The 53,057-nt window shown below is 37.6% G+C and overlaps 1 protein-coding gene and 1 non-coding gene across 3 annotated transcripts; both read left to right on the top strand.

The window, feature by feature from the left end:
* Positions 1-14,968: 14,968 nt before the first annotated feature.
* LOC133309668 (small nucleolar RNA R71) lies at positions 14,969-15,075 on the top strand. The gene has a single exon (XR_009751361.1). It is a non-coding gene; the product is annotated as a small nucleolar RNA R71 (small nucleolar RNA).
* Positions 15,076-24,867: 9,792 nt separating this feature from the next.
* On the top strand, positions 24,868-50,682 carry LOC133309641 (uncharacterized). 2 transcript variants are annotated; one of them, XM_061510435.1, is made up of 24 exons: positions 24,868-25,323; positions 25,439-25,548; positions 25,765-25,837; positions 26,321-26,382; positions 26,772-26,913; positions 29,307-29,522; positions 29,663-29,729; positions 31,591-31,990; positions 35,437-35,584; positions 35,682-35,842; positions 36,821-36,920; positions 41,363-41,437; positions 41,555-41,689; positions 42,794-42,883; positions 43,778-43,960; positions 44,051-44,155; positions 44,856-45,014; positions 47,699-47,743; positions 47,863-48,084; positions 48,778-48,884; positions 48,958-49,014; positions 49,289-49,358; positions 49,458-49,704; positions 50,272-50,682. In XM_061510435.1, the coding sequence occupies exons 1-23, from the start codon at positions 25,183-25,185 to the stop codon at positions 49,617-49,619; spliced, it is 3,030 nt and encodes a 1,009-aa protein (XP_061366419.1). In that variant the 5' UTR covers positions 24,868-25,182; the 3' UTR covers positions 49,620-49,704; positions 50,272-50,682. The 2 variants fall into 2 exon arrangements, with proteins under 2 accessions (XP_061366419.1, XP_061366420.1); XM_061510436.1 differs by lacking the exons at positions 24,868-25,323; positions 25,439-25,548 and having other exon boundaries at positions 25,780-25,837; positions 26,777-26,913.
* The last annotated feature ends 2,375 nt before the right edge of the window (positions 50,683-53,057 follow it).

Genomic DNA, 53,057 nt, shown 5'->3' with positions numbered 1-53,057 from the left:
GATAATTTTTAACCAATTGGCCAAACCCAAGAGCAGGAAGGAGAAAATGTTAATGCATGGAAGACTATTAATCTAGTCGTGCAAACTTTAACAATCATCGTGCCCATGTAATTAACAAGTTATGCAACAATATGACACCACCTATTCTATATGGCATGTTATCACATCGAGCATGTTATTAATCATATAAATAATCCACTCAAAATAATAATAATTCAAATAGACTTTAATCTAAGGTTTCCTAGAGAAAAATAAAAATACAAATAAAAATAAAAATACAAATAAAAACTCTCCAGCCCTCCTTTTGGTCCATAGGGATCTGGTTCAAGCCCCTTTATGGTAACTATGGGCCAAAGACCCTAAATACCAAACTTTGGCAAGAAACCCAAAGTCAACTTTCAAGCACCTAAACGTCACCCGAAATCATCTCAGCACGAAACTCTAGGGCCAAGACCGCCCTGAAGAGATAAAGCTACGACCATCGGAACCCCTCTAATATGACCTTTCACGCACCTACACGCACGACATCTTTTCAGGCGAGTGGCGCCCATTCACAGCCATTTCCAATTGCGCTTGGCGACACGTCTGGTGTCTTCCCAGTGGATTCGGTTGTCGTCTTTCTCGATTTTCTGTCCTCTTCCATGCCATGGGGTTGGTTTCTCAAATCGACCATCGAATGATCATGAACACACCCAAAATAGAGACAAACATCCTTCTTGTTGCCTCTTTTGATTTTCTTTCATTACAATTTTGTAATACAACGAAAAATATACAAAAAATTAAAATAAAAAATTCAAGGAGGAAACTTATTCATATGGGATTAGCCTCCTTGTTACAACTCAAGAAAATACAATGAAATATCTACCATGGATTAAAGCTAAAATAATATCAAAGCATCACTTTTAATGAAGGAAATTATAAAGATACACATGCGAAACATATACCATTATTCATAGAATCCTAGGTGCCATATTTCATAAAGTAAACTAATTACATGAATAATGTAAATCAAAGAACTAGATCCACATCCAAATACGTAATCCAGCTTTAAGACCCTTGTGGTTTGGAATGAAATGGATCATCATGTCATTGTTATAGTTTACCTCTTGATGTGCAGATTTGTGCAGAATCACCTCGTGTATGATTTCCCTTCACGAACTGATCACTTCTGCATCGCAGCATGAACTTTGTCCTTGTAGCTGGTTGGCAATAGTTAGCAGACCTTCCAGACTATCTCTCAAGGGGGAATAACGTGGTGTGTGGGCACTCTTTCACTCTCAGGGAGATGACCTTACCCCAGCCTATGCAACAACAGAAGAAGACCTACAGGCTGATGGCTAAAAGTGAGAATATAAATGGGTGCCAAGTATCCCTAGGCTACTTGGGCTTTTCTCATAACTTGAGCCCGATTGGGCTTTGTAGAGTAAGAGCATAAACCCAACATGAATTGGTTGATTCTATGCAGTTCCTATCAACGGAGGATAGAGAAGGAGGTTTCACAAGTTTGTAATGCTTTGAAAGATGGACTAGACCCTTTGGAGTGCCAAGTGAGGAAGGTGTTCCATAGAATTGTGCACATCCGGATGGTAGGGCTTGACTCTCTTGGTCGACCAAATTATACTGAGAAACTTGTTGCACCATCATTTCTTTGTGAGTGCTGAAATATGAAAATAAAAATTTAAATATTATAATAACCTTATTTTGCTTTCATATATAAAGGAGACTGTTAAATGAAAAAGCAAGAGAGTAAAAATATATAGAATTTAGTATATTTGAAGGGGATTCTTGTTGTCTATATTTTTTGTTTTCCTCTTTTCTCGTTTTATCTTGTGATGTTGCTAATGTATAATCAATTTTCTCCATAATCTAATGTATCCTCATTACAGCTAATTTTGTTTATGATATGTGACGGAGCAAATTCAATATTTGTCAAGGAAGACAGTTATGGAGCAATTACTGAGCTCTCTGGTTCAAGTGCACATATCATGTAATATAGGGATTGTTAGAGTCCCAGATATTGTTCCCACATAAAGTTTCAAAAATAGGTGGTAGAAGTTGTTGCTCTAAAAAAGCAGCAACAACAAGAAGAAGCTTGGATTGTGCTTTGAAGCATGTCTAAGCATACAACAAAGGAAAAAAAATAGACAAAAACATTACATAAATGATCCTAAAATAGAGAACTAAAACTAGAAAACAAAAAAGAAGAAAAAGAAAAATGTTTTGCAGAAACAAAAAGAAAAAGAAGAAGATGAAGAAAGAGATAAGCTTGGGTATGTGGAAAAATGGAGTCCTCCAAAAAAAAGAAATTGCCTCTAGAATCATATCTCCATATATCCCCAATTTCATGTCAAATCAGCTCCTTTCAATTCCTATTTGATCCTATGTTTTAGATTATATCTCTATTTTTCCCTTTCTTACATTGATGCTTTCTTTACATTTTTCTTTTATTACCCATTTCTCTCTTCCATGTTGTCTCCTTGGTGTGAAAAAGTTTTTTTATGCTTTTTGGTTTGTTAAGATATTTTGTCCTTTTTTGTTTTTGTTCAGTCTTGCCTCTTGTTTTTTTTGTCAATTTTTCTGTTTTTGACTTTTGTTGAGCTTTTTATTCTTTTTTGTTGTTGGGTTGGTTTATTAGGGCATCTTCTCTCTCTTTTTATTATCTACAAATCAAAAAATATATAGTTAACTACACAATTGAGTTCAACAAAAGTCAACAATAAGTTTTCTCTATAGTAGTTTAATTTTCTTTCTTTTTAATTGCTCTAACTCAGAATTAATTAAAGTGACAATTCAGCTTGAATCAATACAAATTCAATCAAATGGGCATATTGAACAAGGAAATTAGTCAAGAATTAGACAAAGATAGATCTTCAAATTGAGATCTATCAATATGTATTACATACATATTTTCTTGATTCATACACTTATCATTGCATTTGGAAGAGCAGAATGTTATAAAATATTGTCATCCTTCGGAGTCTCGGGGATTGTTTAAGTTTCATTAAATTCTATGGTCTATTTGTAACAGACATGTAAGTTAATCAAATTTCAAAGTATTTTTTTCTGTAACCAACAACCTTTGTGCTATTTCCCATTTCCTTTATCAGTTGTGGACTTCAATTATGAACGGCATTAACAATGGTCAAGTATTTTGCTATATTTCAACCCTACAATGTGTTAGAAAAATATGGTCTTGGTCTTACAAAGATTTTGCTCTAGCATTTTCATTTGAAAAAATTCATTTGATGTAATCAAAATCAAAGTTTCATGCAAATAATATACCGTTATCTCATTCTCTAGTTATTCATTCTCAGATATTCTACTAATTAGGAATATCATAAGTTATTCAGTTGTTTCTGTCTTATTTGGGTCGTTGTTCTATTACTACTATTGGGTTTTGGTTCTTTAGATTGGATGCCTAGTTGTTTAAAAAAAGGAAAAAAAGTAACATTAATTAAATTTATAATTGTGTTATGAATGAACTTGAAAGGAAAAAATATAGAGAAATAAGTAGAAAAAAATATTACAAGTTGATAAGTGATTATAAGGGAAACTATAAGGAAGTTTGAAGTTTTCCCTATGTCGAATTGAAACAATTTACAAAACATAATATAGGTTCAACTTTTTTTGAAAAAGAAAAGGATGATTTGAAACGAAACATTTGCAAATCAATGAGATATGATTGTACAAACGAGACAAATTTAAATGAAATAATTTGCGATTGGATATAGTATATAAATTTTGAGAATGAGTAAGACAATTTAAATGCAACATGATGGGACGAAAATTCGTTCCCATCTAAGCCCATTTTGATGGCAAAACACCATTCGTTCCCTCATCTGATGAGCAACTTTTGCACTAAAAACACATGTTTATATCTTTATGACAAAAACACAGTGGGGAACGGATGATGATGTAAAATATAGAAAAAGGGGAACGAATTGGGAACATTAAATACACCTGTTTCACTAACTCAATCTCTCTGACCACTTTGCAGGAAACGTTGAAAAGAAGTTTCCATAAAGCATAAGAGGTACAACAATCAAGCAAGACGAAACGTGTACAGCAGGGAATAAAGAGTTCTTATTGGCTAAAAGGAAAGCAAGGCATGGGGGAATGCAGAAGAAAATGCAAGTCTCAATAATAATTGTCCCATACAGCAACTTGCGTCCCTCTAAGCACTGTTCACACCGCCCCTTTCATGCAGTCAAAAAAACAACTCAAGGGAAATTACAAGTTTTTCCACCCACTCTTCTGCCTATAAATAGGACGTTCCAGAATGAAAAAACCATCGAATCCCTTAAGAAGAAATCACCTAGTTTCCTTTGTAGTTTTTCTTTGTATAGTTTTAGCAATAGTTAAGTGACAACAACTTGTCCTTTATTCTGTATCACCCACTTGAGACTCCTCACGAGCAGTAACAATACTTCTCCATTTTCATTTCATTGTAACCTAACTTGTTTCTGATTAATATAACGTGTTATTTCTTTTCTCTTCCATTCGTTATCTCTTAACTGAATCTCGGGTCTATGAGATTTCAGTTTGGAATAATTATGTTTAAAGTATTAGCCATGGGCAAAGTTATTTGTGGAACGGAAAAATTGTGAAGTTCTTAAAGAACTATTTTCTAAACTCTTGTACTGAAGCTTTTGTATTTCTCTGATTAAGTGTGCTATATTCATTGCGTATCAATGAAAATCGAACGCATACTGAGAAAGGAACTTCCATAAGGAAGAGATTTCAGACAACTTAATCAGAGGAGGAAGGTAGTGTTGTGAAAATAACACTACTGGTTGCCTTAGGAATAAGTAACCACATCGTTCACTAAAGGTCCTGTACTTAGTAACTGTTGGAGTCAAGGGAGCCATAGGAATATGGAAACTTGTGAGCCATTTAGTCCATGAGTTGAGGAATCAGAGTTGGCAGTGAAAAGACCTGAACAGTTCAGAAGGGTTAAGTCTTGAGTGGAGAATATAACTATTTAAGAATGGAACAGTGGATCTGTTCCTTGTGTTAAAAACTGTTTTTTCTCTCCATATTGTTGTCTCTTAAATATTGTTATTGTTATTTTCTTTATTCAATCTTGTATCAACAAATCTCCAATGAATATTGTCATTCTTTCTCTCATCAAGAAGGATTTCATATATAACGACGCGAGGAGCTGTTTGCTGTCATATTGAACTTACTATTCTTGAGGAACATTGTCAAGATAGTAGGGAATGTTTGACCAAAAAAATCAATTACTAACTTTTTTTTCATTTTCATTCTTTTTAAAATAGTTTAAGGCATTATTTAGAGTATTATCCTCGTGGGAACGATAATCTGGGCACTAATAGTCTCATTTATTACTTGATGCGTGCACTTGCGCACTTGGTAATGAATGTGTTTTCTCTTGATGAGCTGAAGTAAGGAAACGTCCTTTACAAGAATATTTTAAGCAACCAACAAGTTCACACCCAACACAACACTTACAAATTAAATGGATATAGGTTTATAAACAAGACAAACTGAAATGAAATTTTTTCGCCACCAACTGGATATAATTTCATTTTTTTTTAAAAAAAAGAAAAAGCTAATTTGAAATAAAATATTTGCAAACAAACAAGATATGGATTCACAAGCAAGACAAGTTAAAAAGAAACAATTTGCAAACAAAGAAATGAACAAGATGATTTTAAATGAAATATTTGCCAACCAGCTAGAAATAGATTTACAAAACAAGACAAATTGAAGCCAAAATGACAAAAGAAAGGCAAATAGAAAATAAGGATAGATAAAAAGAAATCATGTGATCTCAATTTTTATTATCAAAATAGAGAAATATTTAACTATGACAATATGTCATATTAGGGTATGAAAATTGAAACATCATTTTATAAATCAATAAAAAATAAACAGTCTAAAAATAAGGAAATAATTAAAATCAAATTAATCCTAATAATTAAAAAAAAGTTTTATAAATAGAAATTTTGCAATGGATCAAGTTTAAGCCTCATCCCAAATTTAAACCCTTAAAACACTACCATTTCCTTGAACTCATAGGCTACGTTTGATGGGCCATAAGTGTGATTAAGACTAAATTTCTCGAATCAACTCGTTAAGTGTTTGGATTATGCCTAATTGGCTAAATCAAGGTGTATTAGTCTTCCCTACTTGAAAAATATTCACCCTCAAATTTGCTTCACTTTCACATTAATCAACCTCTTTAAGTTGAAACCTATAGGGTATTTTTATAGTACCACAGTAGCATGTGCCCCAAATAGGGGGTAGAACTTGTGGAGGAATCTCTAAACCATTTTATTTTGCAGAAGATCCGTACGCACACCTCACCAACTTTCAAGATATTTGTGATAATTTCAGAACTTAGGGTGTGACAGAAGAGAGTATGAGAATGAGGCTGTTCCCTCACTCTTTGGGTTCAAAAGAAAAAATCTGGATGAAGTCTCTCACCCGTGGATCCATACACTCATGAGAAGAACTCTCTAATAAGTTCATATAGAAATTTCTCCCTATGTCTCGACAAGCTGATGTTAGAGCAGAATTCTCTAACTTTTGAATGTTTTATGAAGAAAATCTCTATGAAATATGGGAGAGATATAAGGACATCATCAGAAAATGTCCAAACCATGGGGTGGGGAAATAAGAAATTTTACAGTCTTTCTATAAAGGAATTGACCATACTTCTCAATCACATTTAGACTTTGCTGCAGGGGGATATTTCTTTACAAGAACTATTGAATCTAGATATGAAATAATAGAAGGCACCGCAGAAAGATGTCTCCAATGGCCACTAGAAAGAATGAACCCAGTGAAGAAGCCAGGCATACTAGAATTAGACAAGCAAACTGTCATGGAAGCCCAACTGGCTGCACTGATGAATGAAGTGAAGAATCTGAATGTTGACCAAGAACAACCAAGAATGGAAGTCTTACAACTCACAGCCATTGAGAGTGAACCATGCTCAGCATGTGGTGATCATTATGATTCAACAGACTGCCAATCCACAACCATGGTATGTTATGCTGAAAATTTTGAGAACAAAAACTTCACCCAGTCCAGGGACAATCAACATGCAGGATGCAACAACAATCAGAATTCTGGAGGCACCATAGTGAAAGTTCAGAACCATAACCCTCAATAGAGACCACTCATGAACCAAAGACCATACAACAATCAGCAGCAACAGTACCAACAAGGCAGCAGTATGGGAAATTGTGCATATGACCAATAGAGAAGACCCAATTATGCTTTGTTCCCCAGAGATGATTAACGCATCAATACCTTAGAGAATTATGTCAAGGAATACGTTATCAGGAACGATGCTATGGTCAGAAATATTGAATCCCACCTGGGACAGATAGTTGCTAGCCTCAATATCAGAACACCAGAAAAACTGTCTGGGGACACTGAAGTTCCCTCAATATCTTCCCCATAAGAGAGAGAGAGGTAAGTTACATGTCTATCTAAGACACTAAATTAAGCGCTGACTGGGAGGCAACTCAGTGGTTACCTTTGTTCTCTAACAAGAACAAAGTTTTGGAGTGGTTAAACTTAACCACAGAGCTCCCAGAAAGAGAGGGAACGTCTGATGTTCACCTCTAATCCAAATAATTGAAATACGTTTCGTGGCAGGAACGTAGTTTTAGGGTGGTTCAATAACCACATACACCCATATTTCTTTTATTTCTCTTAAAATAATAATAATTATTATTATTATTATGTATATACTATTTGTTTTGCCTTAATTGAATATTTTTGTATTTTTGTTTTACAATTTTTTAGTCCATGATAGATATTAGATATTCATAATGTTATTTTGTTAGTATATTATTAGGGGTCTAAGTAAGAAGAAATCAAGAAAAATGGAACATTCCCAGGCTTAGGAGATAAGGATATTAGGGACATCTGTCCCTGCTGAGTCATTCAAATATACGCAACCGTTATCAAATCTGCACCCATTGCAGATTTTGAAAACATGCCCAGCAAAAGCAATTGTCCACTCAGCCATTAATGCAACTGCTCCCCTCCTCTTTCCCTCTCTCCCACGATTCTGCCCTAAATCGTTCCACCTCCTGAAACCATCATCATCAGTTGAATACCACTAACACCTTACCACTTATTTCGTAATGTTCCCTGTTGGGTGGTTTGCTGATGGTGGAAAAAGATAAGTTCTAATGGGGACGTTCCTCTGTTCTAAACAGAACACATATTCGCTCCCTTACTTCCAACCGAAGTGCGCAAGTGCACGCATCAAGTAATAAAGGGTGTATTAAGGCCCAGATTATCGTTCCCACGAGGATAGAACTCTAGACATTGTCTTATACTGTTTTATAAGGAATGAAAATGAAAAGAAAAGTTAGTGAATGAACTGTCTGGTCAAACGTTCCTTACTGTCTTGACAACGCTCCTCAGGAACAGTAAGTTCAATCTGATGACAAACAATTGCTCGCTGCGTTATGTATGTGATCCTTCCTAATTAGAAGAAGGTGAGATAATATTCATTGGAGTTTGATAGATAACAACTTAAAATAAAGTATAAATATTTAAACAGAAATAACTATAATTAAGAGACAACAAGTGGATGGTTTTAAAATAGTTTAACAGAAGAAACAGATTCACTGCTCCATTCTTAAATAGCTATTTTCTCTACTCAAGACCTAGCACTTTTTGGCTTTGTCCCAGTTTCTTATCTGCCAACTCTGATTCCTCAGCTCATGGACTAGATAGCTCACGAGTTTCTATATTTCTATGGCTCCCTTCACTCCAACAGATACTTAGTACAGAACCTTAAAATGGACGAGTTGGCCCCTTATTCCTAAGGTGACCAGTAGTGTTTTTGCCATGACACTACCTTCCCCCAATGGCTAAGCTGTCTGAAATCCCTTCCTTATGGAAGTTCCTTTCTCAGTATGTGTTCAATTTCCATTGATACACAATGAATATAGCTTACTTAGCCAAAGAAATACAAAAAGCTTCAGTCAAGAGTTTTGAAAATAGTTCTTTAAGAGTTTTACAGTTTATCTGTTCCACAGATAGTTCAGCCCATGGCTGATATTTGAAACATAATTATTCCAATCTGAAATCCCATAGACCCGAGATTCAGCTTAGAGATAACGAATGGAACGAAAAGAAGAAACACTTATATTAAATTAAAAGACAATTTACACAAAACAGGAAATGGAGAAGGATAGTTTGATGCTCGTGAGGAGTCTTAAGGGTTGATACAGAGAAGAGAAGAGGGGTTGTCACTTAGTTACAGTTACAACTTAAATAAAACTAAGCTACTACTACTATTGGGTGATCTTCTTCCTTTAGGACTTCAATCCCTCCAGAATTCAATGATGCTTTTGTGTGTGGGACGTCCTATTTATAGGGAGAAGAGGAGTGACAGTCTTGTAATTCCTTTGGAGCTGGGTTCTTGCGTGAAGGGACGTGGCGGTGGCAATAGAGTGTAGAAGATGCGCAAATTGTTGGATGGGACATGATTTGTTGATGATTAGCCGTTTTCTGCAGTCGACCCATGCTTTGGTTTATTCTTTGGCCAATAAGAACTCTTGATTCTCTGCTATTCACGTTTCCTGCTGCTCAATTGGTGCATCGCCACTGCTTTTAGAAGACTTTAAATCCATGTTTCCTACAAAGTGTACAGAGGCATTAAATGAGTGGAGCAGGTGCATTAAATGCGTCTCAGTCCATTCTCCTTTTAATATATATTAAGGAATACGTCACCATACGTTCCCCCACTGTGTTTTTGTCACAAATGTGTAAAACAAGTGATTTTCATGCTGAAGTTGTGCATCAGATGAGGGAACGTGCGGTATTTTGCCATCAAAATGGACCTAGATGGAAACGAATTTACGTCCCATCAAACACCCCAAAACTAAACTGTTAGTCGTCCTCAAACAACTCAGAAAATTGTATTGGGCTGCCCAATTTCAAAGAATAGCTCAACAGAAAGGAACTTGAGCCAGTGAGCAATCATAAACTTTTCAAAAATGAGCTACTCTCCATAGTTAAATAGTAAGAGGATTCTGTTCCCAGATAAGTGAAGGTTGCTGATCTTTTGTCTCACTATCACTCAGGGTTTGGTGTTTGCTCTGTCCATTCCTGGATGTGATTCTTCAGAACTTGCCTTTCTGCTGTTTTTCTATGAGGAGTAGATGTCTTCCCTCCCAAGAATCTTGTGATAGGTGGGTGTATGGAAGTGTGGGGGAATTGTGGTCTTAATTAGGGATCAAGGAACGGTTACTTTTTGTGTCTTTGAACTTTGGACTTTTATGTTTGAGGGAACACCTTTTCTTGTACCTTTTCCCCTCCCCCTTTTTTTTAAGGAAGGTTTTCTGGTATTTTCTGAATTCTTTTGAATGGTTGTTCCCTTTTTCTTTTCTTTTCTTTCTTCTGTCCTTGTTGTTCATTTTTGGATTCTGTTCCTTGCCCTTTTGGTTGACCTGGTGATGTGTTAGTGACTGTGGATGGAATGGAAGTGAGTGTATGGTTTTGTTTGATCCTTGGCAGTGGAGTTCATCTGTTCTTCAGCAGTACTGGCAGCATCAAGGCAAGTTGAGAAGTTTCACTGTGGTTATACCTCAGGAACGCTCTCAGAAGTGGGTGTTTAGCCTTTTTCTGTTCCTTACCAGCTTGAGTTCACACAGATCAGCTTCCTTCAAAAAAATCTGAGGATTAAATTCCCTGTACTTTTTTTTATTTCAAGTACTCAGAGAAAGAATAAGCATGATTAGTCAGTGACTTTGTGTTTCATGTATGTGGATTAATCTCAAAAAATTGGGCAGTCTTAATACTATAACTAAAATGTATGTACCAAACAGTTTGATCAAAAAGTATTTTTCATTGCAAAAAGAATATTTACAAGGGAACGGAAAGGAAATTAAAAATAAACAGTACTAAAAATAAACTAGATAACTATGAGGGTTTTCTCCTTTTCATTGGGGAGGTTTCCTGTCCCAGGGATTCTTCTTTGCAGCTTCAGCTTCCTTGGCTTTAACAATTTCCTCTTGTGTCAATGGTCTCCTCCTGAGCTGATCTTTTAGTTTGATGACTTCAGCAGCAAGGAGCCATTTCTTAGCATCTTTCAGTAGATTGCTGATGACCGCAACCAGGTAATTGATGGTGGAACTCATCATGGTTCTGCCAGTGCGAAAATGGATAACTTGTTTCTCAACATCCAGTAATCTCATTTCCAACTCATAGATTCTCCTCTCCAGATAAGTTCCAAAGGCCTTGATGGCTTCTTTGATTTCTTTTCGTTCCTCAGAATGTTTGAGGAGGAACTTGCTGAGTAAGAGTTCTGCTGCGTGGTTGCTCATAGACTTGGAATGTATGAGGGAGTCAGCTGCTCTTCTGATTTCTCCTTTGACAGCTTGGAGTGTTGACTCACAGGATGCAGCACTGGTTCCATGGATGGTTGTCCTGATGGTGCTGAGTTGTTGCTCTCTCTCTTCCTTCTGCTGTTCTTGGAATGTGTTGAAGGTAGAGGAGAGTTGATGCAATCTGTCCCTTAGAGCCTTCAGCTCTTCATTGGTGCTTGTCATGTCAAGTTGGGGGACAGATTGCTTTGTTGGCAGCAATTTTTCTACCTTCTTCCCCATCATCTCAAAAATTTCAGCAATCCCAATTTGTGATCTCTTTCTAGCTGGGATCGGGATTGCTTTTTCTGCTGGCTGCTATCAATAGCAGAAGGTATAACAGGTGCTGGGCTGGGTTTATCCACTGGTGGTCTGGATGATAAGGGCATGGTTCCAGCTTGTCCCTCCATCAGTGGAGGAATTGCCATCCCTTCTGCTTCTGCCAAAGCCCTGGCAAAAGGTTCGTCCCCAGAAGTGTCGGGACGGTTGATAGGATATGACAGAGGGCCTCCCAGACTGATCTGTTTGGGGCATGTTGGCTTTGCCTTCTTCTTAGAGGATTTTATGAGAATCCCTTTTCCTCTGTCATTCTTCTTTTGTGGCTGAGTTTCTTACTCAACCACTGTCGTTCCTGCAATAGATGCTGCTTCTTTTTCTGTTCTTTCCTCTCCTTGTTGTTGCCTAGGAGAGGGTTGTGGGGTGATATGTCTTGGTGGAGAGTGAGCAGGTGGTGGGGACGGAATGTCAGAGAAAGTAGAGTCTGAGCTGCTTGGGGACGTCTCCTTAGTAGCTGGTTTGGGTGCTGACATTTTGCCAGCCTTCAGCCTCTTTGCTAAAGGCTCATTTTCCTTACTCTCCTCCTCCTTGTCAGAGAGGGTGATAGGTTTTTCCGAAGATGCTCCCTCTGGCCTTTTGCTGCTGATAACCCTCTTCAGCCTCTGACTCGAATGTTCCCCCTTTCTTGGGGGAGCTTTGGCAGGAGATTTCTTCTTGCCTTGTTTGCCATCAGTAGCAACAGGGGCATCCTTCTTTTCCTTGGTAGGAGGAGGGACAGTTCTTCTTACCGGAACGTCGGCAGAAGTGGGGGATTTTGAAGGAGTGGCCTTTGTGGTTTTCTTCTGAGGGGCCACAGGAGCTTCCTCCTCATCATCAGTGGTGGTGGTGCGTCTGAGGCTTTCTGGAATGGGCTGGGTGGTGTCAATGTAGGTGCTTTTAAGACCCTTCCAGGTCTTAGCATCGATGATAGATGCTACCTTTAATGTGTCATCCTCGTGGGCTTCTACTCCAGCTCTCAGGCAGAGCTTTGTGACGAGACAGGGGAGGCAAACTGTGGTGTTTCTCATCTCCCTCTTTAAGCTGTTATAGATGAGGGGTACTGCATCAAAAGGAGTGTTATTGATGATGTAGTAAATTTGGACTTGCAGTGCCCAACTAGTAGAGGCTTCATGGGTGGAGGGAGTGATGTTGGAATTGGCAAATAATGCCCATAATCTGGTTATGTTCTTCGTGCTCCCCTTGCAGAGGGACCCTTTGTAGTAGATGGATTTCCTGATGGCTACTGTATCCTTCAGGTCCCCCAGGAAGCTGGACACTTCCTTATTGTCAATGTACTCTTGGTACGAACAGTTGGAAACAGTAGGAAGGTAGAGTACTTCCTGGATATCAGTGGGGGGAAATGACACTTGTTTTCCCCTCACCGTGCCCACATCAGCGGTATCTTCTTGAGGCAGCCTCCTCGTCTGGTACAGGAACTCTCCCACCATGGAGACATTCATCTCTCGATCGTCAGTGGCAAAACGAAGCCACTTGAGGTTGATCAAGGTTTTCTTTACGAATGGTGGTAGAACCAGTTTGTCCTACTGCATGGATATGTTTCTTTCTGGGTACAGATGGATGATGGGTTCAGTGAGCTCTGGTTCTTGGCCACGGCTGGCCACAGGAGTCACCTTCATTGATAGCTTAGTCATCTTTAGCAGAAAGGAGGTTAGGGCACAATGCAGAGGGAGAAAAGGTTATGAGTTAAATAGAAGTAGTAAAACTCGAAGAAAGGAAATGTTGGGTTTAAATAGAAAATGGAGGAGGGAAACGAAGAGTTTTCTGGGACGTGGAGGTTGAAGAGGTAGTGGAATGGGGACGTTACAGAACGAGTGGTCAGCAGTTAGTGACCAGTTACGGATGGTGAAGAGTGTGAGAAGATGGAACGGTTTAGGTCAGGACGTGGGAGATAGGGAAAAGAAAAAGGGTGCAGTTGTTTTAATGGTTGAGGAGACGGTTGCTTTTTCTGAGCACGTTTTCAAGATTTGCAATACAAGCAAATTTGATATGGCTGCGTACCTTTTTAAGTGACTCAGCAGGGACAGGTGTCCCAGTCACTCTTATCTCCTAACCCCAGGAACGTTCCCTTTTTCTTTTCCTAAATAAATAAATAAACAACTAAATAAAAAGAAAAAATAACATACAAAGGTGTTAACTGTAAATCTAATTTAACTAAAGGAAAGGGAACGTACTAACCTATCATCTAACTACTTATTATTTACTAAAATAATAACTTTGCAAAATATATATATAAATATTTTTTTTAATTGGGATTGTATGGTCAGGGACCACCCCAAAACTACGTTCCTGGAACGGAACGTACCTTATTTGGACTTTTTGGAGTGGAACATCAGACGTCCCCTCCTTTTTGGGAGCTATGTAGTTGAAGATAACCACCCCAAAACTTTGTACTTTGTCAGAGAGCAAATGCATACACTGGGTTGCCTTCCAGTCAGCGCTTAGTTTAATGTCTTTAGCTAGACATGGTACTTACCTATTAAGTGGATTCAGAAGTGGTTGAGGGAACTTCAGTGTCCCCTGGCAGTGATCCTGGTGTTCTTGTTTGAAGATTGGCAGCAATCTGTCCCAGATGGGACTCAATGTTCCTAACCACTGCATCATTCCTGGTGACATATTCTTTGACATAGCTTTCCAAAGTGTTGATGCGTTGGTCATCTCTGTGGAACGGAATGTAATTGTTCTTCCTTGGTTCAAACGTTCCACTGTTGCTGCCTTGCTGATGCTGCTGCTGTTGAGTATTGTATGGTCTGTGGTTCATGGGTGGCCTCCATTGGGGGTTATGGTTCTGATCTTTGGTGATAGTTCCTCCAAGATTTGAATTGGTATTGCGTCCTGCTTGTTGATAATCTCTGGTGAAGTTCCTGTTGCCAAAATTTTCTGCATAACACACCAATGCAGTGGATGGGCAATCTGTTGAGTCATGAAGGTCACCACAGGCTGAGCATGGTTCTGTTCCAGCTGCTGTGAGTTGTAAGACTTCCATCCTTGGTGCTTCTTGGTTAGCTTTCAGGTTCTTTACTTCATTCATGAGTGAGGCTAGCTGGGCTTCCATGGCAGTTTGTTTATCCAGTTCTAGCATGCATGGCTTCCTTACTGGGTTTACTCTGTCGATTGGCCATTGGAGACATCTTTCAGCAGTTCCTTTTATGATTTCATACCTTGATTCAAGTGTTCCTGTAAAAAAATATCCTCCTGCAGCAAAATCTAAATGGGATTGAGAAGTATGGTCAAGTCCCTTATAAAACGATTGTAACACTCCCCAACCCTCTACCCCATGGTTTGGACATTTCCTGATGATGTCCTTGTATCTCTCCCATGCCTTATATAGATTCTCTCCATAAAACATTCTGAAGTTAGAGATTTATGCTCTAACATCAGCTTGTCGAGACATGGGGAGAAACCTCTCTATGAATTTGTTAGAGAGCTCTTCCCATGTGTGGATTGATTCAGGGGTGAGAGTTTTCATCCATGTTTTTGCTTTTAAGCCCAAGGAGTGAGAGAACATTCTCATGCTTTCTTCTGTCACACCCTCAGCTTTGAAATTATAACAAATATCTTGGAATGTGGTGAGGTGTGTGTAAGGATCTTCTGTAGGGAGTCCATTGAAGATCTCTGCTTCCCTAATCATGTGAAACATGATAGGTTTCAGTTCAAAATTGGGTGCTACAGGAGGGAGGATAACTCCCCTGTCTGGTCTGTTCTTGAAAAGAGCAGCCAAAGTTCTGAAATTTTGTTCAGGAGGAATATCTTCATTATTGTTATGATCAGCCATGTTTTCAAGAATTTCTTCCCGGAGATTCCTTCTTCTTCTCTGAAGAGTACGTTCTGGTTCAGGATCAAAGGGAAACTCAGGTACTTCACTGGAGTGGTTAGAGTCTGTTTCTGACTCTTCACTCATAAATCATAAACACAAATTATATATACAGCAGATTTAGGGAAAATAAAATAAAAGTAAAGTCAAATATACAGGGTATGTACTAAAAACAGTAAATAAGAACAAAATTTAGTGTTGCTATCCCCGGCAACGGCGCCAAAAACTTGTTGGGTAGTTTGCTGATGGTGGAAAAAGATAAGTTCTAATGGGGGACGTTCCTCTGTTCTAAACAGAACACAGATTCGCTCCCTTACTTCCAACCCAAGTGCGCAAGTGCACGCATCAAGTAATAAAGGGTGTATTAAGGCTCAAATTATTGTTCCCATAAGGATAGAACTCTAGACATTGTCTTATACTGTTTTATAAAGAATGAAAATGAAAAGAAAAGTTAGTGAATGAACTGTCTGGTCAAACGTTCCTTACTGTCTTGACAACGTTCCTCAGGACCAGTAAGTTCAATCTGATGACAAACAATTGCTCGCTGTGTTATGTATGTGATCCTTCCTGATTAGAAGAAGGTGAGATAATATTCATTGGAGTTTGATAAATAACAGCTTAAAATAAAGTATAAATATTTAAACAGAAATAACTATAATTAAGAGACAACAAGTGGATGGTTTTAAAATAGTTTAACAGAAGAAACAGATTCACTGCTCCATTCTTAAATAGCTATTTTCTCTACTCAAGACCTAGCGCTTTTTGGCTTTGTCCCAGTTTCTTATCTGCTAACTCTGATTCCTCAGCTCATGGACTAGATGGCTCACAAGTTTCCATATTCCTATGGCTCCCTTGACTCCAACATGTACTTAGTACAAAACCTTAAAATGGACGAGTTGGCCCCTTATTCCTAAGGTGACCAGTAGTGTTTTTGCCATGACACTACCTTCCCTTAATGGCTAAGCTGTCTGAAATTCCTTCCTTATGGAAGTTCCTTTCTTAGTATGTGTTCAATTTCCTTTGATACACAATGAATATAGCTTACTTAGCCAAAGAAATACAAAAAGCTTCAGTCAAGAGTTTTGAAAATAGTTCTTTAAGAGTTTTGCAGTTTATCTGTTCCACAGATAGTTCAGTCCATGGCTGATATTTGAAACATAATTATTCCAATCTGAAATCCCATAAACTCGAGATTCAGCTTAGAGATAACGAATGGAACGAAAAGAAGAAACACTTATATTAAATTAAAAGACAATTTACACAAAACAGGAAATGGAGAAGGATAGTTTGATGCTCGTGAGGAGTCTTAAGGGTTGATACAGAGAAGAGAAGAGGGGTTGTCACTTAGTTACAGTTACAACTTAAATAAAACTAAGCTACTACTATTATTGGGTGATCTTCTTCCTTTAGGACTTCAATCCCTCCAGAATTCAATGATGCTTTTGTGTGTGGGACGTCCTATTTATAGGGAGAAGAGGAGTGACAGTCTTGTAATTCCTTTGGAGCTGGGTTCTTGCGTGAAGGGACGTGGCGGTGGCAATAGAGTGTAGAAGATGCGCAAATTGTTGGATGGGATAGGATTTGTTGATGATTAGCCGTTTTCTGCAGTCCACCCATGCTTTGCTTTCTTCTTTGGCCAATAAGAACTCTTGATTCTCTGCTATTCACGTTTCCTGCTGCTCAGTTGGTGCACCGCCTCTGCTTTTAGAAGACTTTAAATCCACGTTTCCTGCAAAGTGTACAGAGGCATTAAATGAGTGGAGCAGGTGCATTAAATGTGTCTCAGTCCGTTCCCCTTTTAATATATTTTAAGGAATACGTCACCATACGTTCCTCCACTGTGTTTTTGTCACAAATGTGTAAAACAAGTGATTTTCATGCTGAAGTTGTGCATCAGATGAGGGAACGTGCAGTATTTTGCCATCAAAATGGGCCTTGATGGGAACGAATTTACGTCCCATCATTCTCCCTCCGTTACTTCTTCAATTTCCTTTCTTTAACCTTCACATCCTGAAAAACTCCTCACTTTCCCTCCTCTGCATGCTTATTTAAACTCTTCTATTCTCTTTCTCAAGATTTACCATTCCCTTGCTAACTTAGAAACTTTTGCTCTTCATCACTCTTCTCTGCATTTTACCCTAACTTCTCCTTCGTCCACAACCATGACCAGACTCTCAGTAACCATCACCCATGTGGCTGTCTACACACAGGAACCTGAAATCATCGAAGAAAATGCGACTCTCTACCCAAAGAGGAACATTTTCTTAAAAGACAAAGCCCCCATGCCATCCTTCGTGCTGAAAGCCCTAAGCAAACTTAAATGAACCTGGTTTGCCACGGAAGAACGGGAGTTCTACCCTTCCTTGCTGGCTGAATTGTTGTACCATGCAAAGAGACTTCCCCAAGGTTACAAAACTGATGAAGTAATGATGAGAGGGAAGAAAGTCTCATTCTCCCCTGAAGCCATCAAGGAGGTACTCCACCTTCCAGTGGTAACCAACTACCCTTACACGGTGGGGAGAGCTATTTTCGAACACAAAGGTATTTTTGCATCTTCATATAAACCAGCAAAAAGTTCCAAATAACTTATCCCACTCGTAGAACTGAATTTGAGCTCTATTTTCAAGGTTGTTCCTAAGCCACGTAGATAAAGGAACAGAAAAAAAATCTGGCCACCAAGCCTCCACTACCATTGCTTCCCATAACTCCTTGCTCCAAGGACAATCCCTTAGCACATGCAACACATCTTCACTTTCCTCTCTGCATCTGGGGCAACGGTCACTAACCGTCAGGTGTCTTTGGACTCTATTTCAATTAGTGAGAAAGAAACTAATAGCTACCATCCAAAGAAACGTTTGAATTCGTTTAGGGCCCCTCCACATCCAGGCTATGCTTGGGTTTCTCTCCTCTCCAGCTTCTTCACCCTCCAAAAGAGCTTCATAAGCCGATTTGACTGAGAATTTACCATCATTTGTATAGCTCCAGATGACAATATCATTCCCATGATCAAGGTGGGGAGGCATAATACTAGCTATCGCAGCACACATCTCTTGGGAGGCAAGAAGTTGTAACCTATTCCAGTCCCAACTTCCATCTGCATTCACAAGTTCACTAACGCTCCAGTTCCTGTATTCGTCAGTTAAGACTACCTCTTCCTTCCTATAATAGCCCTAACCTAATTAATTAGCAAATTACATGTAATTAAATAATTAAGCATGTTTTAGTTAGTGAAATTAAGTATAAGGCTTAGTTAAATGAATTTGAGTCACTTTGGAGTTAAAAAGTGTGTACCCAGTGAAAATTAAGGGGTATAAATGGGTACTGGCAAAAGTACCCAAAATATAAAAATAAAGGGTTTTATAAGAGTTATGTTGTAGGAAAAGTGATTGTGTAATGTTATAGAGATTCGTTTTGCGTGCCTTAATTTTTTATTTATTTTTTTGTTTTAAAAAATATGGGCCCCATAAAATGTTGTGAGTGTAGGAAAGTTTGTTGTGTTATGTGAAAGGATAAAACGAAAACCCAAAAATAAAAATAGTAATGTTTCTAGAATAATATTCCAGACTTTTGGGTGAAGTTTGGTAATCATTGGAGTTAAATAGATAGGCGAACTAATACCCACATGTTACCACTTAACTTATGTTAAGTGATAAAACAAAAGAAAAAGAACCCTAACCCCCCAAGAAACCCGTCGACCAGCAGAGGAGAAAGAAAGGGAAGAGAAGAAGAAGAAGGAGAGGGAAAGAGAGAGAGGAGATCATAGAGTGAGCAAATCTTGGCCAAATCAACCCATTCCAAAGCCTAAACCACCTATAATCTTCTCCTCTTTCATAATCCAAGCTTAGTTTTGAGTGGGGAGCATTGTGGAGAGGAATATTGCCCCTCAAAAATTTGCCCATTTGGTGAAATTTGGGGTTTTGGGAGTTTCTACCTCCATGGAAGCTTGAGGAGCCATCAATCCTTGGTTGTGCAACCATTTTTAATTGAGCCAATGTGATTGTAACTGCGCTTAATATCATAATGCGATGTTAACAAACTGGTTCTAGAACGGGGTGTTACACTTCCATTGAATTTTACCAATCATCGGTAGCCAGTTGTCGTTACAGAAATTGGTTTTCAAGCCATTTCCCAGTTGTATCCTAGAACCCTGAATCCCTTTCGGCCAAACTTTGAGGATACCTTTCCAAAGATTCGAGGCTTTCCTTGCATGTTTGAGCTCTGGAATTAATTCTACTCCTACTCCGTATTTGTTTCGAAGGATTTGACCCCAGAGGCTATCTGTGTTAGTGAGGAGGCCATGTCCAACTTTCATGATGAATGCTTGGTTGACTTCCTTAGCTTTCTGCAGCCCTAACCCCCATCTCTGTTTGTTTTTGCACACTCTTTCCCAGGCCAACACCGACTGAAAAGAGCAAGATTGCATCATGTAGGATGGTGTAGTAGCCAACACCGACTGAATAAGGGTTGTTCTACCCGCTAAGGATGGCGAAGTCCTTTTCCAATTACTCAACCTTGTGTCTAATCTTTGTATAACATGATTAAAGGTGGACTTGTTAACTTTATCTGTTAACAACGGAACTTCAAGATAGCTCCCAAAATCTGCAGCAATCGAGAATTCCATAATCTGGGCTATCTCAGCAGCTTTGTTGTGGTTTACATTTCTGGAGAAGAAAACTCTCGTTTTGTCTATACTCACCCGTTGCCCAGAAGAATCACAAAAGCATTTTAACACATCTTTAATTATGATAGCTTGCTCAAAGGATGCTTCAGCGAAAAGAAGCAAATCATTCGCAAAAAAGAGATGAGTGATTGGGGGGTCTTTTCTCCCTAGTACCATTGGTTTCCACTTCTTTTTATTAGTAGCTTCTATGATTAAGTGTGCCAGTCTTTCAATGCATAACACAAAAAGATAGGGAGACATAGGGTCCCCTTATCTGATGCCCCTACTCGGTTTAAACTCTTCCGTCTTCTTTCCTTCCTAAATAACGCTCATAGTTGCTGAAGAGACTCCTTCCATGATTAGGTCCACCGAATTTTGGTTAAGGCTAGTTTCTTGGAGTGTTTGTTTCATAAAGATCCAATCCACACTATCGTAAGCTTTTTTCAAGTCCACTTTAACCGCCGTCCAACCCACCTTACCCCTCTTGATCTTCACGAAGTGCATAATCTCTTGGGCTATGATAATATTATCACTACCATGTCTTCCCCTGATGAAACTCGACTGGTTTGGCATAATAAGAGAGCTCAAGTGGGGCTTTAACCTGTTTGCAATTATCTTCGTGATTACTTTCAGAGTGACGTTGCATAGGCTTATAGGCCTAAGTTTCTTGATTGAATCTGGTCTGTCTTCTTTCAGTATTAAGCAGATTAAGGAATGATTGATCTGACTAATGGGCTTGAAAAAATAGTGCATGAAGACCATCATAACCTGGTGCTTTCAGTCCCTTCATAGAGAAAATAACTTCCCTGACTTCTTCTCTACTAGGGCAACAATGGATATGAGAGAAGGACAAGCTAGTGATCCTCGAGAAACGACCAGACAAAAGGAGAAGCTTCAACCTCCTCCCGTCATTTGAATACAACTTTCCAAAATACCTAGTCACCAAAGCTCTAAGCTCCTCCTATTCTATTACCCATTGGTCATTCTCATCTTTCAGCATAAGAATCTTATTATGTCTTCTGCGGGTAACAGTTGTTGTATGATAGAACTTAGTGTTTCAATCCCCATCCACCAGTTGTTTGTAGTATTCTGGAGTTCATTGTCTATCCCTATAATTCAGGCATGTAACCTGTGTTTTCTTCTAACGTTCTCCTTGTATGTTTGTTTGTGCCACACCATAGCTTCTTCCTGGAAGCAAGAGCTGGCTTTTGCCCAGGTAGCATCCTTCGCCCAGCAGCGATTAACTAGGCCATTAAACCCTTCGCAGGTTATCCAAGAAGCGAGAAAATGAAAAGGCTTGTTAGTCTCCTCTCCCTTTATACCTGGACCATCCCATAAAAGTATAAGTCTGAAATCGGAGCAATAAATTGGCAAGTGAAGGATATATCTGTCCTGGAATGCCATAACCTAGCTCTCATTCGCCACTTCCCTATCCAGACGCTCCATGAGTTGGCCTATTCTCCACGTGAAGCCAGGGCCTTTGAACCCAATATCTGACAGGTCGCACTTGCTGAGACAATCATTAAATTCTCTGGAACTCCCTTGACAAACATCACCCCTTCTTTCTTCATGATCATGGCTGAGAGCGTTGAAGTCACCCATCACCATCCAAGGCTTCCTCGTACCTTCGCATAATTTGGAGAGTTCCTCCCACAAAAGTCTCCTACCAGCTCTTCTAGGGCTGCCATACACAAAGGTGACAACCTCCTCACACCTTTTAGCTAACAGTTGATGTTAACGTGCATGAACTGGTTGTGATATGCCAGGAGGTTTACATTCACCTCCGTTTTGTCCCATAGCAACCAGATGCCCCCTGAGAAACCACAAGCGTCTTGCTTCAGATACCCATCAAACCCCAGCTAAGAAATTCGTCTTTCAACCTTCCGACCACTGATACGAACTTCAGTGGGTACCATCACCTTTATGTTGTATTTTTTAGTCATATCTTTAATGAAGATAATGAACCCTTTCTTATTGCCCCCAGTAGGGTATCATTTCCCAAACATGTGTGTGGTTTCTCAGGGGGCATCTGGTTGCTGTAGGACAAAACAGAGGTGAATGTAAACCTTGTGGCATCTCACAACCAATTCATGCATGTTAACATCAACTAGTTAGCTAAAAGGTGTGAGGAGGTTGTCACCTTCGTGTATGGCAGCCCTAGAAGAGCTGGTAAGAGACTTTTGTGGGAGGAACTCTCCAAATTATACGAAGGTACGAGGAAGCCTTGGATGGTGATGGGTGATCACATTCTTTGTGCCTACACAAGTTGCCCCAAAGGATTGATATCCACATCTTAACCATCATATGCATCCTTTGTTTCCACTCCTTCAGGGTGAATGTCCAACCTCGTTAGTTTGAATAATCGCTCCAAGCCCTAAATGAGTTCCCTTCTTTGCACTTGCGCAAGGAATCACTCAAATTCTGGATTCATCTTTTTTACGTCTGCATGAGTCATCGCTCTAATTTCTTGATCCGCTTTTTAAGCTTTTCATTTTCTATGTCTCTCAAGCCTCTCAAGTATGGTTGTTCTTCTTTGGAAACGAATCCATGTCCTATACTAAAACAAATTTGTCGTCCATGACCTCCACAATTTTGTTCAGCCATTGGTTGAGGGCATGGCTTGGATACCAAATGATGTTGAAATGATATAATAAGAAGTCCAAATAGGAAATTAAGAAAGATAAAAAGAGAACTTTACCAAATTAAAAATATTCATGCACACACGCACAAACATAAGATTACTGTTATACCCTTAGTTTTTAAATTTACAATTATACCCCACCCTTAACCAGCCTCAATTATTTTCTCCTATTCTGCATTTCACATTTCAAGTTGTATGATTCACCCTTTCCCTTTATCCTTCGACTTGTGCTTTGATGTGTGCACTTTTGAGTGAGAAGAGAGGGAGAGAGAGAGAGAATAGATTGTTAATCGAACCATTATCGAGATAGATCCCTATCAACATCGTTCCTCCTGCCGAGGTCCTTTACTCATGAGCCTATTTGCTTGTATCATCTTACTTTCACATTCTATAAGGTATGAAGTTTGACGTTTCTCCCTTTTATTTTTTTTTCTTCCTTTTTATTTTTTTTCTTCCATTGTTTTGCATTTTATCTCTCCATTCAGTTAAGGTTTATTGACAGATTGCCAAATCTAACTAATCCCTAATTTGTCTAAGCCCTAATTTTGAGTGTTTGATGAGTTATTGCCAATGGTAACTCTAGTCTAATATGACCCAAGGATTGTACAACCATCCTCATCATGAAAAGGTATGGTAATCAATTTATTAATGCAAAAATTGAATAATTGAACTGAACCAAATAAATTAGGATCACACTGATTTTGTTCCTTAATGGAAATCAAAATCGATTGATTGATAATGTGAGGAAACAAATGTCGAATCGAACTAGACTATGAACAACTATACTAAAAAATATGCAAACCAATGTGGAGGCTTTGTGTATAATTATCAAGCCAATATGATGCATTTTGTTTTAACTTAATTTGGGAAATTTTTTAAAAGCTTTCTCAAAAAGTTGAAAAATAAAATGATTATTTTTCCAAAATAAATTAAACCAAGCAATGATTACATTCTCTTAAGGTGTACTATAAGCAAAAATAAATTGAGATTACATGAAATTAGAACACTAGTTTTGACCTTACTTGTTAAAGACATGATTATAGATCTCTAAAAATTACCTTATGTAATTTGAGAATCTTGCAAGTTTTGAAAGATTAGAGCTTCCTCGACAATTCATACTCTCATTGTTAGTAACACTCATTGGGGCAAGGTAAAGAACAATTGTTCATGTGTACTACTCTCATTGTTGATAACATTCATTGGGGCAAGGTAAAGAACAATTGTTCATGCGTACTGTGAATGAAGATGTGACCTAGTCGATTATATTAACTATAATCTTTTCCTATCATGATCTATGAGTTAGACCTACACTCTTTACCCATACTAATCAATGGTATAAATATGAAACACAATTAATTGTAGTCCAAAAAACTTACAAATAGGACACCCCTAAATATAGGATGACCCCAAGCTATTTGAAGGTCGGCCAATAATCCCCATAACTCAACCATTAGATTGTTATGCACTCCTATATTCTTTTGAAAGCAAAGAACCTAGCTCCAAAATCATCCCAAAATATTCTACCACAAGTAGCTTGAAAAGACTCCATGTTTTAGGTCCTAATTTACATTGCTTCCTATGAAACAAATGTTAGACTATCCAACCTAATAATAGGTCTAGTTCCTCCAAATAAACCTCCTATTCAATTTCTCCAAAGATTCATAAACATTATTAGGGAATATCATAGTTTGCCCGATATATGCAGGTGAGGATATCCACACCCACTTTCTTGTTAAAGAAGCTTACACTTCTTTCACACTTCGAAGAAGCTAGAAAATTTGTGCTGCTTAATTCCAACCAAGTGATAATTAGAGTATTCCCACATTAGATGTCTAACATAAAAAAAATGTCAAGTATATTATTGGAATTGGAAGGGAACATTTGCGGTATATTTTTGCTCAAATCAAAATTTAACACAAAGTAAACATATTCACATACTTGATTCTAGTGTTGCAAACTTGCAATTGCAAACAAGTAGTACCAATGAAAGAAGAAAATAAAAAAGCAATCCGAGTTGGCAGTGAAAGGGGTTAATGGCGCAGGAAGATATATGGCTGGTCTGAATCTGAAACTCTTAACTTGACGACGCCTTGGGGCCCAATTAGTTTCTACGTTCCCATTTTTGTTCACTGTTAAATTCTATATGCTATACTTCCAAAGCCTTCCTTCTACAAACACACACACTCACACTCACACTCACACTCTTTTTCTTCTCTCTCTTTCTCTCTCTCTCTCTCTCTCTCTCTCTATATATATATTTTCTTTTCATTTCAAGTAGTTACAAAATCCACTTGCATCGAACGGCGATTCCATCTTTCAAATCTCTCTCTCACACGAACAAGCAAACTGTTCTCTCCTACAACCGTCGCCGATGGCGGTTTCGTCCTCCGACGTGGCGGCGATGTACTCGCTCCTCGCTAATTCCATGAGCGCCGATCACCGCCTTCGCGGCCCTGCTGAGGAGGCTCTCGCTCAGTCCGAGTCCAGGCCCTGCTTCTGCTCCTGCCTCCTTGTACCTCTCTCTCTCTCTCTCTTAGGGTTCCTATGAACTTTGCATTGTGCATTTTGTTTTGTTTTGTTTTGTTTTGAGGTTTTGTTTTTGATTGTTTTGGTGAATGGAACCGTAGGAAGTGATTACCGCGAAGGATTTGGCATCGCAAGGGGATGTGCGCTTGATGGCCACCGTGTATTTCAAGAACAGCATCAATCGCTACTGGCGACACCGCCGCGATTCGCCGTAAGTGCTTGTGTAATTGTATTGCCTTACTTTCTGTTCAGGAAAATCAAAGAAAAAGCTTGTAATGAAAATGCTGCTGAGAGAAATTCGTTTTTTAATTTTGTTTTTATTGCTGGAAAGCTGTTTTTGTGTAAAGTTCAAGCTGAACCAAACATGGTCAGTGTGTGGATTGTAACGTGTTTTCTTTTTTCTTTTTTCTTTCTTACTTCTGTTCAGGGGAATTAGCAATGAGGAGAAAATGCATCTGAGGCAGAAGTTGTTGATGCACTTGAGAGAAGAGAATGTTCAGGTGCTTTTTTCTTTTTGTTAGAAAAAAAAAAACTGCATTATGTGTCTCGGATAGTGCTTGTTAGTGATTTCATACTTGACGGACGTTGTTGGTGTTTCTGTTTAGAGGGTTACCTTGTTACCTCTATCTCAATGCCAAGCTCATTAGTTAACGAATTCGATTGTAGAATTGGTCTCTCTCATTCAGTGATGAGCTGATTGATTAGTAACCCCTCTCTTTAACAAAATCAGTGCTGTTTACTTTGCAAGGAATTCCATTTTGTACTCTCTCCATCTTACTGAACCTTACTAATGTGTGGTTTTAGATACTTTGTCATGGTTTTGATGAGACTTCATGGTAAATGAAAGTCATCCTCTGCCCCTCCCCCCTTTCTGTAGGTTTTTAATATTTTATTGTTATTTATATTTTTACTGGCTATGCTTGTGAATTGTGATAAGCTGTAGATATTAACTTCTTCTATTCCTTTCATTTTTTAAAATGCAGATAGCTCAAATGTTGGCAGTGCTCATCTCCAAAATTGCTCGCATTGATTATCCCAAAGAATGGTACATTGATATATACATTTCTTTGGTGTCCAAGAATATTTACGATGTCTACAATACTGCACTTGAAATTCCTTTACCCCCCTTTTATTTCTCTTTCTTTGTCCGTTTTGTTCACTATTTAGCTGAGAACTCCTATAGGCGTATGTTTTGTATTTATTCAAAAATGATTTTTCTAAATGATTTGTCTATACATTCTTAATATTTGTACAAAAAAATGTTTCAGTTTTCTCTGGGATGAGCACTGTCAACATGTAAGATTATTTTTTGCTGCGTAGATGTTATCAGCTCTATTGTTGTTTGGCGTCTATGCATTCTTCTTCTTTCTGATTTTAAAATTTCTTCTTAAAGCAAGCCCTATATGTTGATATCCTAATTTAATGACTTCTCAGGCCAGACATCTTTTTGGTTTTATCACAACAACTTCAATCAGCAGATGTTCTTGCCTCCCACCGAATCTTTATGATTCTGTTTAGGACCTTAAAGGAGTTGTCCACAAAACGCCTTACTTCGGACCAACGCAACTTTGCAGAGGTGAGGTTCCTTTGTTCTTGTTTCTTTTTCTATTGTTTCTTGCTTAAGCTGTCTCAATTTTTGCCTTTATGCTGTACATTGCAAAGTTAAAAAGCGCCTACTGTCATTATCTGAGTAACACGCAAACCTAAATAATTCTTGTATTTCCTTTTTTTAAAGATAGTCTTCTTTTATCAAAAGAAAAACAGACGTGCTGTCAGCATAATGGAGAGATCTTGGCTACAGATATAGGTCCAAAGTCACACAAATATGCGTACTCATGGTTTTCATATTACGTTTTAACTTATATCTTGTTCTTACAAGGGTAGCGAGGAGGTTCTATTGATGCGTTGTTGGAAACTTAAATATAGGTATTTGAAGTCTCTATGGCTCGTTACAATAAACTTTTGAGGAGGCAGTACCGCCACTCTCCATTATCCACCTTAAAAGGTTGTGTCCCATCTATGTAGTATTTCTTAGATAACTTTAAGGTCTATAGGGGTAGCTTAAACTGCTTATTGTTCTGAAGGGATGTATATCACTCAACTGAGTGTGTTCTTCAATTTTAGGCATATATGCATGGGAGTGTGACTCATTGCTTTATGTAAATCCTTTCTTGAATTTCAACTATTGGTAGTTTCAAGATGACTGTGATAGACTTGGAGAAACTTTTAATAACTCTAATAGAACCTGTAGAAGAGGATGACAAACTAAATTAGAAAAGAGGAATATCAGTACATGATGTGTGGTATTGAATAAAGCCTGAAGGTGCTTGAGTCCAATTCATTGCAATGTGTTGTATATCTTAGTATGACTTTTGGTGTTGAAACCTAGGTGCTCTGTCTATCTCTATCTACCACATTAGCTTGATGAAAACATTCAATGCTGTTGGCAACTTAAGTTTGCAGCTATTCATACTTGCCTGATTGTCTTATGTTTATTGAAGCTTTGCCTGCTGTATCCCATAAATGTTCTTAACCTCTCTTGATCTGTGTGTGTGCGAGGCTGGTTGGTTGGGCGTATATAGATGTGTGTTTTTAGGTGCCCCTTGCCATGTATGTTTACATATTGTTTTACGTGTCTCCTCAACAGTTAGCACTTTGTAAAAGCTGTATAAAAATCATTAAATCTGTGAAACAGATCATAATGTGCATAATTTAATGCCTTGGATATGATTTCAGCTACAAGACTATGTGCTTTTCTTGATTTTTTTTTAAAGTACTTTTGTTGTATTTTAGTGGTTGGATGAGCATTTTTAAATAATTCTATATCCTCCTAATGAATCCTTCTAATAATCCTCCTAATTACTCATAGAAGAAAGTGTTAATGCTTTTTAAGTTCCCGAGGTATTAAATTCTGTTAATTTTTTTTTATTTAATACTTTCTGTTATTAGTAATTAAGAGCATACTTGGCAGTATAGCGGCCGACCCCAAAAATAGTATAGCGGTGTAGCGGTATTGCCGCTACGGTGAAGTATTAATTCCACATATATTATACTAATAGTCCAATACTACACAAATATAAATGCTCAAACAAACACATAATTCCACAATCAATGTCAAATACAAGGAACATATACGAAGGATCCAAAATTAAACACAAATGAACAATGAAATTGTCAAATAGTCAAATACAAGAAGTGAACTAATGAAGAAAATCATCATCATCTCCAGATTCTCCATCAAATTTTAACAAATCTTCTCCCTTACTTTCATCTTCACTTGAACTAATGGTATAGCAGTGTAGCGGGTAGCGGTATTGCAGCTACGCTATGCCACTACCTCCTGCTACCGGCCAACATCGCAGTTGTAGCAGCCGGCCACCGCCACTGTAGCGGTTTAGTGGCCACCACTACTGACAACCTAGATTTGGAGGATATACCATTACTTATTTTAAAAAATGCTGAAGCACTAAAAAAAGCACAATAGGGTTAGGAAGATATGCCATTATATCTAATCTTTGTGCTTCATGATGTATAGAAGAGTGTGTATTCTGGTGTGTAGATGATATCTAGTGGTACTAACTTAGCCAAGGATAATCTAATGTATAAAAACAGAGAATACCTTTACTTTTCTACATGATAGGACCTGGATGAATGATGAGGTATATGTGATATAAGTTGTATTTAGTTCCACCACATTTATCTTTTGTTTGGTGGTATGTTCCTATTTTTTTTAAAACACTAATGGTTGCTGTTATCTAGCCTTATGAAGTGCATATGGTCTAGCATCTAGGCTCTCTTGGGGGTTATATTGTATTCCATTTTATTGTTGTCCCCTAGTTTTATATATCTTCAGCTTTCTGCCTCAAAAATATGCATCTGATTGACATGATTTTTCTAGAATAAGATTACTGTTTAGTAACCTGAGTTTACCCTAAATAATGGAACATTTTCAACCAATTCATTTGGCAGATATCATCCCATTTCTTTGATTATAGCTGGCGTCTTTGGCAAAGTGATGTGCAGACAATATTGCACGGTTTCTCAGCTCTTTCTCAAAGCTATAATTCAAATGCTGAAGATCAGCATAATGAACTTTATCTTACATGCGAGAGATGGTTGTTATGTTCAAAGATAGTACGCCAATTAATTATTTCAGGCTTTCAAAGTGATTCAAAGTGTTTTCAGGTAATTATCTATCCATCTCATGTCTTTATCCTTATGGTGATTTCTGTGTCTTGAGAGTTCAGCACGATATTTCCTTTTCTATTTTTCAAATTAATCAATTCAAAAGTTAAGGTTCTGGGCCTGATATTACTATTTTACAGGAGGTTCGGCCAATCAAGGAAGTCTCACCTGTGCTCTTAAGTGCCATTCAATCATTACTTCCATACTGTGAGATTTCTATTTCTTGTGCATACATTCTTATCCTTGTTTTTAAGTTAGTATGAATAACTATATAATCCAAGTTTGTAAGAATTAGAACATTAAGAATCATTTGTTTCCTAGACTAAGAGTCATTCCATCATGTGTGCTACATAAAATGTAATCCTTAGCTTATCAAGTTACAGTTTTTTAGAATGATAATGTCTAATTTAGACTTTGATCTCTAGTTATGTAACTGGGATTTGGATGATCCAAACATGGTGTGGATAAATATTCATTTAATTCGTGTGCAAACTCGTGGAGGTATATTGGATGATTTATGCCATAGGTTGACATTGAGTCCATACCTCGTTAACTTAGTATTGGATGTACTAAGGCACACCCAAGGGCTAATGCTTTAATGCATGTTTTTTCCATATGCTGGACGATATATTCCTAGTTGGTGAGTCAAGAGGAGTAAATTCTAAACATGAGTTGTTAAGAGATATAATAAAACCATTCATGTGCCTTCATTCAACATCTCACGCTTTTGGAAGAGTTGATTGTGTGACATGGCATCAGATAGAGTTCAATCCTTGCTGCCCTCATTCATCTATTAAACAGAGTTGAATTTAAGCACAAGATAACCAAAAAAAGAGAGTAAAAAATGGGTATAGAATATTTATCCACGCTTCAAAGCCCCAAAAGGATTCTTGCGTAAGGGAGTGTGTTAAAGAGATTGTTGAGATATATAAAACCATTAATATAGCCTCACCCAACAGCTTAAGCTTTTGGGTTGAATTGGTTCTTTACATGGTATCAGAGCCTCGTGTCCCGGGTTCGATCTTCACCGCTTCCACTTTCTTTCAAGTGGAATTTCTTTCTTCGCACAAGTAGGTGGGCCTGTGCATTGTCCACCCTTCAAGCCCGGTGGGCTTTCGTGTGAGCAGGCGTGTTGAGATATATAAAACCATTAATATAGCCTCACCCAACAGCTTAAGCTTTTGGGTTGAATTGGTTCTTTACAGAGATATAATAAGACAATTCACGTGCCTTCACCCAATGGCTTAAGCTTTTGGAAGATTTGGTTGTGTGACATGAGTTGAGGAGAGAAGCTTTGGAGTCAGAGAGTTTTCGGTTAAGTAGGAGTATGGCGGAGTATATGGAATACAAGGTAAGACACAAGTTAGCAATGTTTTGGGGTTGAAAATTTGGTATCACATCATTCATAAATTGAATGATTCAGTTATGTTGAACCGATCTTATGCAGTGATGGGGAGATTGATAGGGATGCCACTCATAGGAGTCAAGCTTGCTGGATGAAACGGAGAAATGTGTTGGGCATAATTTGTGATTGCAAAATGCCTATCATTCAAAGGAAATTTGTCCCCAACATCTACAAGACCAGCAATGCTCTATGGTAGTGGATGTTGGGTAGTGAAGTGTCAACCTAAAAAAGTAAATAAATATAGCAAAGAAAAGAATACCAAGGTGGATGAGTGGATTAAGAAGGAAGGATAAGATTAGGAGGGTTATCCTTAAAATGATATTTTTGTAAAGCACAATGAGTATCATACAATGACTGTCTTCTGTTTAATCCATAGCAATGGCTTTGTAAACTTTGTATATCTAGCATATGGCACGATGTTTATGTGTTTCTTAATCTATCTTGAGCTTTCTGTGCCCAGGATTGTAGTACATTGGTTCTTGTTTTCCCCTTTTTCTCCGTGTAATAAACAGTTGCTATATGCTATGTAGCAAGATGCCATGCTAAAAATTGAACCCTTAACTGTTAATATGCTATATGCTATGTAGCAAGATATTTTTCTTGTGCATAGAATGTTACTTATTTGTTCCTTGTAGTCTTATATGACTTTTTTCTTTTCTGCAGATTCGTCTTTTCAAAAGCAGTATCCTAAATTTTGGGACTTTGTAAGGAGGGCATGTGTCAAATTGATGAAAATTTTAGTTGCCTTTCAGGGAAGACATCCTTACTCATTTGGTGATAAATTTGTGCTTTCATCAGTCACGGACTTCTGTTTGAATAAGATAACAGATCCTGAGCCATATCTATTTTCGTTTGAACAATTTCTCATTCAATGTATGGTGATGATTAAGAATATTCTGGAATGTAAGGAATACAAGCCAACTCTTACTGGTCGGGTAATGGATGAAAATGGAGTTACATTGGAGCAGATGAAGAAAAATATTTCCAGTGCAGTTGGTGGCATTTTAACTTCCCTTCTGCCCAATGAACGGATAGTCCTCTTGTGTAATGTATTAATAACAAGGTATTCACTTTGGAGCTCCTTCTTAGCTTGCATATTTTACGTGTATTTGTCATGTTTTCTCAGCAGAATGAGGTCTAAAGATGTGCCATATGTTTATACGTTAGTTTTATGGAAATAGAGTCAATGAAAAAAAAAGAGGTATGCTAGAACATATGAAAAATATCTTGATTGTATATGTAAAGAATCAATTTAACTCAAAAGCTTAAGTTGGTGGGGGAGGGCCTTTTTTAATGGTTTATATTATTCTCTAATATACCCCCTCACTCAAGAGCCCTTTGGGCTTGAAGCGTGGATATTGCACAAGCCTTATTTTTTGGTTTACCTTGTGCTTATTTAATTCTACTATAAAGTGGTGGGGAGGGGGATTGAACTTGTGAATCTCGTGGACTACTGAAGTTCTGATATCATGTAAAGAACCAATTCAACCCAAAAACTTAAACTGGTGGATGCGAGCCTTTTTTAATGGTTTATATTATTCTCTAACAGTATCTTATAATAGTTTAGAATATCTTATATGATCTCTTAAAGAATAGTTTCCTTATTGCTTCATATTTCACAGTTTAGACAAAGCCAAGGTTATTGTTGTAAATAATTGTATTTATTTATTTCCATCTAGAATCTTTTTTGGGCTTAGTCCATTAGGTTATAGTCTCTTTAAATAGAGAGCAATTGTACAGATGTATAGACAATTTTATCAATAAGATTATCTTTTTTTTCAACTTGGTATCAGCGCTCTCGATTCTGAGGGCTCTGCTTTTGCTTTCGCGACTGCTGTCTTCAAAGCGGACCCCTATTTGCTTGCCTCTCACAGCCATCAAGCCGCCATCGGAATTTTTTTTTTCGGGACCTTTTTTGGACCGAGAGGATCTTTGTTTGACTTTTTTTTCTATTGTTCATCGGTACTGTTCATTGTGCGCATTGCTCACGCAGTACTGTTCACGCGCACTGTTCATCGGGTACTGTTCACGCAAAAAAAAGATTTTCCAGGACAGAACTACTCGGTTTTGTCTTCTCTTTCCAGATCTGTGTTTTCTCTTCTGTCAGACATCATTTGGATTTGCGTTTGTGTGATTTTCACCTCATTATGGCGGGTTCAAATGGTGCATCTTCGGAATTTATTTCTATTCGCCGAGATGAGTTGGAACGGATTCGGACTATGCTTGATTCTCTAAGTAAGCCATCTAGTACTAGAGTTGAGCAGAATCACAAGATGGGTTATGAAGAGGAGAGTCCTTCAGTTGATAAAGGACAATATTAGCGGTTAGTTGGGAGACTGATATATTTGGCTCATACTAGACCAGATCTTGCTTACGCTGTCAGTATTGTAAGTCAGTTCATGCATAATCCAAAAGAAAAACACATGCAGCCAGTGGAGAGAATTCTTCAGTATCTTAAAGCTACTCCTGGTAAAGGACTGTTGTTTCGGCGTATGGCAATCTCTCTTTAGAAGTTTATACCGATGCTGATTATTTTGGATCCGTAACTGATCGTCGATCTACCACTGGTTATTGTATGTTTCTTTGTGGTAACCTAGTGACATGGAGGAGTAAGAAGCACGACGTGGTTGCCAAATCGAGTGCTGAGGCTGAATTTCGAGCTATGGCTCAAGGCGTTTGTGAATTAATGTGGCTGAGAATTATACTTGGTGATCTTAAAATAAGATGTGAAGGACCTATGAAGCTGTTTTGTGCTAATAAGTCCGCCATTTGTATAGCTCATAATCCAGTTCAACATGATCGGACTAAGCACATTGAGGCCGACCGCCATTTTATCAAAGAGAAGCTTGATAGCGGGTTGATCACCACTCTATACATCCCTTCTGGACGTCAATTAGCTGATATTCTGACAAAGGGACTTCTCTCAGAAAGGTTTCAAGAGCTTACTAGCAAGCTGAGAATGATAAATATCTATTCCTCAGCTTGAGGGGGAGTGTTGTAAATAATTGTATTTGTTTATTTATTTATTTCCATTCTATAATCTTCTTTGGGCTTAGCCCATTAGGTTATTTAGTCTCTTTAAATAGAGAGCAATTGTACAGATGTATAGACAATTTTATCAATAATATTATCTCTTTTCTCAACTGTTGTCATACTCTCTACTTTAATATTCGTAAGGTAAACTCACTGTCCTATTTGTGTATATTGGTGACATCTCTAGCTGAGAAACAAATCCATAAGGAAAAATTAACAACCAAATTTGAAATGAAAGATCTTGGAAGGCTAAAGTACTTACTTGGAATTGAAGTTTCCTACTCCAAGCAAGGTATTTTTCTTTGTTAAAGGAAGTATTCCCTTGACCTTCTCAAAAAGTTCAAAATGCTGGAGTGTAAGGCTAGTAGTGTACTCAATAAGGAGAATCACATAATGGGAAATGATGAAGAGAGTCCCATGGTTGATAAAGCCCAATATCAGAGATCAGTAGGGAAATTGATATACTTGGCACATACCAAACCAGATCTAGCCTATGAAGTCAGTATTGTTAGCCAATTCATCATGCATGACTTGATGGTAAGACGCTTACGGCCATTGGACTGAAACTTACAATACATTGAAACACACCTGGAAGAGGATTACTATTTAGAAAGGGTGGAAATCTATCCATGGAAGTGTATACAAATGCTGATTATGTAGGTTCAGTTATTTATAGAAGGTCAGTATATGGTTATTGTATTTTTCTGTAGGAATAAGAAACAAAACGTGGTTGCCCAGCCAAGAGCAGAGGCTGAGTTTTTAGCTATGTCACAAGGAGTTTTTGTTATTATGGATGAAGATATATTAGATGACCTTGGAAAAAAGTATGAAGAAACTGTTTTGTGACAACAAATCAGCCATTTTGCACATAATTGAGCTCAGCATGAGTGGACAAAACAAGGGGAAGTTGGATAGTGGTCTGATAACCATAGCATGTTCCTTCGGGATATCAGTTGGCTGATGCATTATCTATGGGACTACCTATTGAGAGGTTTGAGGATCTTACTGACAAGTTGGAAAAGATAGATATCCAATTACGAGCTTGAGGGGGAGTGTTGTAACATTCCCACGTCCTCTAAAACATAATATTCCCTGTAATTATTGTAAAATATTCTATTGTTAGGAAAGATTATTAGTTAGCATCGATTTAACGTTATTTTAGGCAAGTAATTATTTAGCTAGCTCTACATATTAGAATGCCATGTACTTTTGCACCCTTCAGAAATAATAATAGTGAGTCCTTTTTCATTCAAGTCTGGCAGTATGTTTGCAAATAATTGACTGAGTAGATATCTTAGTGTTAATGTAGCTTTTGAAATCCACTGATTATGAGAGATCAAATTAGACTTTCCATTTTCTTATATTTTGGACGCTGATGAACTGCTGAGACTTCAGCTATATGATTGTTATTTACTTCAAAACGTAATTATATTTCTCCTAATTTTTATGCTCTCTTTTGCCTTTATCATCCCACAGGTATTTTGTTCTGACAGCAAGTGATTTAGAGGAGTGGTACCGTAATCCTGAGTCTTTTCATCATGAGCAGGATATGGTTCAGTGGACAGAAAAATTGAGGCCATGTGCTGAAGCTTTGTACATCGTATTGTTTGAAAATAATAGTCAAGTAGGTGGCATTCAAACATCACAGGTTATCAAGTATTTTCTCTTGTTATCATTGACTATAAATTAAAATAAATGTATGATCATGGTTGTTATTTTAGCTGCTAGGTCCTGTTGTGGTTTCTCTTCTTCAAGAGACTATGAATAATTGCTCAACTTCAGTAACAGAAATTACTCCTGCATTGCTTCTTAAAGATGCTGCTTATGGTGCTGCTGCTTATGTTTATTATGAACTCTCAAACTACCTGAGCTTTAAAGACTGGTGAGTCCAAAGCTACTATTCTATGTATAATATCTGGTTACTTTGGATGTTTAGGTAAGTTATCCATATCTGGATGCTATTATTTCTGGAAAAAAAAATGAAGATCATGGTAGTTTTGTTGTGTATTTTATTTATTAGTTGTTTCTCAATTATGTCTGGGCTTTGCTCATACAAATTTCTTCCTACTGGGGGGGGGGGGGGGGGCGCTCACAGCAGCCGTTTCTATGCACCTTCCATTCATTTACACAAGTAAAGAAAAGGAACTCCTAAAAACTAGGCAGTGTAGGAGAGTTGTCCATTCGCTTTGCATGTCCAAAATACTGATTCCATTAAAAAGTCCATCTGCTGAACACCAAAGAGAAACCATGAAAATGAATCTATCAGGTGAGGATACATCTTCGAAGATGCAGGCATTCCTTTCTTACAACAAAAACCACAAACTAGAGTTGTCCAATCTCTTTGCATGTCCGAAATACCGATTCCATTTAAAAATCCATCTACTGAACACCAAAGAGTAATCATGAATACGATTCTATCAGGTGAGGATACATCCTTGAAGATGTGGGCATTCCTTTCTGACCACAAACCACAAAATCCCATAAACAACATATTGCCACAAGATTTTATTTACCTTCTTACCAAACCCTTGAAAACAAATGTGTAGAATCTGATCCAACGAACTACGACATTCCCAAAGCTCACCAAAATTACCAAAACCTTCCAAAGGAATCACCCAACTGGGGCAGTGGAAAAATAAATGAGGCACTGTTTCAGACTCAGATCTGCACATGACACATATCACGAGAGAGAGCTATGTGTGTCCTTCTAACCTGCAACATTTTTTTAGTGTTAACTTATTTTATGGTTTAGATTTATGTCTCTTTAATGACAGTATGGCAAAGTTCAACCCTTCTTTTGTTAGGCTTTAACTGGAGTACAAAATGCTCTGACAATTTGTTCGAAAACATTTATTTGCAGGTTTAATGGTGCTTTATCGCTCGAACTCTCAAATGAACATCCAAATTTGCGTATCATTCATCGAAAAGTTGCTGTAATTTTGGGGCAGTGGGTTTCTGAGGTATATAATTATTGAAAAGAAGTTTCTGTATATTGATATTGAATAATTTACATGAGTGAGTATTTATACAAGAAAAAATCGCTAAGAATGACTAAGCGATGACTAATCAATCCTAATCACAATCAATTCTAATCAATCACAATCAATCCTAATCAATCAAAATCAATCCTAATTAATAGGAAATAAAAACGGAAACATGTTTGGATTCTGATTTTCTACACTCCCCCTCAAGTTGGGAGGTAAATATTGATCATTCCCAACTTGCCAATCAAGTCTTCGAATGCTGGACGGTGTAGGCCCTTGGTAAGGATATCTGCCGTTTGCTCTTTGGTTGGAACATATATCAAACGCACACTTCCATCATCTAATTTTTCTTTGATGAAGTGACGATCAACTTTCACGTGCTTTGTTCGATCATGATGCACAGGATTTTGAGCAATGCTAACAGCTGCCTTGTTGTCACAATATAGTTTTATTGGTAGGGAATATGAAATCTTCAACTCTTGAAGAAGTCTTCTCAACCAGATTCCTTCACAAACTCCATGAGATAAAGCTCGAAATTCTGCTTCAGCACTACTTCTTGCAACCACTGTTTGTTTTTTGCTTCTCCAAGTAACAAGATTTCCCCACACATAGGTGCAATAGCCTGAGGTAGATCTCCTGTCTACTGATGAGCCTGCCCAATCTGCATCAGTGTAGATTTCAATTGTCCTTTTATACCCCTTTTTAAAGAATAATCCTCTTCCTGGAGTATTCTTGAGGTATCTAAGCACCCTATAGACTGCACTAAGATGCTTCTCCTTGGGTGAGTGCATGAATTGACTAATCATACTCACCGCAAAGGCAATGTCAGGACGCGTATGAGATAAGTAGATTAGTTTACCAACCAATCGCTGATATTGTTCTTTATCCACCTCATTCCCATCTTCAATACCTAACTTGGTATTAGGTTCCACAGGTGTCTCAGCAGGTTTACACCCTAACATTCCTGTTTCCAACAAAAGATCTAGAACATATTTTTTTTGTGTTAGAGTGATGCCTGTTTTGCTCCTAGCAACTTCCATACCAAGGAAATATTTGAGAGTGCCAAGGTCTTTGAGTTCAAATTGAGCTGCTAGAAATTTCTTCAAGGTGTTCAATTCCTCAATATCATCACCTGTAAGAATTATATCATCTACGTATACAATAAGAATAGCAATTTTACCATCCTTAGAGTGTTTGTGGAAGAGAGTATGATCAGTCTGTGCTTGAATGAAGCCTCTTCTTTTGACTGCTTGTGTGAATTTGTCGAACCATTCTCTGGGAGACTGTTTCAATCCATATAGAGACTTTTTTAGTTTACACACTGATCCATTTCCCTTTTCAAAACCAGGTGGAGGATCCATATAGACTTCTTCATGTAAGTCACCATTTAGGAATGCATTCTTCACATCTAACTGTTGCAGAGGCCAATCTAGATTGGCAGCAAGAGATAAGAGAACTCGGATGGTATTGACTTTAGCAACCGGAGCAAAAGTCTCATGATAATCTATCCCATGAGTCTGAGTGAAACCCTTTGCAACCAATCTTGCCTTGTATCTTTTGATGCTATTATCTGCATTGAATTTTATTGTAAACACCCATTTGCATCCTACTGCCTGTTTTCCTTTGGGTAGGGTCACTATCTCCCAAGTTCCATTTCTTTTTAAAGCATTCATTTCTTCAAAGACAGCATCCCTCCATTTTTGATCATTGAGAGCCTCATGTATATTTCTCGGTATCTTTGTACTATCCAACATAGTATTGAAAGCACGAAACCCTGGGGACAACTTTCCATATGAAATATGATTAGAAATAGGATGAGTAGTACAAGATCGAGTACCTTTTCTGAGAGCAATGGGCAAGTGTAGATCATTTTCACCATGACACTCAAGTATTGGGGTGCTGGAACTAGAACATGGTTCAGAATCCTGGCAGTGTAGAGGCTCTGGGTTATTCACACTTTGAGGAGTCTTTCGCCTGCTATAAACTTGTCCCCATTTTGAGGAGGCTCCTGATGGTGAGGATTCTGTAGCTCCCCCTGTTTCCAAAATTAGAGGTAATACCGTGGCATCAGTAGGTTCCCATGACTGATCTTCATCTACTCCTATCTCCCCCTGAAGAGAAGTCGAGGGGAAGAAAGGGTCATTTTCAGAAAAAGTGACATCCATAGAGACAAAGACCTTACGAAGAGAGGGTGAATAACATTTATAGTCACGTTGAGTAGGAGAATAACCAATAAAGACACACTGGAGAGACTTAGGATCAAGCTTAGACCGTTGATGGGAGGGAATATGGACAAATGCAACGCAACCAAATAACTTGAGAGGTAAGGAGGAGACACCTCGGAAGGAAGGGAAGATACGAACAAGACTAGAAAGAGGAGACTGAAATTTCAGAATGCGAGATGGCATTCGATTTATCAGATACGAGGCAGTGAGAACTGCCTCTCCCCAAAGATATTTAGGAACACTCGTGGTAAACATAAGAGCCCGAGCAACTTCAAGGAGATGTCGGTTTTTTCTTTCCGCAACTCCGTTTTGTTGGGGTGTGTCAGGACACGAGCTTTGGTGAAGGATGCCATGTTGGGAAAGATATTCTCCAAGAATAGAGTTCAAATACTCTTTGCCATTATCTGTACGAAGAATTTGTATAGCAACTTGGAATTGAGTTTGAACCATGGCATGAAATTTTTTAAACACGGATGCAGCATCAGACTTATCCTTTAGAAGATACACCCAACAGACTCGAGAATGGTCATCAATGAAGGTAATGAACCATCGAGTACCTGAAATATTTTTAACACGGGCTGGACCCCATATGTCACTATGAATTAAGGAAAATGGGGAAGAGTCATGGTGAACTTTAGAAGGATAATGAGCACGAGTATGCTTGGCAAGTTGACAAATATCACAAGAAAACAAACTTGGACTTTTATGAATAAATAAGTTTGGCAACAACTTCTGAAGATAAATAAAATTTGGATGGCCTAGCCTACGATGCCACATCATAACATCATTACATGAATCAAAAGGAAACATAGAGTTTTTTTCTACGAAAACAGCTTCATGAGTCACATCCTCCTCAAAGTAGTAAAGTCCACCATCCTCTCTAGCACTGCCAATCATCCTCTCCGAGTCCTGTTCCTGAAAAACACAACCATGTGGAAAGAATTTAGCAAAGCAATGCAACTCAGAGGAGAGCTTGCTAATAGAAATGAGATTACAAGTCAGAGAAGGAACATAAAGAACTGATGTCAAAGTAATCAGCTCAGAAAGTTTAATGGTTCCGTGTCCCGCAATCTGGGAAAAACTGCCATCGGCGATCTTGACCCGAGAAGGTTCAGAATATGGAGTGTATGAACAAAACAAGCCAAGATTACCTGTCATATGATCAGAGGCTCCAGAATCAAGGATCCAATGATTTTGACTATCAACATGGAAAGTTGTACCTTGCTGGACCGCATGACTAGTGGCCTTAGGAGGTTGAGTCAAAAGTCTCTGAAGTTGTTCAAACTTAGTCTTGCTAAGAAAGACACCATCAGAGTAAGAGGAAGAGTGTTTTGAGGAAGCCATGAATAGAAAGAGAAGGGTTGACCGTTGATGAAAAATCAAGTTTTGTAAATTTTTGATCTGACCTCTGGAACAGGAAGGGGAGAAGCCGGCGAGAAGGTCTGTGCAAGTCGCGGCAGAAAAAGACGTTGGGAAGGCGGCGCGTGGAGCTCACGCGCCGGAAACTGGCCGCGCGTGTGACGGCGCGTGCGGCGGTTGACGGCGATGGGTCCAGCGGCGGTCGACTTGTCGGATCCTTCTGAGTCGAATGGTCACCTCACTTTCTTGATCGGAGGTCAGTAGACTAGGTTTCTGTGTTGGACAGATTCAAGGAGGTGTTTGACGGTGATGGAAGTGTTGGATGGTTATTTCAGATTTGAATTAGGGTAGGAACGAACCCGCTCTGATACCATATTGAAAAGAAGTTTCTGTATATTGATATTGAATAATTTACATGAGTGAGTATTTATACAAGAAAAAATCGCTAAGCGATGACTAATCAATCCTAATCACAATCAATTCTAATCAATCACAATCAATCCTAATCAATCAAAATCAATCCTAATTAATAGGAAATAAAAACGGAAACATGTTTGGATTCTGATTTTCTACAATAATATATCGAGTTGCTTTGTGAATAAACTTCCAAATTTTCGTAGTTCAATTTTACTGAAGATTTAATGAAGTGCTTTATTCCACATCCTAATTATTGTGAAATTCAAACCCTATACCCCGGTTAAATAATTTTGGTGTAGGTGTAGTAAAGGTTTATGATAGTAAAATAACTCATTATTCTCGTATTCTGTCTAAAACCTTCAAATAAGGAACAATTCATTTGTATTTACTATATTGTGGCTTTTCTAACCTTCACAGATTAAAGATGATACAAAAAGGCCTGTATACTGTGCTTTAATCAGATTGTTACAGGGCAAAGATTTATCTGTCCGGGTATGTTGCATACCCATGTAATTCCTATTAGATTTACTCATGTTTCTCTGCTGGTTTAACATATTTGTTCCTCATTATCATTGTTTCAAATTAACCGTGTGCATAATTTTTTTCTAGCTGGCAGCCTGTCGATCCCTATGCTTAAATGTTGAAGATGCAAACTTTTCAGAGAGGGAGTTTGTTGATCTTCTTCCTATCTGTTGGGACTCATGTTTCAACCTGTTCGAGGAAGTTCAGGAATTTGACTCAAAGGTAAAATATACTGCTAGCAACTTTTTGTGTCTTTATAGAAAAATAAATTCTTTTGGACCATGCTTTGACCAGGTGTAAACTGGGGTATAGAAGGGGAGTAATTTTCCTGGGTTGGGAGTTTAAAATTCATTGAAGGGGAAGGATGATACAAACCAAGGGGAAGAATTGCTATAAAGTGGGTCATATTCAATAATAGACCTGGCCTGTCATGTGGCCCGACTAAAAAAGCCTGCAGTGCAATATGGCAAGGAATTTTCAAGTGTAGTTGTGGTGGAAGCAGGGTGTTGTATACTATACTATATCTCATAATAAGTAGGGTTGTAAAATCTCAGCAACAATGTGGATTAGTGTCTATTGGGATTAGGGTTTGAGTGCTGAGTGGCTATTCCTTAAAATCTTCATTGATCATTTTTAACTTTCTGTGTTGCCCTTGTATGGATGTAGCGTGTAGGTTTATAGTTCACTTTAGGTCAAGCCATGTTAAATTCTGTTTCCATTTCTCTTAACCCTACTTTCTTGCGCATCTGGTTACAACAAATTAATCCTTGCTTTAAATGGATATACTGAAAAGTTGGTTTTTGGTAGATCCCAATGGCATTGGTTGATCCATGTTGCTGTGTGCTGAACCCAGCTAGTGGCATAAGGCATAGATGTATTGCTGACTGTTTTACCCACTTCAGCAGTGCAATTAACAAGTTAGATGGCTGGGCTTTTGGGGATTCTATTTTACAGTTACGAATTAGTTGCTAAAGGCTAGTGCCTTGTCTAAGCAATTGAGATATGTGCCTCACTTAAGGGACAGCACCTCAACCTTGTCTAAGTGCCTTTGGCTACACTGGTTATTAATAACTACGGCTGGTGGAAGACTTGGTTGTGCATTACATTTTATTCTGTGGAACAGAAATGTGTCTGCATACAGCTGGGTATCTATTCTTTAGGCAGTCTTTTAAATTTTTCTATTTGTAGTAGACTTGTCTATAATTAAATGAAGGCTGGCAAAAACAAATATATATTGTGTAAATTATATCTGAATCTGAATTTACTTTCAACATTTGGTCCTATTAGTAAAATGTAATTCATATTGTTCTTTAAATGTTTCTTCAGGTTCAGGTTTTGAATTTGATCTCTATCCTTATTGGACATGTTAGTGAAGTTATTCCATTTGCAAACAAGTTGGTGCAATTTTTTCAGAAGGTAACTTAATAATAATCCCGTCTTCATTTGTTTTATGTACAAAGGTTTCTGCATTTAATACTTGATTAGGTTCAAAAGAAAATATGTGTATTTAGTTTTTTATTTCAGTAAATTGTGAATTGGTTTCTTTATTAGAAAAATGTATGGCATGAGTACTTAAATTACAACAACTCATGAGTGGTACTCTGATATGTAACAATTGATTATTTAACTTCTTGTCACATATAACATGGATAAGCTATTCAGAAGGAATTCTGGGTTGGTTTAATATGTACGTCATGGTTATCAAATCAGGAAGGGATTGTGAATTGGAAGGTCTCTTTTCCAAATCATGAATCAAAATGTATCTTGAATTGTAAGACTCAATGATCAATAATAAAAAATTGCACAAAATACATTTTTCCCAAAGGACCTGATCCGGTTAAAAGGTGTGACTTGGCTGTGCAAAAATTATGCCTGGCAGATGAACCGCGATTACAATGATTTGAAGTGATTCCAGCATGATTAGGTGTGATCCTGGTCCCAAAACGATTCTCTGCATTCTGTATCAGCAGCTTGCTGAAGCATATGAAATCGCGGTTCATGCGATTCTGACTACCATAATGTACATAGCTACATGAATCTAGGCAAGAAAATTTTCCAAGTAGTAAGATTGATTTTATTTAATTTTATGATTCAATTAATTCTGGCTTAACCTGAATCACTTACCAAGGAGGTAGAATAATTGGTTTTAGATTGGGGAATAAACATAAATCTATTAACATATTAATCACATTCTTGTTTGATTTTTACCCAGTAAGTTATAATGATAGTATAGCAGAGCAGCTGTACTTAAGCTTAAAGCTTATAAAATTTGAATTTGTCTTACTTCTCTATTACTTTTGTTATGGCAAGGTCTGGGAGGAATCTTCTGGTGAAAGTCTGCTGCAGATTCAGCTTCTTGTTGCTTTGAGAAACTTTGTGGTTGCACTTGGTTACCAGTCACCCATTTGCTACAACATACTACTGCCAATTCTAGAGAATGGAATTGATATTAATAGTCCTGACGAACTCAATCTTCTGGAAGATAGTATGCTGGTAATCCTGCTGTCTCCTTTTTTACTAATTAGATCCCTACTATTTTTGTGAGTGAATATTTCATGAAAACTCAACTGCATAACCTTTCAGTTATGGGAGGCCACACTTTCCCAAGCCCCATCAATGGTGCCTCAATTGTTATCATATTTTTCACGCCTTGTGGAAATTATGGAAAGAAACTTTGACCACTTGCAGGTTAGACTTAGCTCTATAAATTTTTTTAATTAACTCATGGTCCTTCTATTCAAGAAAAAGATAGTGTCTGCATTAATTACACTAGGATGAAGTAGTCATTTGAAAGTTTCAGTGTGCATGACTGTTGGAGTGCAACAACTATAATAAATGTACTTGTGTTTACATTGCATACAATATTTGAATTAATGACTATAAATTCCTTCTATTTCTAGTTCCCCTGCCTGCCACCTCTTACTCTACCTTCTAATATTTTAAGATCATCAGTTCATATGTAAGTATTGGTTGCAGAGTATAGTTGAGTCTCTGGCATTGTGAACTGAATTGATAAGATTAAAGACACTAACAGGTGAACTGTTCCTGGATATGTACTAAAAAAGGGACTTAGGAAGTCAAATCAATGTAGTTTTCTTTCATTTAGTTTGCAGACAACCGACCTGTTATCATGTTTGTGCTATGCAACACGAAAAAGTGCAATCATTCAGTTCTTGATTTGATTGAGGGGTATAAAAATTTTAGGTGATGGCATCTCTGCTTCTTTGTGCTGTATTTATCGGCTTGACAATTTTGTTGGGCTTATGACTATTACTGATACATATTCTTGCTGGTTTAATTAGTCCCACCCTTAACTGACAGTTGTTGTTGACATTATTTTAATATCTTTGTTACATTTTTATATTCATTCTCTTTATCTGAAGTACAGGTTGCAGTAAACATCATTGAAGATTACATAATTTTGGGTGGAAATGACTTTCTGAGCATGCATGCTACAAATATTGCTAAAATTCTTGATTTAATTATCGGAAATGTCAATGATAAAGGTCTACTTTCAATTCTTCCTGTCATTGATATCTTAATACAGGTATGCTATTCCCAAGTTGTCAATTGTTATTTCAAACGTTATTAGAGTATATTGTAAGCTTTAGCTTAGCTTAGCTAACTGGTGCATTTTGTCTGTTATAGTCCTGAATGTATAGGATTATTATCTTCCTTTCTGTTTATAGTCTGTTAGCCTTATTGTTTCTGTTCAGTTAGTATTCAGTGCTCTATAAATAGAGCTTCTCTTACATTCTTCGTTAGAAATATTACAAGAATACAATGGCTCTCTCATCTTTTCTCTCCTTTCTCTCTCCTCTCAAATTCTGACATGGTATCAGAGCTCTCTTTTTGAGGGCCCGATCCATTTCTTCTTTCATCCATGGCTTCCACAACTAACTCTTCAGCTGAAAATCGTAGTAGCAGTAATCAAAATGGTGAGAATCGAAGCACTCGAAGTGAAACGATGGAGAACAAAGCACCATCGCTCTTCAACTATCAGATCTCGGTGAAACTCACCGAAGATAACTACCTATTTTGGAATCAAATCGTTGAACCTGTTATTACGTCTCATCAGCTTCACAAATTTTTGGTGAATCCAAAAATTCCGCTGCAATTTCTAACAGAAAACGATTGCAAGAATGACGCTGTGAATCCAGAGTTTCAAGAATGGCTCATGCAAGATCAAATGTTGCTGACATGGTTACTTTCGACTATTTCAGAGTCAGTGGTGAATGAAATTCTAGGAGTGAAGCACTCACATGAGGCTTGGGATCAAATTCCCAAAATGTTTCATGAAAAAATGAAATCGAAGACTAGGCAACTCAGATCTGAGCTTCGATTGATCAAGAAAGGTGCGAAATCAGTCTCTGAATACCTTTCACGGATTAAGTCTCTGTGTAATTCGTTAAAGGCGATTCAAACTCTTGTCTCTGAAGAAGATCACATTGATTACATTCTCGAAGGTTTGCCTTCAGAATATAATTCATTTGTTCTCAACGTACAGAGTTGAGAAAAGGCGTGTAGTCTCGCTGATCTTGCTATTGATCTAATGGCTTATGAACAGCTATTACTGAAGCAAAGTGAGAGTCTAATAACAGATCCAGTCTTTGTGAATCTTGCTCAGACACAAAAACGCACTTAACCAGGTGCTCTGTTCACCTCTGTTTCTTCGAACGAAGAACAGAGCATGAACCAGATGAACCAGACGCCTGTTTCTCTCATTCAAGGTCATTCCGATGGTGCGAACCTATGATGCACCGACACTTCAAAAAACTTGAAGTGTCGTGTCCGACACTCCAACACGCATTGCAGAGACTCAAAAAAGGGCTCAAAGATTGCGTTGCGTTTTTAGTTCCAACTATTAGATTCGTTGGATTACGATTACGATTTTATTGAGTTTAATATAAATATTTGTAATATTTTATGTTTCTTTAGAAAATTAATGGGTAGTATAAGTTTAGCTCCATTTTTTTGTTAAATTATTGAATATTAAATATAATATAAACTACATAAATTAAAAATATTATTTAATATCAAAACGTGTCCTAACGTGTCGAAGTCTAATCTTTTTCAAAACTAACATGTGACAGTGTCATGTCGTATCGTGTCATGTGTCCTGTGTCGGTGTCAATGCAACATAGGTGCTAACAGAGTTCGTGGAAGATCTGGAGGACGTCCAAACAGAGGAAGAGGACGTGGAACACCTGCAAATGTGTATTGTCAACTATGGTACAAGTACGGACATGACGTTCATTCATGCTGGTACAGGTTCTCGACGAGAGTTTCGTTCCAATGCTTCCTCCTCCTTCAGGAAATGCTCCAGCTCAAATTCTGATAAACGTCATGGTGAATTGTATTAAGTATGAACTACTGGGAATTTCGGTATATCATTCCTCCTGTTAAGAAAATTATAAGTTTAGGGTGAAGATGGAAAAGAGAAAAAAGATGGCTAACAGTAATAACACTGAATATATTATTGATAGGATGTATATCAATACAATACCCTAACCTAATACTCCTATTTATACTACTAAGTACTAATATTACTAGTACAAGCTCAAGCCCATTAACAATAAGACTAAGTACCTAATGACCTAATATCTTCTTAGACCTCAGTTTTTCCCCCCAAGCTTTTATTTGAATTTGGATTAGGTGCTTTTGTTGGTCCTAGCTTAACTAGCGTCTTATGGGTTAGCTTGCTAAGCTTCTGGGTCATTAGGCATTTTTGTTTTTGGACCATTATGATCATTTAGGATGCTTAACAGTAATTTATTTTAAATCACCCGTTCATGGATCTAATATCAATTTGGGTAAATTTTTTAAGGTAAAAAACCTTTTTTTTCTTCAAAAAATAACTTCCAAAGAAGTAATATTTTAACTTCTGAAAAAGCACAAAAAAGTTGTTCTTAATGCACACCTAACTTCTGAGAAAGCACAAAAAAGTTGTTCTTAATGCACACCTAATTAAATTACTATGTTATATGGCTTTACTTAAAAAGTTTACGCCACTAAGTTTTTTGAATTACTTCTTGGTTTTTTTTTTTTTTTTTGATGGACAATTACTTCTTGGTTTTTAAGTCAATAGGTAAGTTCTTTGTTTTGATTGAGCAGAATATTCTATTTTGGTATTCATAAGTTCCTGTGCTACTTTTTAAGGCAGGATTATTCTGTACTTTTTTTTTTTTAAATTCTCAAACAATATATTTATTTGATTTTGCATCTTTACAGTGTTTTCCCATGGAAGTGCCGCCGCTTATTAGCAGTACTTTACAAGTAAGTCTAGTTATATGCTTATAAGATATATAGTAAACAAACTTCATAGGGCACGACTAAAATTTCATAGTTGATAATCTAGAGACATGTTTTGAAACACTTATTTTTCTTGTCTTCAGAAATTAATTGTAATATGTTTGAGTGGAGGAGATGACCGTGATCCTTCTAAAACATCTGTTAAAGCATCCTCTGCTGCCATCCTGGCAAGGCTTTTGGTGATGAATACGAATTCACTTGCCCAATTAGCATCAGATCCATCAACTTCCATACTGCTTCAGACAGCATCTATCCCAGTTCAAGAAAATATACTTCTTTGTCTGGTTGACATTTGGGTGGACAAGGTTGGTTTGGTTACGCTTTAGAGATAGTGGGTGTTTGGTTCTAAATATATTGCATATTTTTATCTTGTCTGTGATTGGACAAGGCTGTGAATTGCATTATTTAATACACAGCTGCTTTTGATGTATGTATTAGTGTCTGAAGTATATATAATTCTGGAAGTGTCATGGCCTACTTTAGGTTCACTATTCTGCTGCATTTGTTACATTTACTTTTTTAATTTCTTGTACACCACCATGAGAAGGGGGTGGAAGCAATGTTGTCAAAATCGCAATTTTTCATTAGGATGGGACAGAGGTTTACAATCCAGAACACATAGAGGATCTTGTGAGTTGTGTGTGACCTTATGCATTTTCAGTTTAAGTTTAATTACATGTTAGCTGTAATTTAATGGTTATTTTACATTTCTCTGTTATTTTATATATGCACATGTTTGTTTGAATATAAATTTGTATTTTAAGTTAGATCTTAGTATCCGTTGACGTTGGTGGATGGACAGGAAAATGTTTGGCCATGACAGGAAGAAGTTATATGATGCCCCTGTCGAAATATGTTGTAGGATGTTGCACCATTTCTTAAAATCAATATCTGATTACGTTTTTAGTCAGTAGTTAGTTCTAGATGTGTGCTTATCATTTTGGCCTATTTAATATGTTGTATCTTTTCTTTATTGTGAATTTTTGTAATTTTTCCAGGTAGATAATGTTTCTTCCATCCAGAAGAAGACAATTGGCTTAGCCCTCTCAATAATTCTGACATTAAGACTGTCTCAAGTACTTGACAAACTTGATCAAATTTTGAGGTACTAATACCTTTGAATATTAAGCATATTTGCAAATAAGGAGCAAATGACCCCTATATGTTCTGTTGTGCAGTGTTTGCACTAGTGTGATTCTGGGCAGAAACAATGACGTAACTGAGGAAGAGTCCAGGTTAGCTTTTTGTACTTATAATATAATCTGTTTTTTCCTTCTTCTTTTTCTTTTCATATATAGTAGTTGAGACTTGGACTGAATCTTGATCAGGTTCTACCTTTTTAATCTCTTATATGAGGATATATATTACTCTACCTATTTCCAGCTACCTCTGTTCTGAAGTCAACTCACCGATTTAGAAACTATAAACGGGTTGTCCCTGGTTTTAAATGGCATTTGGTCATGTTTTACAAACATCATAATTCATGTCTGTTGTCAATGTCAATAACAGTGGGGACATGAGCTCCAGTACCTCTCCTGATGAGGGCACTATTCCTAGTAAAGAACTCAGAAAAAGACAGGTAAGAGATTTATTTTTACTAAATCAAATTTCCATTTTGGAATGATGTATGATTGTATAAATAACAAATGAGGCTATGCATTTTTTATTTTGTCTCTAGATCAAATTTTCGGACCGAATCAATCAGCTGTCACTTGAGGACTCTGTGAGAGAAAACTTACAAACATGTGCTGCTATTCATGGAGAATCGTTTAATGCTGCAATGAGCAGTATGCATCCATCTGCATTTGCACAATTGAAGGAGGCATTAAAGATGCCTTAACTGGATGTTTGTAGAATTCTTGTGATCTGGCGATGCTATGTGCAGCTCTGTTCTTCTGTTCATAGATTGATACCTCCAATATAGGGTATATTTCCTTCTTTTTATGTGATCTACTTGGCTTTTCTATTTTGTTTTTTGTCCCGCACTCCCATCTTTTCTGTATATCCCCTCCCCAACCCGCAAAAAAAACAAAAATAAAATAAAATTCCGGATGTGTTAGGTTTTCTGGAATCAGTATATAGGACGTTCCCTAATTTCATTAGCCCAATAGTGATACAAGGTTGATGACAGGATCACAGTCATACCGAATAACTTTCAAATCATAGGCCTTATAAGCTGTAACTTCGAAAACAATAGGGATGAATTTGTTGGATAGTAAAGCATGAGCCAATGTTCTGCATTTAGGTGTGCACTCATGATGGTAATGAAAAAACTGTTTGAAAGGATTACGTCATTTTCATCTTTCCAATTTCTACTTTTTCTTCTCTCCCTTGCTTCTATTTCCCGTTGTAATTTTATCTGGGTAAAGGCATTTGTGTCTATTGAAATTACTGTTGATTATATTCTTTGGGAAATTGCTTTTATGGATAATTGTAATTGATGAGTTTTTTTACTTAGTTGCATCTAACGTGTTTATAATCTCTATTTTCAGGGTAATATTGAAACTTGTTCCTTGGACTGGTGGTTTTTGACACTCAAAATTATTTACAGGTCATGTTCCCCCCCCCACATTAAAATCATTTTCATTTGTCTGTGCCCGTTGGCAGCGTGAAACTCTGTAAATAGGATGCTGTTCCTTTATTATATATAAAAAAGGGGTAGCATCGAGTCCAGTGTTCATTTACTTTGCTGAAAATGGCAGGAAATACGTAGTGTTGTTGTGTAGATGCTGTTTTTGGACACATTGATGTGCAGTGCAAATTTTACCGGAATTTCTTTGAATTGCAAGTTTATCGCTTGGGCAATGTTGTATGCACATTATCGTGCATTTTTCACAGCCAACCAATCGTCACCATTCTAACACCCTCCTTTTATTTTTTCTCGTGTATATACCATTTTCGATTATGCTGTAATGGTAGAATGTCTGTTACTTCAAACAAAGTGATAAGTTGATGTAAATAATTAAAATGATAAGTGGCTAACTACATGGTTAATTTTACTGTTTGGGGTTGCAATTAAATTTGGTTAATTCAAGTGTGGGAAATATGAAAAATGGTTTAAAAATCATTACAATATTCGAGTATATTTAGAATCGGCTAATGGATTTAAGCCAAATCGTAATTGATAAATCAGTTATTTTCTTCATTTGGATCGAAGCTTAACCTTTTCTTTAATTGATTTACACTCTTATGAACTCAGATCTTGAACATGCAAGATCAAAAGATGCAGAATCTTAACATGCAAGATGAGAAGATGAGAGAAAACCAACACGGAATTAAATGTGACTTCTGTATTATGATTGAATCAGTTAACAGAAGAGTATTTATATATAAAGAGTTCTAAGGAAGGAATTAAAGAACTAAAGAATGGTTCTAACTAACAGAATTAACAAAAGTAACTAACTAATTAAGTTACATTGAGTTGGGCCCAAGTCAGATTTCAATGGCAACACCCACCCCCAAGGTTGGGCTGGGTTGTGGATGTCAAGAAGCCCAAGTTTGCCAATCAAAGCATTGAACGGTGAAGGCAATAACAGTTTGGTGAAGACGTCAGCAATCTGGGCATGGGTAGAAATCGGCAAGAGATGAATTAACCCGGATTGAATCTTCTCGCGAACGATATGACAGTTCAGCTCAATGTGCTGGGATCGTTCATGGAATACTGGGTTGTAAGAGAGATGAATTGCAGAAAGATTATCACAGAAAAGCGTAAATGGTTTTGGTCGTGGAATAGCTAAGTCTTGTAAAAAAAACGACAACCATTGAAGTTCACAGGTGATGGAGGCCAAGGCACGATACTCTGCTTTTGTAGATGAACGAGAAACAATTGTTTGCTTCTTTGATCTCCAAGAGATGAGTGAAGTGCCAAGAAAGATACAGAAGCCAGAACTGACCTTCGAGTATCGGGACAGCATGCCCAATCTGCATCAGCATATCCATTGAGTTGTAGAGAAGAATTAGCAGGAAAGAACAATCCTTTGGAAGGAGAATTCTTCAAGTACTTGAGAACTCGATGGGCAGCTGCAAGATGGACATCAGTAGGAGCAGCCAAAAATTGGCTGAGTTGATGAACACTGAAGCTAATATCCAGGAAAGTGGTTGTCAGATATAATAGTCTCCCAATAAGTCTTCTATACGGTGAAGCATCTGGAAGTAAGGTGCCCACATCACGGCTCAATTTGATCGAAGAATCCATGGGAGAAGGAGCTGGTTTACTTGCCAACAAACCAGAATCATAGAGAAGTTCTAAAGTATATTTTCGTTGATTTAATATGATGCAAGAAGAAGAATGTGAAACCTCAAGGCCTAGGAAGTATCTGAGTTTCCCCAAGTCCTTTATCTTGAATTGGCTATCCAGGAAGACCTTTACTGTTGTATTTCTGCCATACTATCTCCAGTCAAGACTATATCATCCACGTAAACCAATAAAGCAGTAAAGTGATTATCCTGCTGTTTGGTAAACAAGGAGAAATCAACATGAGATTGAGTGTAGCCAATAGATAAGAGAGCAACAGAAAGCTTGGAGTACCACTGTCTGCTTGCTTGTTTAAGTCCATAAATCGACTTGTTCAATTTGCAAACCAAAGAAGGATCAGAACAGGAAACACCAGGTGGCAAGGACATGTATACTTCCTCATGTAAGTCACCACGAAGGAAAGCATTGTTCACATCAAGTTGCTCCAAGAACCAATGCTTAAAAGAAGCAAGAGACAATAACAAACGTACTATGTTTAACTTTGCCACTGGACTAAAAGTGTCAAAGTAATCCAAGCCTTCGGTTTGTGTATAGCCTTCAGCTACAAGCCTAGCCTTGTACATTTCAATAGATCCATCAGCTTTGTGTTTGATTTTATACACCCATTTACAACCGATGACACTTTTACCAGAAGGAAGCGAGACAAGACTCCATGTATGATTATGATCAAGAGCTGCAATTTCGGTTCTCATGGCTTGCTGCCAGCCGTCATGTTTCGAGGCTTGAGTGTAAGTGTGTGGTTCAGTAAGTGTGGTGATATTAAGACAGAAAGTTTTATAAAGGGGAGAACAATTTTCATAGGATAACACAGTGGATAAAGGATATGCAGGAGTGGAGGAGGAAGTAATACCTGAGATGACTGGATGAGCTGATGTGATGGAGAGATTGCAGTGATAATCTTGCAAGTAATGAGGATGACTTCGAGTTCTTAAAGATCTCCTGGCTTGAGTAGGGGAAGGTTGAGGAGGTTGTAGAGGAGATTGGGGTATAGGTTCAGGTGTGTCATGTGTGTCAGATTGGGGT

The sequence above is a fragment of the Gastrolobium bilobum genome, unplaced genomic scaffold (assembly GCF_033153095.1).
Source record: "Gastrolobium bilobum isolate Gb01-03AN ecotype WA unplaced genomic scaffold, APGP_CSIRO_Gbil_v1 utg9061, whole genome shotgun sequence".
Taxonomy (NCBI): domain Eukaryota; kingdom Viridiplantae; phylum Streptophyta; class Magnoliopsida; order Fabales; family Fabaceae; genus Gastrolobium; species Gastrolobium bilobum.
Note: the sequence above shows the minus strand (reverse complement) of the source record. Positions and strands in the feature narration are given on the sequence as shown.

Excerpts from the sequence above, each read along its gene's own strand:
- LOC133309641 (XM_061510435.1), top strand. The coding sequence starts at position 25,183 with ATGGCGGTTTCGTCCTCCGACGTGGCGGCGATGTACTCGCTCCTCGCT. Across the intron at positions 45,015-47,698 it reads TCATTGATATCTTAATACAG|TGTTTTCCCATGGAAGTGCC; the intron begins GTATGCTATTCC and ends GCATCTTTACAG. Across the intron at positions 47,744-47,862 it reads TTATTAGCAGTACTTTACAA|AAATTAATTGTAATATGTTT; the intron begins GTAAGTCTAGTT and ends TCTTGTCTTCAG.